The sequence below is a fragment of the Oncorhynchus gorbuscha genome, linkage group LG23 (assembly GCF_021184085.1).
Source record: "Oncorhynchus gorbuscha isolate QuinsamMale2020 ecotype Even-year linkage group LG23, OgorEven_v1.0, whole genome shotgun sequence".
Lineage (NCBI taxonomy): Eukaryota > Metazoa > Chordata > Actinopteri > Salmoniformes > Salmonidae > Oncorhynchus > Oncorhynchus gorbuscha.
This window is the reverse complement of record NC_060195.1, coordinates 50866061-50938149: the sequence shown is the minus strand read 5'-3', so window position 1 is coordinate 50938149 and position 72089 is coordinate 50866061.

The following is a 72089-nucleotide window of genomic DNA, read 5'->3' as shown; positions in this document are numbered from 1 at the left end:
TGAAGATATCCCTCTAGTGGTGTGGGGGCTGTGCTTTGGCAAAGTGGGTGGGGTTATATCCTTCCTGTTTGGCCCTGTCCGGGGGTGTCCTCGGATGGGGCCACAGTGTCTCCTGTCCCCTCCTGTCTCAGCCTCCAGTATTTATGCTGCAGTAGTTTGTGTCGGGGGGCTAGGGTCAGTTTGTTATATCTGGCGTACTTCTCCTGTCCTATTCGGTGTCCTGTGTGAATCTAAGTGTGCGTTCTCTAATTCTCTCCTTCTTTCTTTCTCTCTCTCGGAGGACCTGAGCCCTAGGACCATGCCCCAGGACTACCTGACATGATGACTCCTTGCTGTCCCCAGTCCACCTGGCCATGCTGCTGCTCCAGTTTCAACTGACCTGAGCCATAGGACCATGCACCAGGACTACCTGACATGATGACTCCTTGCTGTCCCCAGTCCACCTGGCCATGCTGCTGCTCCAGTTTCAACTGTTCAGCCTTACTATTATTCGACCATGCTGGTCATTTATGAACATTTGAACATCTTGGCCATGTTCTGTTATAATCTCCACCCGGCACAGCCAGAAGAGGACGGGCCACCCCACATATGCTCTCTCTAATTCTCTCTTTCTTTCTCTATCTCGGAGGACCTGAGCCCTAGGACCGTGCCCCAGGACTACCTGACATGATGACTCCTTGCTGTCCCCGGTCCACCTGACTGTGCTGCTGCTCCAGTTTCAACTGTTCAGCCTTGTTATTATTCGACCATGCTGGTCATTTATGAACATTTGAACATCTTGGCCATGTTCTGTTATAATCTCCACCCGGCACAGCCAGAAGAGGACTGGCCACCCCACATAGCCTGGTTCCTCTCTAGGTTTCTTCCTAGGTTTTGGCCTTTCTAGGGAGTTTTTCCTAGCCACCGTGCTTCTACACCTGCATTGCTTGCTGTTTGGGGTTTTAGGCTGGGTTTCTGTACAGCACTTTGAGATATCAACTGATGTACGAAGGGCTACATAAATACATTTGATTTGATTTAATTTGATTTGATTTGATAAAAGCATCAAACTTTCCACTCCGACACCATTACTTTTTCACTACCTTCACCCTCTTCACGTTCTCAAAACTAGAAGTGCCACTGCACTGTGCAAAGTTGTCAGCAAGGCGGAGGGTGGCTTCTTTGAAGAATCTCAAACATAAAATATCTTTTGATTTGTTTAACACTGTTTTGGTTACTACATGATTCCATGTGTGTTATTTCATTGTTTTGATGTCTTCAATATTATTCTACAATGTAGAAAATAGTAAAAATAAAGAAAAACCCTGGAATGAGTAGGTGTCCAAACTTTAACTGGTACTGTATTTGTTGTCTTACGGAGGAAGGTGTTACAGGCTTTGGATTTTCCATTTGTGCTTTGAGGTTTGACTTCAGCACGGAGGGAGCACTAATTGGTGCCACCTCGTTAGTAGGAAGGTGTTACACCTGTGCTGGCCCATGTGCTATTTAAGAGGTCTAGTTGTTGTTCTATAGATGTGGATGGTTAACACCTTTAGTTGTTGTGACAGGCAGTCCTTGCTATGATTTCTGTAATTTCATTTTGCGCGATATATTTGGTTTGCTTCCTGTCTTTAAGTTTGGTGCAGGTTTTTCTTTTGCCTCTTCGTGGGCAAATTTAGTAGGCTTTCATGGTGGTTGTCCAGCTTCAAGTTGTTGCTGGTCAACTTTTAGTGGACACCCCCAAGAACTCCTAAAATCCCCACCTGCTTTGATTGTTGTTCAGTGACTCTTTGTTAGCTCCCCCTGCTGTTGGAGCAACATTTTTGGTTTTCTTGCTGGGGAATGTAACAGTGTCAAGGGACATAACCTGTGCCGGGGAAACACTCTACATACCATTACACCACCACCACCAGCCTGTACCATTGACACCAGGCAGGACGGAGCCTGACTCGGCCATCAGCGTGCCACATCAGGAACCAGGATTCGTTGGACCAGGCTATATTTTTCCTTACCTCAAAGGCTAATATATTTTGGGTTTTATTTTAAAACATACAATCTAACTGCAGTGAAACTGCTCAATATGTTACATAACATTGAGTTATCTGACAGTCACTTACATCCAGAGCAACCCACAGGAGTAACCAGTGTCAAGTGCCCCGCCCACATGCACATTGACACCAAGCCACTGTCCCCTTCAACTCAACCAAAACAACTACCCACCCAACGTGCAAAACAACCAACAAAAATAAGAAGAGACAGACAACAATGCAAAAAATGTAACATCAAGGACAACAAAAAACAAAACTGCAATGCCAACTACAGTTAAAGTCAACAGTTTACATACACTTAGGTTGGAGTCATTCAAACTCATTTTTCAACCAATCCACAAAATTCTTGTTAACAAACTATAGTTTTGGTAAATCTGTCAGGACATCTACTTTGTACATGACACAAGTAATTTTTCTAACAATTGTTTACAGACATTATTTCACTTATAATTCACTGCATCACAGTTCCAGTGGGTCAGAAGTTTATATACACTAAGTTGACTGTGCCTTTTAAACAGCTATAAAAATTCCAGAAAATTATTTCATGGCTTTAGAAACTTCTGATAGGCTAATTGACATCATTTCAGTCAATTTGAGGTTTACCTGTGGATATATTTCAAGGCCTACCTTCAAACTCAGTCCCTCTTTGTTTGATATCATGGGAAAATCAAAAGAAATCAGCCAAGACCTCAGAAATATTTTTGTAGACTACGACAAGTCTGGTTCATCCTTGGGAGCAATTTCCAAATGCCTGAAGGTACCACATTCATGTGTACAAACAATAGCACGCACGTATAAACAGCCATCATACCGCTCAGGAAAGAGACTCGTTCGGTCTCCTAGAGATGAATGTACTTTGGTGCGAAAAGTGCAAATCAATCCCAGAACAACAGCAAAGGACCTTGTGAAGATGCTGGAGGAAACATCTATATAAGTATCTATATCCACTGTAAAACGAGTCCCATATCGACATAACATGAACGGCCGCTCAGCAAGGAAGAAGCCACTGCTCCAAAACCGCCATAAAAAAGCCAGACTACGGTTTGCAACTGCACATGGGGACAAATATTTTCCATAAATACAGGTATTTTATCAACCAGCACATGAGTTCAACCACAATTTTGGTTGTAATATTTGTTTTGTCTTTTCTGGGGGATGAAATTGAAAGTTCTGCATTGCTTGTTTGAAAAAGAGAGACTTTGAATAAAGTTTAATTTTCAATTAATCAAAAATGAGACATGGCAATCAGCACAAAGGCAAAAAGGCCATTTTTAAACAAGGGAGGAGCTTTTCTTTGTAATTTATTTGAGAATCATTTTGGGTTCAAGTAACACTTTTGTATAAGTAAAGCTTTGAGATTTAGTGCTTTTATATTTAATAATCTCAGCCCACCCAATTCATATTCATTCTATAGATAAGCACACTTTAACTTGTCCGGTTTAGCATCCTAGATAAAGTTAAATATTTTTTTCTCATATGATTTGAAAAACAAATCAGGAGTATGAAAATCAAATCAAATTTCATTTGTCACATGTGCTGAATACAACCGGTGTAATGCTTACTGACAAGCCCTTAACCGACAATGCAGTTCAAAAAGTAAAGTTATAAATATTTTTTTCTCATATGATTTGAAAAACGAATCAGGAGTATCAAAATCAAATCAAATTTCATTTGTCACATGTGCTGAATACAACCGGTGTAATGCTTACTGACAAGCCCTTAACCGACAATGCAGTTCAAAAAGTAAAGTTATAAAAAAAAAATTCTCATATGATTTGAAAAACAAATCAGGAGTATCAAAATCAAATCAAATTTCATTTGTCACATGTGCTGAATACAACAGGTGTAATGCTTACTGACAAGCCCTTAACCGACAATGCAGTTCAAAAAGTAGAGTTAAGAAAATATATACTAATACAATAAAATAACATTTACGAATCTATATACATTAATTACCGGTAGAGAGTCAATGTGCTGGGTTACAGGTTAGTCAAGGTAATGTGTACATGTAGGTAGTGTTGCAGCTTCTTAAGTAAGTACGTTAACTAAATATATGACTAATTAGTGTAATTTTTCCATAAAGAGACCGGTATTTACCTTTCCTTGTTTGCAGGATCTTGTCTAGTTTTCTATTTAAATTCATTGTGCAGAGCTCCTATCTTTTGTAATATGAATACCAAGTATGTCTACTTCACTGTCAGCCCAATTTATTGGTAAACTGCAGGGTAATGTGTGTATGTAATATGGTACACTTATCATAATTAGGTTTTAGTCCAGAGAGGCCAGAAAATATATTATAATCTTCAATGAGACATTGCAGGGATCGAGCTTGCAAACTTAATATAACACTTTCTAATCCTCTGTTATCTGATCTGATTTTAATAGCTAGGATTTCAATGGCCATAACGAATAGATATAGTGACAGTGGACACTCTTGTTGACAATTCAAATCTCTGGTGTTTTTCATGTTCTTTAAAAAAAATGTATTCCCTTGCCTGTGAGTCAATGCCACAGATGTTAGAACATGTATTGTCTGTAGTAGATATGATTAGGTTGGTGTGTGTGAAATTGGATGTAATTTAGTGAAAATATGTATGATGTCTGGATAAGACTAAGACTATAATATGTGATATCTAAATAAATGATAACCCAGCCAATGTGCATGGTTGGGTCTCTGTGTAACATGAAGTGAGTGTAGCCTTAATATTCAGATAGATAATTGTAATCCATATTGTATCTGAGTGTACTGTATGTTGGAGAATCTTGGTTCCCTGTGGATTGTATTTGTCCTGCATGTCCAGAATTGCATTCATGTATGTCCCAATAACCATTTTGAATTAAGTAAATCTGACAACATACTGTTCAGAGAATCAAAAAACATAAGATCACATGAATTAGAAGCATACACACTCATTTCCAAAATAATTCCTTACAAATCCTGGAACTCCCAGACTCTAGTGAATTACGTGTGTTGGCCTAATGGAAAGTGTGAAATTACAGCAAATGTTATTTCCATGGCAATTTCCTAACCTCCTGTATTTATTTATTTGATTTTACCTTTAGTTTACTAGGCAAATCAGTTAAGAACAAATTCTTATTTTCAATGGCGGCCTAGGAACAGTGGGTTAACTGCCTGTTCAGGGGCAGAACGACAGATTTGTACCTTGTCAGCTCAGGGATTTGAACTTGCAACCTTTCGGTTACATTTGTGCCTAATAACATCTAATAGGCTCACAGCTTGCTAGGGCGTTGAGGGGAAGGATGGCGGATGGGCGTAAACTCCCTATCCCAACCTTTACCCTTACCTAAACCACTTGGAATTGATGCTTGAACTTATATTTCGATTTCAATTGTGTGCAGTTAGACTGACAGCTAAGATACAGAAAATGTGATGTATTTAAAACAGCAACACACCGGAAAAAAAATGAAAGCCATATTGTAATTCTGTTGCTGCAGTTACGAGATTGAGTTGTGATTACTTGGCAAACGTTATGAGGTGTGACAATCGTGACTCACCACCTAGATTCGGTCTTATGTAGCAACATTTTAATTTCTGTTTTTTAAATTGGATACAAGTAGAGACTACGAGCTACAAAATTGTATATCATACACTGCATTTGAGGAAACAATGGGAAAGTAATTCCCCTCTGAAAGTTGATTAACTTGCACACTCACTTTTGAGAAAACCGTCTTTCAAAGTGTTTGCACTACTATTGGAGAGCCCTTCTTTGTCAACACCCATTCAGCATTGTTCACACCCACTTAAGCATTAGCCCCACCCATCTCTTTAAGGGTTGATTCGTGCGCTCTGTACTAACTTACCCGCTACTTCCAGACATCTGAGAGAGAACAGCTCACTGAACATTACTCGCCCTAGCGGAGCTGGTTAGGTGGTTACAGTATGTGATCCAGAGCATTGTTGACTGCAACTGTGCTGTCAGATTGTCCATTCGTAAATTCAGAACGGTTCTCGTTCAGACCTCTGGCCAATAAGTAGGGTTGTTCTGAAAGCTCTGACCTCACAACGACAGTCAAGCACCCAAGCTAACATTGGCTAGGTACTTTCAGACACATAATGAGAGTACACCCCACTCTGACCATTTTACTCCCAAAGGCAGAGCTGGTTATGCTGTTGTCGTGTTATCCAGAGTACTGGTGACTGTAACAGTGCTGCTGGCAACAATTGAATTACGCTTTGTTTCTGACGTTAACTGACACCGGACATATTCAATGGGTGTTGAGCGTCCAAAAATGAATCAGTTGTTTTGCGCTCTTGCACACTAAGACGCGACTGGCTTTTGTTAACTTCTTCGATATAGGGGGCGCTCTTTTAATTTTTGGATAAAAAAACGCTCCCGTTTTAAACAAGATATTTTGTCATGAAAAGATGCTCGACTATGCATATAATTGACAGCTTTAGAAAGAAAACACTCTGACATTTCCAAAACTGCAAAGATATTATCTGTGGGTGCCACAGAACTGATGCTACAGGCGAAACCATGATGACATTTCAAACAGGAAATGCCCTAGATTTTGAAGGTGCTGTGTTCCAATGTCTCCTTATATGGCTGTGCATGCGAAAGGAATGAGCCTAACCTTTCTGTCGTTTCCCCAAGGTGTCTGCAGCATTGTGACATATTTGTAGGCATATCATTGGAGGATTGACCATAAGAGACTACATTTGCCAGGTGCTCGCTTGGTGTCCTCAGTTGCAATTATTGCGTAATCTCCAGCTGCGTGCATTTTTCCATTTCCTTCAGAGGAGAAACCAAACTGCCACGAATGACTTATCATCGAATAGATATGTGAAAAACACCTTGAGGATTGATTCTAAACAACGCTCGCCATGTTTCTGTCGATATTATGGAGTTCGGCGTTGTAATGACTGAATTTACGTTTATTTTTCTTAGCCAAACGTGATGAACAAAACGGAGCGATTTCTCCTACACAAATAATATTTTTGGAAAAACTGAACATTTGCTATCTAACTGAGAGTCTCCTCATTGAAAACATCTGAAGTTCTTCAAAGGTAAATTATTTTATTTGAATGCTTTTCTTGTTTTTGTGAAAATGTTGCCTGCTGAATGCTAGGCTTAATGCTATGCTAGCTATCAATACTCTTACACAAATGCTTGTGTAGCTATGGTTGAAAAGCATATTGTGAAAATCTGAGATGACAGTGTTGTTAACAAAAGGCTAAGCTTGTAAGCCAATATATTTATTTCATTTGCGATTTTCATGAATAGTTAACGTTGCGTTATGCTAATGAGTTTGAGGCTATGATTACGCTCCCGGATACGGGATTGCTCGACGCAAGAAGTTAAGAAATGTAGCTAGATAGCTAGCTAGGTAAACAATGAATCCCAATGCATGACGTAACGTTAGTTAGCGAGCCAGCCAGCTATCATTAGCTAGCTAACAGTACACTAACTTGAAATGAAAATACATTGTCAAAATTAGAGTGGAGTCTTTTATTAAGACATGTAGCCAGCTAAACAATGGACCATAATCGCAACTCATGACGTTGCTACCCTGCATGAATCGATGATCGATCAACGCTTGAATAGAAACCTAGTTCACACCGCCGATTTTGAAGTCAACACAGTTGCTACAATCCCATTACTTTTCTTTGTAGCGTTGTTTGAATGTTGCGGTTGCGCACATTTGTACGGAATGGGGTTTACGTTATAGCTAGCTAACCAACGAGGTTATATGGCTATAACATAAACTCACCCCAACATTCAAACGGGGGTGTGAACAAGGTTTCTATATAAGCGCTGATCAGCATGGTAGTGGCTCTATAGTATTGGAGAAAAGTTGAAAAAACGGACCCTCCTTTACATCTTGGCGTGTCATGCCATAACGTACAGCACGCATAAAGCAACTATTTATGTCTTACAATCTCTCTCCACCAGATGTAGCACTTCTATCATCCTTTAAAAACAAGAAATGGACAGTGACGGGGGTAAAGGGGGGATAGCTAGTAATTTTTTGCATCATCTTTGCATGCGATCATCATTCTCAAAGCCGCTGTTTACTTCTAAGATCACTTTAGCACCGCCCTAAAAACCCGATTCAAATTCGACACAGACCTTCAAATAGGTATGTAATGACACATTATGTAAACTCTTTATAGTGTTTTATTTACATTTTAGAGACGATAAGGTGACAAGTTGGACAGGTCGAGTGAAAAAAAGCAATTGTCCCACAAGACATCTCTCCTTCTCACTATCACGCATTAGTTTCGCTTCCCCACCCGCCATTTTTAAAAAGACCCGACGGGGCTCATTACCTGCTTGAATTATGCAGAAACAGGCAGTGTTTAGGTCATGTAATTGATTCTGTTGGAAAGGGGAGAAATTGTGCTTTACAATGGTATTGACATTACAGTTGATCTGGAAGTATTACGTGTTTGGGGCGCTAAAATAAGGGCAATTGTACGGACCAAGGTGATGTACGAGTTTACGTGAGTTTACCTAAACTAGTCAAGCAAATGTGTCCGAGATACGAAGAATAAGATCAGCTAACGTTTGCTAGCTAACAGTACACTTGAAATGAAACCACTTTCTGTCAAAATTAGAAACGTGTAATATCTGAAAATGTAGCTAGGTAGACTAACTTATCAGTATACATTATGGTTGGACGCATCTCCTATCTGAAGCCATGCATGGTTGACCTTAGTTTGATGATGTAATCCAGACTGGTGTTTTTCTCCATCACCTTAGCTATCATACTCCAATTCCACAGATTTCAAAACTCAGTTCTCCAGAAAGTGGATATCATACACATAACGTTAGCTAGCGAGCCAGCCAGCTAACGTTAGCTAGCTAACAGTACACTTTAACTTGACATTATGTTTATGCAGTTTTACTACAAGATACATAAAAAAATGCATGCACGATTACCTAGACATACTGACCAGCTCCAATAGACTTTATGGCAGACCAATCCAAACTCATCTCTCGTCCAGCCCATTAATTATCTCAGCCAATCATGGCCAGTGGTAAAGTTGCTCACTTTTTCTGTGGCTCAAACAACTAGGCTCGTAATTTAACAATTGTATTCGTATTTACAGATGGCATACAAGTTTGATATTAAGGCACATGAAAGTTCATATGTTCGAGAAGGCATTTCTGCCCCAAAAAACGCATTTTGATTAAAACATTTTTTTTTGCATACAAACAGCTCTCCTGTGAAGTCATGACTTGCGACATACGCCTAGTTTCCTGATTTGGGTCACAATTTTTGATCGCTATGCACATGAGAAACTACAGTACATGAAGCAGAGATCAAACACTCCATTTTTGAATGCCACTCTTCCAAGATAAAACCATAAAATAATGTAAGACCGTGATCTTAACACCTCTGAACACCTTCTAAGATGGTCTTAATTCAATTGTAGTATGTGTCATCAGCAGGAGACATCTGCTAAGAAAACAGAACAGCTTTTGGGAGGGGGAACTGTGTTCACCGTAACACCCTGGGAACATTGCCCTGGACTAGCTAGTATTCTCTTGGTTTGTGTCCCAAATGGCACCTTGTTCCTTATAGTGCACTACTTTCTTTAACCAGAACTGGTCAACCATGAGCCCATGAGCCCTGGTCAAAGGTAGTGCACCACTTAGGGAATAGGGTGTCATTTGGGGTGCACACTTGGCCTTTCACTAGACCAGCTAATGCAGTGCTTTCTGCAAGATTCTTGTTTTCACGATTATGATCTTAAACTGCGTTCATAAACATAGCTCCCACATGTTTTTCTTTACCCCCCCCTCTCTGTTTTCAGCGTTGTGTTCTCTCTCCCTCCCTCTTTGGACTTTTCCTCCCCGTCTCGCCATATCACTCTCTTTTTGCCTCGTCTCTGTTGATGTCTCCCTACTCTGTATATCCCTCACTCCTCTTGCCTTTGCTCTTGCTCACGTTTCTACCCTCACACCTTCTCTCTCTCTCCCAGTAGGGATGTGTGTACGTGAGTGTGTGCGTATGTACAGATCAAGCCATCCAGAATCCCTGAGACTACCAGCGGCTGACCCATCCATTCCCAACCTCCTTTCCGCCCTTCCCTATGCCCAGCTGGGCTCCCTGCTCTGGGGCTGGGTGGGTTTTTGACCTGGTCCTCCTGGGTGGTATTCTGGTGAAATCATAAGGAGGGTGAGAAAATCAGAAAGCAATGGAGGATCACTTCATTTAGCCACCAGGGCCAGCAGACATCTCAGATTCACTCTACAGGTTAATGTGCCTGGCTATTTTTATCCTATTGACTCCCATTATGTCTATTCCACCCCAAAACTTGTTTGGTGTTTGTTTCATTAGTTCCATTGATATAGTCCCAAAAAGTTTGGAATGCCAGTTTTCAAGATTCTGTACGTAACTTTCAAAATACAGAAATCTGTCTTGTATACGGCATTTTACATCATATGATGCAAATTGCATCATAAGGGCCATACATGCAAAACCTTTTGGGACTATATCAATAATGGACTAATGAAACAGATTCCAAAATATTGTTTTTGGGTGAGGTTTCCTTTAAGCCCAGTCTGCTGCTTCATTAAATGACTCTTGGTTAGGGTTGCAAATTGATGGTAATTTTCCAAAAATTCTCAGGTTTCCAGAAATGTCCTGCTTATTCCTTTCTTGGAATTCTTGAAAATTTTGGGAAAGTTACCACAATTTTGCAATCATTCTCTTGTTTTTTCACATTCTCATTTCTAATTAGCGAATTTCAACAAAATGTATATTTCAAAATTGCACTTTATTGTCCCTAATGTACAAGTTGCATAGTTGTTCATCACAATAAATGACAAAGAAGTCCTTAATCCTTCTATGTTCATAGTTTGTTTGTGCGACTCTTCCAATAAAGGCCTAAGAGAATACTAGGAATATCCTACCCTCTGCTAACAGCGTAGTGATTCAGGAGGAACAGCCAGACCAGGCAGGAACCAGTAACCTGTGAAAGCGGAGAAAGAGTGCTACCACCTGTGCATTAATAGCCCAGGCTTTATGGAGCATGTTGTACAGAGTGGCTACGGAGATAGATTGGAGGTAAGGCTCTGCGACAGACTAGTTTGCTGTACATGGGGTATACTTGTACATCAAGGCTGCCACACACTACAGAAAAAGGAGATCTTACCTTATGGGCAATTCTGGCTCTGACAAGTTTAACTTACATACAGGTTGGCTACAGTATGTTTGTACTCTGAGTTATTCCAAGTTGATATGAATGAACATGGCAGTAGAAACACAGACACAAAATGCAGAGCAGAGAGCTCTTATGGTGCTCCGCTGGTGTCCCTGGGAATGAGAGAAACCACAGTAACTGCTGGTGGGGGCCAAGGCCAACCAGCCAGCCAGCTGTGGGAGGTGTTTTACTGTGTGTCCCTGGCTCACCATGCATGTGGCTTCCTGCTCTAGGTGACCTGGGTGTATGAATGTAACCTACACTATATGCTGTGAGTGGGTTGTCAGTTATGATGCGTGTGGATGAGTGTACGTCTACATAGGAGAGTGCATGGTTATACATGTGAGGGTTTTGTGTTGGTAATATGTGGTTGTATACATATGTATGCATAGTTTGTGGTTTGAGTGTATGCATATTACCATATGTGTGTCTGACTTTATAAGTGTACGGTATATGAGTATTCATGTGTGTGAGCTCTGGTAAGTCTATAGAGAGTAGGCAAGACAAACTCATCTTCAAGATTTCACTAATGTCATCTAAATCAATCAATCATAGCATATTTTTGTGCTCATTATGAATAAGTAGAACCCTGTTGAAAAATTATGTTAAAAGAAATACAATTTATATTATTATAACATAAGTTGAAAATTATACTGTTCCTGCTTCCTGTTGTCATGTGTTAATTTTTTTTTACAGCCGAATTGTAAAAATCACCGGTTTTAAAGGTCCAAATACATAATCAATATGCTGAAATAAGTTGAAGACAAAGACATACAAATTACTCCCTACACATGTGTCACACTTGTGTTCAGTTAGTACCTTAATTGCTCATGCAACAATATTTACTAAGCTGTCACTACAGAAAGTAATTAGCTTGTTCTACTGTAATCAAAAGTGCGCACAAATGAATCACTCACATCGATATTGTATTGAATTCAATGGAACTGGGACAATCACTTTGTGACATGTACCATTTGCCCTCTTCTAAAAGACAAACCACAACGAACAACGCTGAGTGTAAGCTACATTAACAACACCTTCATAATATTGAGTTGCACCTTCTTTAACCTCTCTACTCCCCTTCATCTACACAGAATGAGTTGGATTTAACAGGTCACATCAATAAGGGATCACAGCTTTCACCTGAAGTCATCTGGACAGTCTGTCATGGAAAGTCTGTCATGTATTTCTTCCTACTTTAACCATGGACAGAGTAAAAAAAATACAAATGTATTTAAACAGGCGCTGTGCAGCAGGCAGTACTATATTTGTGAATGAGCGTGTTTATGTGGATTTACTCTATGTGTGACAGTGAGTTGGTAAATGTATGAATGTAGAATATTAGTGAGCGTATGCTGGTATACGTGTCATGGTGAGATGGTAAATGTATACTCAGTGGCCAGTTTATTAGGTACACCACCGTGTTCACAAAAGTGGTTCACTCCTACAGACAGTGAGTCACTTGGCCGTGGCTTGCTATATGAATCAGGCAGACAGGCATCAAGGTATTCAGTTACTGTTCATTTGAATGTTTGAATGGGCAAAACGAGTGACCTAAGAGACTTTGAGTGTAGTATGAACATCAGGTGCCAGGTGCACCGGATCTAGTATCACTGAAACGGCCGCCCTCCTGTGCTTTTCACACACAACAGTGTCTAGGGTTTAACGAGAACGGTGCGATAAACAAGAAACATCCAGTCAGAGGCAGTCACAGAGGACAAAAACAACTCATCGATGAGAGGTCAAAGGAGAATGGAAAAAAATCATAAAAAAATCTAACAGCCACAAACAGGCAAATAGCGGCGCAGTACAACAGTGGTGTGCAGAACGGCATCTTGGAACGCACAACTCGTTGGTCCTTGTCACAGATGGGCTATTGCAGAAGTCAACCACACCGGGTTCCACTCCTAAACAGCTAAAAACAAGAAGAAGTGACTTCAGTGGTCATGTAATCACAAACACTGGACAATTGAGGAGTAGAAAAAACATTTCCTGGTCTGACAAATCCCGGTCACTGTTGCGTCATGCTGGTGGCAGAGTCAGGATTTGGAGTGAACAGCAGAGTCCAAGGCCGCATCCTGCCTGGTGGTGGTGGTGTAATGGTGTGAGGAATGTTTTCCTGGCACACATTAGGTCCCTTGATACCATGTGACAATGAATTCAGGCTGTTCTGGATGCAAAGGGCGTCCAACCTGGTACTAGATGTGTGTACTTAGTTGGTAGAGCATGGCGCTTGTAACGCCAGGGTAGTGGGTTCGATCCCCGGGACCACCCATACGTAGAATGTATGCACACATGACTGTAAGTCGCTTTGGATAAAAGCGTCCGCTAAATGGCATATATTATAAATTGGCCGCTGAGAAAAGTTGTACTATATGAAGTTTCATTCCTAAACACTTTATATCCATTTTCAGAAATGTTGGTAAATTTTATTTTCTTTAAAGAAATTCTGAACAAGATTGGTGTCTTTTTTTCTCTCACTATTTAATCATGCTGTGGGGTTGTACAATGACAGATGTATTTGTTTAAAATCACTTGATGGTTTCATTTCAGAGAGACAAGTTATTATGTTTTTTTGCTAAATGCTATATATCCGCCTCACTCTGAGAAATGAGTAATACTGCACAAATTATGTATTTGTGACATCAATATTTTTTAAATAAAAATTCAATAAAGTAACATGAGATCTGTATGTAAAACATTTACATTTGACATTATAGTAATTTAGCAGATGCTCTTACAGTAAGCGACTTACAGTAAGTGCATTCATCGTAAGATAGCACCACATACCACAGTCAAATATACAGTATACGAACATTCCATTCCAGCTAAACAATGGATACATAGCGTTTTGCAAAACAAATAATTGTTCATACACATCTGAAATCTATTTATAGAAAAATTTGAGAACGGTAATATTTTACACACACATGAAGGTACCCATAAGCCATTATTTCTGATGAAAAAACACGTGCAAAAATTGGTTGATAAAGCATTTTGGAAATAAACTGTTTACATGTTTGTGAGTTAAGTTAATCACTGCTAAGTATTTCCCGCTATATGTGAGATTGAACCATTGAACGTATGGCTGACTGTATATGTGTGTCTGTGTGTACACAGTGCTGTAAATCTAACACCACCCCTGCTTCTACCCATCTGTGTTATTGCAGCTGCAGTCCTCCTCCCCTCGTCCCTGACTCAGCCCTCATGCACAATACTTCCCCCCCCCCCCCCACAGTATTTTTTGTTCTCTAGCATGCCCCCCCCCCCCAGCACCTCTCTCATTCTAAGCCCTTTAGCCAACCTGTCTCTTTGCTCCGCACATGCATTCTCTGAATATGTACCAGCCATACTCTGATTGACAGCTCAACGTGGCTAGACTGATGTGGTGTGTTTTTATCATAGTTTTGGGAAATCTTAACCGCATTCTAAAAGCTCATTGTCTAGAGCCGCGCTCAAGTGCTAGTTGGAACTCGGAAACTCAGACATTTTCGACTTGTTAACCTAGGTGGAAGAGTTGGACCCCGAGGTTGCCATATGGGAGGTACCAGAATCAACCGATAGGAAGCTCTATGCAAATAACGTAATACATTTTAACTCAGAGGTTCCTATTTCCGACTAGGACATGAATACGTCTCATGTATCTTTCATTAATCCGGACCCCTTTTCCCATGGGCTTTGCCACGGCAACGGTGTAGATTCGAGTGGGCCTACCATTCTCCTTCCGAGACAATGTACATGTATAGTGTGTTGTTGCGTGTTATCCTGTAGGCTAAGTCCTGTGAAGACATTAGTCATCTTTAACCTATTACACACTCCTCAAGGCAAATAATATTTTTTCACCACCACAATGTTTAATCTGACCAATGGTTTGGAAAAGGTTTCCTCACTTAACCAAAACAGGACATTCCAGTCTCCAAAGATGAAGATATTCATGTTTCTTTCTGGGATATATATATATATATATATAAGAGAGAGAGACTCACTCACTGTACTCTCATTAAATTCCCTACTCTTCCTGCCAATGGGAGAGCTCGGCAACCCACCCTAATAAGGCACATTCACGCATGGAGAAGCACGAGGAAGGAGGGGAAATAATGTAAAATCAAGACGTAAAACATTTGGGAAAGAGTTGCAGTGAGGATGAAGTGGAAACAGCTGTTTGGGGGAGGGTGGGCAGGTGATAAGGTGCTTTGTATCAGATCTCTCCGCTCTCTCCGCTCCTGAGAGCCTCAGCGCAAGACAAATGGGTTGCATGCACTCCCAGGGCACTGGGTCATGGCACAATCCCCTCTCAAGCCCACCCAGCCCTGCCTGCCTTCCCTGTGAAGGCCGTTTTTTGAGGCTTGGATGGAGCCCTTGACCTGGTTTCAGTGGTGGTGCTGATCTGGTGTGACCAGCTCCAGCCGTACTCCAGGTCCAAGGTGGCCAGGTCCGTGTCTACCCAGCCTGGGAGGAGCAGAGCTGGGCCTCGCTGGGTTTTCAGGTACCTGCTGCTACTGGGGTAGGGGGGATGGTGTGTGTGTGTGTCCACAAAGTAGTATCCAAACTCACTGAAAAATACACAAACATTGAGACACTTTGTCAAACTCAAAACTGTATTCGCTGATAAGTACTGTAAATAGTCGAGTTTGTCAGATCTCTGGCCCTTTTGAATATGAGCTAAGGAATAGAGGGAGGGAGAAGAGAATGTGAATATAGTGGCAGGTTGCTTAGCAGTTAAGCGAGTTAGAACAGTAACTGAAAGGTTGCTGGTTCTAAATCCTCTAGCCGACCTACGTGAAAAATCTACCATTGTGCTCTTGAGTACGACACTTAAGCCTAATTACTTCTGTAAATTGCTCTGGATAAGAGTGTCTGCTAAATTACTAAAATGTAAATGTATTGTGACCTGTCAGTCATCGTAGAGTAGCAGAGAAGGAGGGAGAGAGTGTGACCTGTCAGTCACAAAAAACACACTTGTGGGTCCAGCTGTGGACGGCATGTGTTGGGAGAATAATTCTCTCCCACACATCTGGAATGATGGTACAGTGCCACACACAAACACCAGCCTCCAATCAGCTGATTCACAGTAAGAAAAACACCAGACTGATATGTAAGACAGAGATGTGTTTTAATCACGTCCAAGGATCACTCTATCATGGGTGTAAAACTGTCACCCAGGCACATGTTTTGTGTCTCCATCTACTGAATATGTTTTTGGGGACTTGTACCCTATATGGCTCTGATCAAAAGTAGTGCACTATATAAGGAATATGATGACATTTTGGACCCAGCCTTGGTGTGATTTAGTGCCTCACTATCAGTCACACAATAACAAATAAATCAAAAGAATATGAATTACATCTCCAGTCATAACATGTCATAACTTCTTCATGATGTTGCGTATGTCCTGAATCCTTAGTGTTCAGAATGTACTTTAGTGTGTGTGTCTGTGTGTTCATAATGTACTGTGCAGCTGGCTTCATAAAAGGAATTTAAATGAAAATAGACTATAAATCATTGTGTCGTAACAGCAACTAACCCTAAACGTTTGGCAAGACATTATCATACTGCTTGATGTGTCGTAACAGGCTCGTGCCATCTGTCATTAATTCACTTTCTCGAGCTTGTCTTTGGCATTAGCTAAAGTGGACACTATTTTGAGAGAGAGAGAGAGCAGGAGGAAGAGGGCATTGATACAGATTAGCCCGTTAGTGGTCAAACCCTCGTCACACCTACAACTTATTTATTAATCAAAACCCAGCCCTTTCGTGTTTCCGTCAGCTATTGCGCCCATAAATGTAAAACTAACAAAAATATTTCTTACACAACCCAGGAGCTAGAGTGCCACGCGACAGTCCTTAAAATTTTCCATTGCATTATGTTTGGTAAAGTAGAGCAAATGTTCAGAGCGACACGCAGGTACATAGAGGTACATTGGCACATTATGTTCTGGTAGCTATTTTTACTTGGTTTGCAGCAGACTAAACAGTTCTTCCAGAATCTTTATTCTGGGAGATCCTGTTTGCATCTGGATAGCACCCCCTATTCACGCATGCATTTACACACACCACCTCAGTGGTACCTTCTTTTCACCCCATCCTCTCTCTCTCTCACACACAGATAGACAGATAGACAGACAGACTCATACACGAACACACATACTATCTCAGATCCAAAATGTCTGCAAACATCCTAAATTTTCAGTTTTCTATTAGAAATACTGGTATGTCATCATTCTGAATAAAACTGGGACTTGACCTCTGCCCTCCAACAGCCAACATTAAATCCAGTCCTTATATTTGCAGTAGAGTGTATTCATGGAGAAATCATACGACCCAGGGAAACAGCGCCTCTCTGTCTCAGTAAGTGTAGCCCATGTATCTAATGATGTTTGGACCAAGAGAATGATATGCTGCCGCACTACCGTTTGATTGATTGATTCGAGCAAGCATTTGAAAGCAAGTATAAAATAATTTGCCAACCAGAGTTGAGCTGAGCCCCCCCAGGGAGGCCAGTTTGGATTTGGCTTTACACATATCAATTCACCTTCTAAGCAAAACTGAATTTTCAAAAAAACTTGTCTGTTTCTGGTCTGCTTGTGTTGATGTCCTGCAGCAGCTAGTTTGCTAAATCGTCCCTTTCCTAAGATGAGGATTTGGACTTGTGTTTTGATTTAATTCTCTGTACAGGCCAATGATTATGCTGGCGATTCTTATCTAACGATAAATGAATATGCTGTGCCACTGGCCTGAGACGACTGAAGTTCAATATATAACCTAGATGTAGGCTCACATTAACTAGCTAGCTAACTTAGCTGGTTCATTGTCACCCATGTGAGGAAGTTAGGCTAGCAAGCCTGTGCTGGGCTTGGTGTAGGCTATCCTCTATTGGGCTTGGTGTAGGCTGGCCTGTGTTGGGCTTGGTTTAGGCTGGCCAGTGTTGGACTGGTTTGGGCTAGCCTGTGTTGGGCTTTTGTAGGCTAGCCCGTGTTGGAAAAGGAATGGGGGATACCTAGTCAGTAGAGACAACAGTGGGGTCAAACTGTAGAACTTGGTCCCTACATTTGAATATAAAAATAGATTTTTCAAACAAAACTACACTACATTTTATCTCTGGGACCCTCAGGATCACAAATCAAAGCAAGATTACTGAATGTAAATACATTATTTACCTTCGGAGGTGAATGTATCAAACCAGTTGCCGTTTGTTGTTGTAAACTACCCTCAAACAATGGCATGGCATTTTTTGTTGTTGTAATGGATATTGTAAATTGGACACTGCAGTTAGATTAACAAGACTTTAAGCGTTCTGCCCTATGTCCCGGAATTGGCTGTTGTTTACAACGTCATTCTAGTCACATTATTGCATATTGAGCAATAACTCTCCCGGTTTAGGGACACCAATCCCGTAGAGGTTAATTTCCATGCCAGCACATTCCATCGTTTCAACTTTTACAGACATACAGTGGCTTCAGAAAGTATTTATACCCCTTGACTTTTTCCACATTTTGTTACATTACAGCCATATTCTGAAATTGATTAAATCATTTTTCCCTCATCAATCTACACACAATATGCAATAATAATTATTTAGACCCTGTACTCAGAACTTTGTTGAAGCACCTTTGGCAGCGATTACAGCCTCAAGTTTTCTTGGGTGTGACAATACAAGCTTGACACACCTGTATTTGGGGAGTTTCCCCATTCTTCTCTGTAGATCCTCTCAAGCTGTATTAGATTGGATTGGGAGGCTCACTGCACAGCTACTTCCAGGTCTCTACAGAGATGCTAGATTGGGTTCAAGTCCGGGCTCTGGCTGAGCCACTCAAGGACATTCAGAGACTTGTCCTGAAGCCACTCCTGCATTGTCTTGGCTGTATGCTGAAGGTTGTTGTCCTGTTGGAAAGTGAACCTTCGCCCCCCCAGTGTGAGTTCCTGAGTGCTCTGGAGCAGGTTTTCATTCTCTTTGTACTTTGCTCTGTTCTTTTTTCCCTTGATCCCGACTAGTTTTCCAGTCGCTGAAAAACATCCCCACAGCATGATGCTGCCACCCCCATGCTTCACTGAAGGTATGGTATTGATCAGGTGATGAGAGGTGCCTGGTTTCCTCCAGATGTCATGCTTGGCATTCAGACCAAAAAACAATCTTTGTTTCATCAGACTAGAGAATCTTGTTTCTCATGGTCTGAGAGTCCTTTAGGTGCCTTTGGCAATCTCCAAGCAGGCTGTCATGTGCTTTTTACTGAGGAGTGGCTTCCGTCTGGCCACTCTACCATAAAGGCCTGCTTGGTAGATTGCTGCAGATATGGTTGTCTTGCTGGAAGCTCTCCCATCTCCACAGAGGAACTTTGGAGCTCTGTCAGAGTGACCATCGGGGTCTTGGTCACCACCCTGACCAAGGCCCTTCTCCCTCTATTGTTCAGTTGGATGGGGGTCAGCTCTAGGAAGAGTCTTGGTGGCTCAAAACTTCTTCCATTTAAGAATATGGAGGCCACTGTGTTCTTGGGGACCTTCAATGCTGCAGAAATGTGCCTAGACACAAACCTGTCTCCTTTGACCACATGGCTTGGTTTTTGCTCTTACATGCACTGTCAACTGTGGGACCTTATATAGACAGGTGTGTGCCTTTTCCAATTCCAATCAATTTAATTTAACACAGGTGGACTCCAATCAAGTTGTAGAAACATCTCAAGGATGATCAATAGAAACAGTTTCAAGTCTCATAGCAAAGGATCTGAATAGTTTGCTTTGTCATTATGGGGAATTGTGTGTAGATTGAGGAAAAACAACTCAACATTTTAGAATAAGGCTGTAACATAACAACGTGGAAAACGTCAAGGAGTCTGAATACTTCCCGAATGCACTGTATGTCCTGTATGTTCTCACAGTGTGGAGTCTTAACTGAGGATGTGATAGATCACGGTAGTATGCAGAGGTAATTGGAAACTGCTATGAAATATAAATCTTCCATCTGGAATCTAGAATGTACACATTGTGATACTGTACGTTTGCATTTTGGCTAGTTCTGGTTACATTTTGAGGCAGGGCCTCAAACTACATTTCAATGAATAACACAGTATCTGTTAATTTGTGTGTGTGTGTATATGTGTTTCAAATCATATGTACACTCTGTTTGTGCACTCTCACAAGCAGCAAACATGAGGGAAAACGGTACACATCCACTCTGTACCTTTTACAGTTCCTGCTGCTGCACCTTGAATATTTATGCCAGGTCTTATAACAGCCCATCTATCTACCTACCTCATCCCCATACTGTATTTATTTATTTATTTATCTTGCTCCTTTGCACCCCAGTATCTCTACTTGCACATTCATCTTCTGAACATCTAAAATTTTGGGTGTTTTAATTGCTATATTGTAATTACTTCGCCACCATGGCCTTAACTCCCTTATCTTACCTCATTTGCACTCACTGTATATATATACTTTTTATTTTATTTAGTTCTACTGTGTTATTGACTATGTATGTTTATTACATGTGTAACTCTGTGTTGTTGTACGTGTCGAATTGCTTTGCTTTATCTTGGCCAGGTCGCAGTTGCAAATGAGAACTTGTTCTCAACTAGCCTACCTCGTTAAATAAAGATTAAATAAAACCTGTTCGATCGTTACCCGGGTCCTGCTGGGTATCAGCTTCCAAGATGTATAGATGGATCAAATTAAAACAGCCTGGAGGAGAGACGGAGCCGAGATCCAAATGGCACCCCATTCCTTTATAGTGCACTAATTTTGACACGTGCCATTTGTGATAGTGCCAGACAGGCCATGAGCGCTGCCCTACTGACGTAGTCTGCAGAGGGAATGTGAAAGCACAGGAGATCCAAGGCACGTTGCCACATTCTAGCAGACACACCGGTTGCGTTACGGATCACAGTGGAGGGAAGAGGAATTTGGGTATCTGTTATGTGGTTCGCATCAGGATAGATGCATCGGCACAGGAAAACATTCCTGTTTTCCCTCCACCTAAAAACACATATTTTGGTCCCCATTCTCTGGGTTTGTGAAACCACCGAAAACATGGAAATGTGTGAACAGTAAATGTCTATGGATTTTCTCTCTCGTCTTTATACAAGGCTGTACTTGAATATAAAGTGTCCTGTTTTCTTACTTACATTCATGTAAACAGAGGCACAAAGGCTGTCAATCATAAAGGTTACTTGTACAGATGTACACTTCCACACATGATTATGTGGTTTGCTTCTGTTCCAGTATGTGTAGACTTAAAAGGCCTGGGTTCGCTGCTGAGACAGGCAAGCAAGTAACACTAGCAAGCTAGCTCCAGTTTGCATTAATGGGCCTGAAGCAGCTTTAAACATTGGACCCATGTAGGCTGCCCGGATTGGGAAAGGTCATCGGCTCCACATTGGCCCTAACGGCAGCCAGCCCTCACTTCACCCGAAATACAAAGTTGCTACTATCATATATACATTTGTACCATAGAAACTTAAGTTTATCATGTGTCACATGCTTATCTTTTTACAGACTTCATCATTGGCCGTGTGCAATGTCATTACTTTGTTGACGTCGGACAACGGGACACTTAAACTGGAACAACTGTTATGCAGGTGAATGAGGACCCAAAAGCGACTTGGCGAAAACAGAGTCTTTATTCCAGTAAAGGAAATAGGCAATACTCCTAGACAAATCGGAGCAGAAAACAAAACATAAAAAACTAATTCCACTCGTAGTGACGAGGACAGACTGGAGACTCGACCATAAACTGTAGGTTGCCTCGGGAAGGCACCGACCGTAGCAGACTCAGACACCTGCTCACACGCAGCATCTGAGGGAAACAAGACACAGCACGGCGAACAATATACAAGGATCCGACAGGACAGAAACGGAAAACAAGGGGAGAAATAGGGACTCTAATCAGAGGAAAAGATAGGGAACAGGTGTGGAAAGACTAAATGATTGATTAGGGGAATAGGAACAGCTGGGAGCAGGAACGGAACGATAGAGAGAAGAGAGAGAGGGAGGGAGAGAGAAAAAAGGGAACGAACCTAAAAAGACCAGCAGGGGGGAAAACGAACAGAAGGGAAAGCAAAATGACAAGACAATATAAGACAAAACATGACAGTACCCCCCCACTCACCGAGCGCCTCCTGGCGCTCTCGAGGAGGAACACTGGCGGCAACGGAGGAAATCATAGATCACAAACGGTCCAGCACGTCCCGAGAAAGAACCCAACTCCTCTCCTCAGGACCGTAACGAAAAACGATAAAAAGGGAAACTAGGGTACTACTCTAAAAAAAAAAAATGAGACACGGGTAGAGAACTGAAAGCTTTAGAGCAAACAGGACCAAACAGGCCAGGAGAGTAACAACTAGGGACAGACTGAGACACAGCAAGGGCAGGAACAAGAACAGGAGAGATGCGATGGCAGGGAACAGACTGAGACCCAGCAAGACCAGGAGCAGAAGCAGAAAAAAAATTACCAGACTTATTCTGCGCGCAGTCCGAACACGCAGCCACGAAACGGCGCGTGTCACGCTCCTGAGTAGGCCACCAAAACCGCTGGCGAATAGAAGCAAGCGTACCCCGAACGTCGGGATGGCCAGCTAACTTGGCAGAGTGAGCCCACTGAAGAACAGCCAGACGAGTAGAAACAGGAACGAAAAGAAGGTTACTAGGACAAGCGCGCGGCGACGCAGTGTGCGTGAGTGCTTGCTTAACCTGTCTCAATTCCCCAGACAGTCAACCCGACAACACGCCCAACAGGAAGGATCCCCTCGGGATCGGTAGAAGCCACAGAAGAACTAAAGAGACGGGATAAAGCAGTCTCTTTAGTACCCGGGCAATAAGAAATAACGAACTTGAAACGAGCGAAAAACAATGCCCAACGAGCATGACGCGCATTCAGTCGTTTGGCAGAACGGATGTACTCAAGGTTCCTTTGGTCAGTCCAAACGACAAAAGGAACGGTCGCCCCCTCCAACCACTGTCGCCATTTGCCTAGGGCTAAACGGATGGCGAGCAGTTCGCGGTTAGCCACATCATAGTTACGTTCCGACGGTGACAGGCGATGAGAAAAATACGCACAAGGGTGGACCCCATCGTCAGTATCGGAGCGCTGGGACAGAATGGCTCCCACGCCCACCCCCGACGCGTCAACCTCAACAATAAACTGTTTAGTGACGTCAGGTGCAACAAGGATAGGAGCGGATGCAAAACGCTTCTTGAGGAGATCAGAACAACAATCATACGACCGGTGAGGATGAAGGGAGTTGGCTCTGGACCGACTGAAGACCGAGCGCAGATCATGATATTCCTCCGGCACTCCTGTCAAATCACCAGGTTCCTCCTGAGAAGAGGGGACAGAACAAACAGGAGGAATAGCAGACATTAAACACTTCACATGACAAGAAACGTTCCAGGAAAGGATAGAATTACTAGACCAATCAAAAGAAGGATTATGACACACAAGCCAGGGATGACCCAAAACAACAGGTGTAAAAGGTGAACAAAAAATCAAAAAAGAAATGGTCTCACTATGGTTACCAGATACAGTGAGGGTTAAAGGTAGTGTTTCACATAATATACTGGGGAGAGGACTACCATCCAAGGCAAACATGACCGTGGGCTCCCCTAACTGTCTGAGAGGAATGTCATGTTCCCGAGCCCAGGCTTCGTCCATAAAACAGCCCTCCGCCCCAGAGTCTATTAATGCACTGCAGGAAGCTGCCGATCCGGTCCAGCGTAGATGGACCGGTAAGATAGTACAGGTACTTGACGGAGAGGACCGTCTAGTAGCGCTTATCAGTCGCCCTCCGCTTACTGATGAGCTCTGGCCTTTAACTGGACATGAAATGACAAAATGACCAGCGGAACCGCAATAGAGACAGAGGCGGTTGGTGATTCTCCGTTCCCTCTCCTTAGTCGAAATGCGAATACCCCCAGCTGCATGGGCTCAACACCTGAGTCAGTGGGGAAAGATGGTAGTGTCGGAGAGAGGGGAGACACAGTTAACGCGAGCTCTCTTCTATGAGCTCGGTGACGAAGATCTACCCGTCGTTCAATGCGAATAGCGAGTTCAATCAAAGAATCCACGCTGGATGGAACCTCCCGAGAGAGAATCTCATCCTTAACCTTAGCGTGGAGTCCCTCCAGAAAACGAGCGAGCAACGCCTGCTCGTTCCAGTTACTGGAGGCAGCAAGAGTGCGAAACTCTATAGAGTAATCCGTTATGGATCGATTACCTTGACATAGGGAAGACAGGGACCAGGAAGCTTCTTTCCCAAAAACTGAACGATCAAAAACCCTTATCATCTCCTCTTTAAAGTTCAGATAATTGTTAGTACACTCAGCGCTTGCCTCCCAGATAGCTGTGCCCCACTGCCGAGCCCGACCAGTAAGGAGTGATATGACGTAGGCAATCCGAGCTCTCTCTCTTGAGTATGTGTTGGGTTGGAGAGAGAACACTATATCACACTGGGTGAGAAAGGAGCGGCACTCAGTGGGCTGCCCAGAATAACATGGTGGGTTATTAACCCTAGGTTCCGGAGGCTCGGAAGACCCGGAAGTAGCTGGTGGCACGAGACGAAGACTCTGATACTGTCCTGAGAGGTCGGAGACCTGAGCGGCCAGGGTCTCAACGGCATGCCGAGCAGCAGACAATTCCTGCTCGTGTCTGCCGAGCATCGCTCCCTGGAACTCGAGAGTAGAGTAGAGAGAATCCATAGTCGCTGGGTCCATTCTTGGTCGGATCCTTCTGTTATGCAGGTGAATGAGGACCCAAAAGCGACTTGGCGAAAACAGAGTCTTTATTCCAGTAAAGGAAATAGGCAATACTCCTAGACAAATCGGAGCAGAAAACAAAACATAAAAAACTAATTCCACTCGTAGTGACGAGGACAGACTGGAGACTCGACCATAAACTGTAGGTTGCCTCGGGAAGGCACCGACCGTAGCAGACTCAGACACCTGCTCACACGCAGCATCTGAGGGAAACAAGACACAGCACGGCGAACAATATACAAGGATCCGACAGGACAGAAACGGAAAACAAGGGGAGAAATAGGGACTCTAATCAGAGGAAAAGATAGGGAACAGGTGTGGAAAGACTAAATGATTGATTAGGGGAATAGGAACAGCTGGGAGCAGGAACGGAACGATAGAGAGAAGAGAGAGAGGGAGGGAGAGAGAAAAAAGGGAACGAACCTAAAAAGACCAGCAGGGGGAAAACGAACAGAAGGGAAAGCAAAATGACAAGACAATATAAGACAAAACATGACAACAACACTCTTAGTAATGTTGGACTTTTACAATGTTAACACTTGAGGTTGACACTTAAAGCATGTTTAGACATGGACCTCATCAAGCTAGTTTTATCAGTGACAGCACCCGTAGAGACAGAGTATGTCATGGAGTTTGCTGAAGTTTTTACCAGAATAGGACTATTTCCAGGAGAATTTAAATTAACCTTGATCCAGACGCAACCCCTGTGGGTTACCCTCTCGAGACAGACTCCCCTTGCTCTTCACGCCCATCTGAATCAAGAGCTGGAGAGCATGGAGAAATCTGACAGCGTCACCAAGGTTACAGAACCAACGGATTGGGTCAATGCGTTAGTGGTGGTGGAGAAACCACGCACAGGCAAGCTCAGAGTATGTCTCAACCCAAGAGACTTGAACAAGGGTATCAAATGTCCCCCATTATCCTGAAGTAGCAGGAAAATGCTACGTTAGTGTCATGGACGCCAGATCAGGCTACTGGGATATCAAGCTCACAGAAGAGTAATCTAATCTCACAACGTTCAACACACACCGTTTTTACACTACAGGTTTCATTGTCTGTCTTTTATCTCAGCCCAAGACAAGTTTCAGCGAAAGATCGACAAGATGTACAAAGATGTACAATTGCCACAACTCGAAGGAGTTGTGGCAATTGTGGTCGACATCCTTGTCTATGGTAGACCAAAGAGGAACACGACAGACACCTCTGTGCAATGCTGCAAAGGTCCCGCGAGAGAAGAGTCAGGGCTCAACCCCCAAGAAGAGCACAGTCGGCGCTACAGAGGCCAGGTACTTCGGACATCTTCTCACAGCGAATGGAATGGAGCCACGCAATTAACCTCGCAGAGCTGGAAACAGTGCTTGGTATGATCAACTACTTTGCACCCAGCCTCTCCAATACTAATGCACCACTGCGTCAGCTACTAATGCAGTCCACTGAGATGCTCTGGGACAAGCAAAGCCCATCGGCTACGCTTCCAAATCTCTCTGACTGTGAAATCATCTACGATCAAATCGAAAAGGCGCTGGAAACCATTCTGTTCGGATGTTAGCGTTTCCATTGATACGTCTATGGACAACAAGTCATTGTGGAATCCGACCACAAGCCCCTCGAATCAATCATGAGGAAACCGCTAGCCACAGCCCCACAAATAATACAGAGAGTGATCCTTCAACTACGAAAATACAACAACACAATCACTCACTGTCCAGGCAAAGATATCCCTGTCGCAGACACACTCTCCAGGAAGTTTCTTACCTAGAAGGACAGCAGCATCAGTGTAGGCATGGACATGCAGGTGCACACAGTATACAGAAACTTACCAGTTAGTAACACAAAACTGAAGGAGATCTGAGCAGAAACAAAAAAGGGCACACACCTCACACAGCTGAGGAAAGTGATACAGGATGGATGGCCTAAGGAGAAAATGCCCTCAGAGTGTCTCAGATTTCTGGAACCATTGTGATGAACTATCACAGATCAACGAAACAATTTTCAAAAGTAGAGAAAATCATCATTCCTACCAGTCTCAGAGAAGAGATGCTGGACACATGGGCATGGAAAAGTTTAAACAAAGAACACGGGACATTTGGTTTGAGCCGCAGACTTCAATCAAATCCTTCCCAGCACCAACCACCAGCTGCAACCTGAAGTCGTCAGCTACAAGGAAATGCATGCAAAATGTGCACAGATACAACAACACCAAAAGTGATACTACGACAGGTCAGATAGTAATGTCATACTTTCCAGGTCCATACCCAAACAGTTTGAACTACTAATTTTGAAAATTACTCTCTCCAGAAACAAGTCTCTCACTGTTGCCGCCTGCTACCGACCCCCCTCAGCTCCCAGCTGTGCCCTGGACACCATTTGTGAATTGATCGCCCCCCATCTAGCTTCAGAGTTCGTTCTGTTAGGTGACCTAAACTGGGATATGCTTAACACCCCGGCAGTCCTACAATCTAAGCTAGATGCCCTCAATCTCACTCAAATCATCAAGGAACCCACCAGGTACAACCCTAACTCTGTAAACAAGGGCACCCTCATAGACGTCATCCTGACCAACTGGCCCTCCAAATATACCTCTGCTGTCTTCAACCAGGATCTCAGCGATCACTGCCTCATCGCCTGTATCCGCCACGGAGCCGCAGTCAAACGACCACCCCTCATCACTGTCAAACGCTCCCTAAAACACTTCTGTGAGCAGGCCTTTCTAATCGACATGGCCCGGGTATCCTGGAAGGACATTGACCTCATCCCGTCAGTTGAGGATGCATGGTCATTCTTTAAAAGTAACTTCCTCACCATTTTAGATAAGCATGCTCCGTTCAAAAATGCAGAACCAAGAACAGATACAGCCCTTGGTTCACTCCAGACCTGACTGCCCTCGACCAGCACAAAAACATCCTGTGGCGGACTGCAATAGCATTGAATAGCCCCCGTGATATGCAACTGTTCAGGGAAGTCAGGAACCAATACACGCAGTCAGTCAGGAAAGCTAAGGCCAGCTTCTTCAGGCAGAAGTTTGCATCCTGTAGCTCCAACTCCAAAAAGTTCTGGGACACTGTGAAGTCCATGGAGAACAAGAGCACCTCCTCCCAGCTGCCCACTGCTCTGAGGCTAGGAAACACTGTCTCCACCGATAAATCCATGATTATCGAAAACTTCAATAAACACTTCTCAACGGCTGGCCATGCCTTCCGCCTGGCTACTCCAACCTCGGCCAACAGCTCCACCCCCCCCCGTTGCTCCTCACCCAAGCCTCTCCAGGTTCTCCTTTACCCAAATCCAGATAGCAGATGTTCTGAAAGAGCTGCAAAACCTGGACCCGTACAAATCAGCTGGGCTTGACAATCTGGACCCGCTATTTCTGAAACTATCTGCCGCCATTGTCGCAACCCCTATTACCAGCCTGTTCAACCTCTCTTTCATATCGTCTGAGATCCCCAAGGATTGAAAGCTGCCGCTGTCATCCCCTCTTCAAAGGGGGAGACACCCTGGACCCAAACTGTTACAGACCTATATCCATCCTGCCCTGCCTATCTAAGGTCTTCGAAAGCCAAGTCAACAAACAGGTCACTGACCATCTCGAATCCCACCGTACCTTCTCCGCTGTGCAATCTGGTTTCCGAGCCGGTCACGGGTGCACCTCAGCCACACTCAAGGTACTAAACGATATCATAACCGCCATCGATAAAAGACAGTACTGTGCATCCGTCTTCATCGACCTCGCCAAGGCTTTCGACTCTGTCAATCACCATATTCTTATCGGCAGACTCTACAGCCTCGGTTTTTCGGATGACTGCCTTGCCTGGTTCACCAATTACTTTGCAGACAGAGTTCAGTGTGTCAAATCGGAGGGCATGCTGTCCGGTCCTCTGGCAGTCTCTATGGGGGTGCCACAGGGTTCAATTCTCGGGCCGACTCTTTTCTCTGTGTATATCAATGATGTTGCTCTTGCTGCGGGCAATTCCCTGATCCACCTCTACGCAGACGACACCATTCCATATACTTTCGGCCCGTCATTGGACACTGTGCTATCTAACCTCCAAGCTTCAATGCCATACAGCACTCCTTCCGTGGCCTCCAACTGCTCTTAAATGCGAGTAAAACCAAATGCATGCTTTTCAACCGATCGCTGCCTGCACCCGCATGCCCGACTAGCATCACCACCCTGGATGGTTCCGACCTTGAATATGTGGACATCTATAAGTACCTAGGTGTCTGGCTAGACTGCAAACTCTCCTTCCAGACCCACATCAAACATCTCCAATCGAAAATCAAATCAAGAGTCGGCTTTCTATTCCGCAACAAAGCCTCCTTCACTCACGCTGCCAAGCTTACCCTAGTTAAACTGACTATCCTACCGATCCTCGACTTCGGCGATGTCATCTACAAAATGGCTTCCAACACTCTACTCAGCAAACTGGATGCAGTCTATCACAGTGCCATCCGTTTTGTCACTAAAGCACCTTATACCACCCACCACTGCGACTTGTATGCTCTAGTCGGATGGCCCTCACTACATATTCGTCGCCAGACCCACTGGCTCCAGGTCATCTACAAGTCCATGCTAGGTAAAGCTCCGCCTTATCTCAGTTCACTGGTCACGATGGCAACACCCATCCGTAGCACGCGCTCCAGCAGGTGTATCTCACTGATCATCCCTAAAGCCAACACATCATTTGGCCGCCTTTCGTTCCAGTACTCTGCTGCCTGTGACTGGAACGAATTGCAAAAATCGCTGAAGTTGGAGACTTTTATCTCCCTCACCAACTTCAAACATCAGCTATCCGAGCAGCTAACCGATCGCTGCAGCTGTACATAGTCTATAGGAAAATAGCCCACCCATTTTCACCTACCTCATTCCCATACTGTTTTTTTTACTGTTTTTATTTATTTATTTTTCTGCTCTTTTGCACACCAATATCTCTACCTGTACATGACCTGATCATTTATCACTCCAGTGTTAATCTGCAAAACTGTATTATTCTCCTACCTCCTCATGCCTTTTGCACACATTGTATATAGACTGCCCATTTTTTTTTCTACTGTGTTATTGACTTGTTAATTGTTTATTCCATGTGTAACTCTGTGTTGTCTGTTCACACTGCTATGCTTTTATCTTGGCCAGGTCGCAGTTGCAAATGAGAACTTGTTCTCAACTAGCCTACCTGGTTAAATAAAGGTGAAATAAAAAAATAAATAAAAATAGACCACTGAATGATGGAGAGTCAGTTAGAATCCAGGAGCATGGCCTCTGGAAGCCAGTAGTCGTTATCCAGCCAGCTGACACTGAACGTTCATATCACATCCGCACTGCAGAAGGAGCGGTGTACTACCACAATCGTTGTAACTTACTTAATACAAAAGAACAACACACAGACGAGATGAACCCTGAAAGAGAATGTGATGGACTAAACACATACGCAACACAACACACACCACATTACCTGAAACACCACAAGAACTATTGACTGGCACAGAAGCATGCTCAGCTTCATACCACATAAGGTCAGGAAGAGAGGTCAAGCCAAGAGCTGTCCTAAACCTGTGAAATGTCAAAGAGTGGAGGCAGATCACTGTCCTAAAATAGTTCCAGACTTAACTTGTTATTGAACACTTGAAATGCTTTCGTATTGTATTTGTTTGAAATGTTGAGATGCAATTGCTACAGTGAAAAGCTGAGTTGCTTAGAAATCATGGCTCCAAAAGTAACAGTATGTTGAATTATTGTTTCAGTGTCTGTTATGCTGATGCAGTTGGTGCAGTATGCAGTGTACATGGTTACTTACCTTGAGTTCAAAAGAAAAGCTTGAAAATATGTAGAAAATGGTACCTTTTTTAAGAAGGGGGGCGGAATAGTCATTTGTCAACATATTGAATTGTAATTGGTTGTATTCTACCTTCATATCATACTGCGCTTTAAGACCACCCAGGTAATTAGGTCCATTTCAGTTGATCATGGCCAGAGACACACAAACATGCCTGTTATAGCTAGCTGATAAAGAGCTACATTTTATAAAGATCCTGTCGTACTATATTTTATCATTTGTACGCTTACAACTAAATAGCGGCCTGTACATGACTTTGAAGCTTTAGCTCTGCCCCCTAGGTTTGTGTTTACAAGGTTACTGGATAATGTGAGAGGAATCTCTGGAAACAGATACGATCTCACAGATCACTGGGACTCTACCTAGGACCAGTAGGGCCCCAGTGTAGCTGCCAATCCAAAAATCTCAGTTCAATAGATCAATTCACCAGTTGAGTTATTCTAATTTCACAATTCGTACGTGTGTAGGTGTGCACTTTGCCTGTGCCTGAATCTTCTTTGTGTCGAATGATGTTCCTTCCTCAACACACTTTCAGGCTAGCACGAGAACAAGGTCAGTATGTGTCTTGTGCAAATTGAAATATGTCTGCTGTACAGCATGTTTTTTCAGGGGTTCGATAGCCTTAATGACCTCATTGACTTGACAGATGAGAGGAGGATTTTGGGAGCGTTCCAAAACTAATATTTTTTCAGGCTCCTCAGAAGTGTCCTTGAAAGTAAGTCTTTCCACAAACGAGGAAGAAATGCAGGGAGTGTTGGATTGTGACATGAAGAAACCTGCCCAAGGGGGTCGGAACACGCATCTCGTCTTTTCGGTTCCCACCAAATGGCTGTGTGTATACTTATTCTTCCATGGTGATGACAAACAGCATGTCTTCTCGCTGTCCCGACTGAGATATGTTTTACCTGCTGACTTAGAGTTGGCACCAGAAAGGCATGTGCACACATCCACGCACACACACTTGCATGCACACACGCACACTCACAAATCAAGCACATTTAGACTTGTTTTCTTCTTATTTTCCCCTGCTTATAATGACCTAAAACTAGTCTTTGCCAGGTTTGTGTCACTTACTGTACTCATAACATTCCATTACACTCCTTACATGTGTCACGTCAGCCAGGAGCTGCCAGAGCCGCCCGTCACTCCGGCTCTGCCGTAGTCGCCTTTCATGCCAGCGCTGCTGGAGTCTCCCGCCTGTCCGGTACTGCCAGAATCTCCCATCTATTGGGTGGCGAGGGTCGCCACTCCAAAGGCGTCACTTAAGCGGGCAAAGACTATGATGGAGTGGGGTCCACGTCCCGCGCCAGAGCCGCCACCACGGACAGACGCCCACCCAAACCCTCCCCTATAGGTTCAGGTTTTGCGGCCAGGGTGGGGGGGGGGGGTACTGTCACATTCTGACCTTAGTTTATTTTTTATGTCTTTGTGTTAGGTTGGTCAGGGCGTGAGTTAGGGTGGGTTGTCTATGTTTTTTTTTTTTTTCTATGTTATATTTTCTACGTGTTTCGGCCTAGTATGGTTCTCAATCAGAGGCAGGTGATGTTCGTTGTCTCTGATTGAGAATCATACTTAGGTAGCCTTTTCACACCTGTGTTTTGTGGGTGATCATTTTCTGTTGTGTGTCTGCACCATACAGAATTGTTTCGTTTTGTTTCTGTCTTTCAGTTTGTTGTTTTGTTATTCAGTGTTCAGTTGATTTATTAAATATTAACATGGACACATACGACGCTGCGCATTGGTCCGATCTTGACTACTCTTCCTCAGATGACGAGGAGAACCGTTACAACATGATTGCAAACTCCCCGGCAGTGTGTCAGTCTCTTTGATGGCTCTGGGAAGCCATTGGGAGGGAATCAACAATATTTTAATCTCAACAAATCTCTGAAAAATGTGTTGCTTTGCTCCATTGTGGCTGGACTATATTCCCTACATAGTGCACTACTTTGGTCAAAAGTAGTGCACTATTTAAGGAATAGGGTTCCATTTGGGACGCGCACTCCACTCCGCCAGACATGAGAGTGGACTTGGAAAACTCAACAACCCAACTTAATGAGAAAAAAGAGAAAACATGACATCCCAGAAAGCTGCATCAAAACACGATTTAAGGATGTTGTGACAAACAGTGGGTTATAACATCGCGACAGGCGTTTGAGGGGGGATTTTTAAAAGCATGTTAAAAGCTTGTTCTTCTTGCTTCATAGTCATGGTTGTGTCCCAGTTCAGAATAACATGGGCCCAATGTAAACACAGATAATTTCCACAACTTCCGTTAGCCTACGCTGGTTAATCAAGCACAATTCAGAAAGTAATTTATTTGTCAGGTACCTTCTCTTTCAACTCAGACGCCCAACTGTTTGCAGTGCCAATGTTTTGCAATTAAATTCCATTCCAAATTACAAATTGTGCTTCCTGTGTCCCTCTGATTGAGTTCCCTCTACAACCTCCCTAGGAACCTTTGTGATTGACCACATTTACCACATGCCAGTCTTTTTTCCTTTGACTGCAATATTTTATAATGTAATGTTTCGCATGAAAGCTTGGCCCAGTCATGGTTTCAGTAAAGCAAATCTCAAGCGTGCAGCATTGCTGTGTTGCTGCTCTGATCTGCAGGAATCAGGGGTTCCTGAAAAGGGAGCGGGAGAGCACCCCACCTCCCCATCCACCACCAAACCTCTCCTGCCCAATCATGCTGGTCCCACTCCTCCTTTCAGTAAATTCTCTGTGATTCAGAACTATGTTTGGGAAAGAGAGAGAGAGAGAGAGAGGTGGTGATCTGGGTTGAGGGAGAGGAAAAGGTCTGCTGAGATAGTGACACACTTGGATTTGCATTCCCCCCAAACACACCCTGCCTGGCCTAAGGGGATTGAATACTTTTTAAAACTTTTCCCAATAACAGGCAGGCAGGAAGGCAAGCAGCCCGGGGCTAAGAAAGCCCTTGTCTAACCATCTAATCACAGCCAAGACCTGCAGTCAGCATCTCTGGTTGATGAGGAATCAGGAATCTCCCCTCTCTGACGAGAATCTGCTGTGCGTGAACCTCTGACCAATTGACTACGGTAAAAGCATAAAGTGCCGTAATTACGTCACTTGAACCTTCAACCTCACATTACCAAACTGTTTCTCTAACCTGTGCTGCATCAGCAGTGACAAGTCCGCAGCTATTAGTCGTCTCAAGGTTTGAGGAGCGCCTTTCAGTATTTTAGCTATCAATCGTCTATTTGTGTAGCTCCACATGTACACAAGGTCTCTGAAATTGTTATGCAGGTGAATGAGGACCCAAAAGCGACTTAGCGAAAACAGAGTCTTTATTCCAGTAAAACTCAAGACGAAAACAAAACAGGAAAAAACGTAAATCCACTCGTAGTAACGAGGACAGACTGGAGACTCGAGCATTGACTGCAGGTTGCTTCGGGAAGGCACCGACCGTAGCAGACTTAGACACCTGCTCACACGCAGCATCTGAAGGAGACAAGACACGACAGGGCGAGACAAGGACACAGCACAGCGAACATAATACAAGGATCCGACAAGGACAGAAGCGGAAAACAAGGGGAGAAATAGGGACTCTAATCAGAGGACAAAATAGGGGACAGGTGTGAAAAGACTAAATGAGTGAGTTAGGAGAATGAGGAACAGCTGGGAGCAGGAACGGAACGATAGAGAGAGGAGAGAGAGGGAGGGGGAGAGAGAGGGATAGAAAAAGGGAACGAACCTAATAAGACCAGCAGGGGGAAACGAACAGAAGGGAAAGCATAATGACAAGACAATATAAGACAAAACATGACAGAAATGACACTCAGGCCTCATTCATAAAGGAGCCTAGATAAAGCTCTGCATGTTTCCATGTTATGATTTTACGACCCTTTTCTTCCGAAATAGCTGCATCCGCAGGGGCATCGTGTGTATATTCGCCTGTCACTCCTGATCCCAATGGAACATATGCAAGTCAATGAAGTCATTATGATGGAGGAAAGTTTGACATTGCTCACCACCACCATCGCTGGTCTGGAATTGAGTGAGGGTGGGCGTGCCATGGTGAAACCCCTATTACTGACTGTTTATCTCACCCCTTCTCTGATATGCAGGCTGAAAGATTGGCAGATCAGAGTGACCGCGAGCACACAGCTGTAATCACACAGACAGTAATGAGCTCTTAGTGTGCAGTGGCGAGGCAAACTGGGTGACACTATCTGAAAGAGTGAGAAGATCCCAGAGAGAATGTTTTTGTCTGTCCATCAACAGAACAGCAGGAGACTAACCTTACTCCAACGTGATCAATGCAGCTGAACACTGTGGCTTCATTCCATTTACTTCCATCCACTAACTTTACCCATCCTACTGGCATTGCAACTAAAACTACAAGTGACACAATGGTGACATGATGAACCAATAATGGAGTCATATCATGTTTAGTCATAAGAGCTGTGTGGATCAGGTGTGGAGTGATGCTGTTGAGATCTCGGCCGTTAAGAACCTTGCAGCCTTCGCCTCTCATCCCATCTGTCATGATAAGAACTACTTACTATTCCCTATTTGCAGTGCTGTATATCACTACCCTGCTCCCAATATGTTGTAGTCAACTCTATTGTTCTCATGCCATAACATCGCTAGCAATGAGGAATCAGCCCAGAAGTGGCCCTCATCCAGGGGCCCGGAACTGATTGAATCGGCCCGGAATCGGGTGTCGGTCTTGGCCTGGAATCAAAATGAATGACTGCCCAGAATTGGCCCAAATACATTGTGCTATTACCGTCTATTGGAATTCAGCTGACTTTGCCGTCATCTTACCAGAATCCCTCCAGTAGCAGCCCGATGCAAATTTAAATAAATTTATACAAAATGACCAAGTTAGTAATTTTAAATATTACTATCATGCATTTTATACTTTCAAATTATACCCATCCACAAAAAAATATGTTTGTGTCGGAGGAAACATTGTACACCTGGTGACCATGTCAGCGCCCGGCCCACCACAGGAGTTGCTACAGCGCGATGGGATAAAGACATGTCGGCCGGCCAAACCCCCCCCTAACTCCGACAACGCTGGGCCAATTGTGCGTCGCCTCATGGGTCTTCCGGTCGTGGTCGGCATGGGTCTCAAACCAGCATCTGTAGCAATGCAGTTTGCACTGTGATGCAGTGTCTTAGACAGCTGCGCCACTTGGGAGGACCAATCCATAAACTTTTTCATACTTATCAATTGCCTTGCACAAAGTATAAAAATGCTAAAATGCTAAAATACTACACAGGACAGGAAATAATTTCAATGTTAATTGTATTTTTTGATCACAGAAACAATGAGAAAATATGGAAAAATAAATAATAACAATAATTATTTATAACGCAGTCCGTGTAATCATCTGCCAGAGAGTAGCTCCAAACGGCCTGAGCCCCAAGTAATACATTTGGGACAGATAACTATCACTGGAATTGGCCCTAGCCCCATGTAATACATTTGGGCCAGATAACTCACACCGGAATCGGCCCGAACTCAATCCTCATATCTCAGCCATAAGTAATACTGCCGAAGGCGGCCCAGACTCTGGCCACATGATGTCAGCCGAGTCAGACTCTCCTCCTAGTGCCCCCGACTCTCAGCCGGAATCGGCCCAGATCCACTGTGCTAGCTGGGACATGATCATGAACAGAGAAAAGGCTAGTGGGCCTCAGAGGCTAGTATATCACCCAGTGCTAAATTTGAGCCTGATCCTGCCGGTGTTGCCTGAAAATCTCCCCTCTGACAGATTTCTCTCCCCCCCTTCGCGTGAACGTGAATTCTTCATTTCTGCGAATTGCTTGCTAGTTGAGATTTCTGCTCTTCACTCTGTTGTCAGTTTATCCTACATTTCACTGATATTAGTAGCAGAAAGCATTTTTTATTTGTGTCTTTTGATCACGGGGGAGGCACTGGTAATGTATGCAGTTTTCGGTTTGGCTTTTGTTTCAAGTGTATTAGTCTATAAATAAATTTCTTTGCCAAAATTCGTCATCTCTCCCATGTCTTATTCAACTATTAGTTGTTCTATGTCATAAGGTTCCCTCGGAGAGTTCATCAATGAGCTTGATGCCTTGATAAGCTCCTTTCCTGAGGACGGCTCATCCTGAGGACGGCTCATCTCTCACAGTTCTGGGCGACTTTAACCTCCCCACGTCTACCTTTGACTCATTCCTCTCTGCCTCCTTCTTTCCACTCCTCTCCTCTTTTGACCTCACCCTCTCACCTTCCCCCCCTACTCACAAGGCAGGCAATACGCTCGACCTCATCTTTACTAGATGCTGTTCTTCCACTAACCTCATTGCAACTGAGAATCTGTCTCCTCACCACGCGCTCTCACCACTGGTGTCCCCCAGGGCTCTGTTCTAGGCCCTCTCCTATTCTCGCTATACACCAAGTCACTTGGCTCTGTCATAACCTCACTTGGTCTCTCCTATCATTGCTATGCAGACTACACACAACTAATCTTCTCCTTTCCCCCTTCTGATGACCAGGTGGTGAATCGCATCTCTGCATGTCTGGCAGACATATCAGTGTGGATGACGGATCACCACCTCAAGCTGAACCTCGGCAAGACGGAGCCGCTCTTCATCCCGGGGAAGGACTGCCCGTTCCATGATCTCGCCATCACGGTTGACAACTCCATTGTGTCCTCCTCCCAAAGCGTTAAGAACCTTGGCGTGATCCTGGACAACACCCTGTCGTTCTCAACCAACATCAAGGCGGTGGCCCGTTCCTGTAGGTTCATGCTCTACAACATCCGCAGAGTACGACCCTGCCTCACACAGGAAGCGGCGCAGGTCCTAATCCAGGCACTTGTCATCTCCCGTCTGGATTACTGCAACTCGCTGTTGGCTGGGCTCCCTGCCTGTGCCATTAAACCCCTTCAACTCATCCAGAACGCCGCAGCCCGTGTGGTGTTCAACCTTCCCAAGTTCTCTCACGTCACCCCGCTCCTCCGTTCTCTCCACTGGCTTCCAGTTGAAGCTCGCATCCGCTACAAGACCATGGTGCTTGCCTACGGAGCTGTGAGGGGAACGGCACCTCAGTACCTCCAGGCTCTGATCAGGCCCTACACCCAAACAAGGGCACTGCGTTCATCCACCTCTGGCCTGCTCGCCTCCCTACCACTGAGGAAGTACAGCTCCCGCTCAGCCCAGTCAAAACTGTTCGCTGCTCTGGAACCCCCAAAGGTGGAACAAACTCCCTCACGACGCCAGGACAGCGGAGTCAATCACCACCTTCCGGAGACACCTGAAACCCCACCTCTTTAAGGAATATCTAGGATAGGATAAGTAATCCTATTGTAAAGTGACTGTTCCACTGGATGTCATAAGGTGAATGCACCAATTTGTAAGTCGCTCTGGATAAGAGCGTCTGCTAAATGACTTAAATGTAATGTAAATGTAATAAGGTGAATGCACCAATTTGTAAGTCGCTCTGGATAAGAGCGTCTGCTAAATGACTTAAATGTAATGTAATGTAAATGTTCTGAAATGTTTATTGCTTGCCTACATTTTACTCCCTCCTCTGTTTTAATATAACACACAGACATTAATTATTCATTTTGGTTGCCTATCCTGATATGAAGTTTGTTCTGTAGAAAGCATTTGACTCTGATGTGTGCCGCAGAAAGTATTTGACTAAAGAAATTAGAAGGTGGGGGGTGGGAGGATTTTGGCAAGGCCGCTCCCCCCATTCTAATTTCCTTAATTTTGTAGCTAGAGTCCAATTCTTTCTGTGGCACACACTACTGGTCAACATGAGCTACCAAAATGATTATGAAGTCTGCCAGGCCTTGCAGTCCCAAGATGGAAGGGGGTTTAAAAAAACAACGCTTTCAGCTACTAAAATCTGTGAAATGTAGGCTGAACTGACAATGGAGTGAAGAGCAGAAATCTCAACTAGCAAGCAAGTCGCAGCAATGAAGAATTTAGTGCGGGCATGTTCACTTGAAGGGGGGTGGGAGAATTCTGGCAGGGGGGAGATTTTTGGCACAACACTTGTTCTTCCAAACTCACGAGGTCACCACCCTCTAGCACTCATTTTTTGTTCCGGCACCTCCCGATTTACAAATGAAGCAGTTATATCACCCTAATATAAGCAACCATAGACTGTATGTATTCCCAATAATCAACTGTGCCGTTGCAGTACACTTTGAAAATTCAATTGAGTAGGCCTACTCACACATTTTACACCCATTCTTGAAGCATCTACCAACTCTAGTCCTGCTATCATGAAATTCAAATACAGTATATGCCTATTATTACACTATAGCGGCATAGGTTAATTTATTGATACTGTTTTTCAAATGCCCCAGATATGCTCAATGATTTTCATATTCCACATGCTATAAACTGTGGGCATCTCATATTCACATAATCTCAAACAGGACAAGCATGGGGACAGGCTTGGCTTGGGCACAGCACGATTGGTACAGTGGTGTATGCCCTGAGTACCTTTATGTGATTTAACCATATCATCAAGTTGGAACAAGCTCCCAAAGACTTAGAGAGAGAGAGAGAACTCAAGCTCATGGAATGCAGTGACCTACATTTTTTGGGAACATTTTCTTGTAAGTGATTGTCGCAATTGGAGAGTCAAGGAATTGGCGTTCTACCCTTACCCTACTTTCTTCGATAGGTGATTGGGTCAAAGTACTTTCCCCTCACAAATTATTTCTGTTGGTAGTATTTCAAACTTGGTCTCTCTCTGAATCTTCATGCTTCCAGGCAGCTGCTCATTACAGTGAGAGGAGACGCCACAGAGCTACATAGACCAGAAAAAGTGAGTTGGACTGGGATTTTTCATTTCCCTCAGGCTAAGTTGACGGTCCATTAAACGTGAGAGAGAGATGGAGAAAGTCCAAGAACGGCAAGCTGGCATTGGTGCCCCCTTTTAGAGAAGAAAGTATTGTGGAATAGCAATTTCACACTGATTTATCGACCAATGGAGGCCAGTGCCCAGCTACTGCATGAACTTAGCAAAGGCAGCACATCTGTTGACTTCTCCATTTTGAAATCATCTGATAATCATTACTATTACAGAAAGAAAAGAAAATACATATGGTTTGATCAAAGTATGAAAGCAAGAATTTTCTTTTATATTACAGAAATGGAGAGGTGGACAGGAAAGAGATGAAGAGAGTGGAAAGAGAGAGAGAGGAAAGGCCCCAAGCCTAGCTAGACCACTATGGGCACTCCTGTTTTGTCTCACCCTTCCGCCTTTCCTCTAATAACACAACCCTCTTTTTTTCCCTCCCTCTCCCCCCTCCCCTCGCTCTGCTACACTGCCCCTTATCCTGACTCCCTAGGTCTTTGATCCTGTGCTGGTCGGCTGGTATGTCTTGGCACATCTGGCATAGTGCCCCACGGGTCTCTCCTGTGTTTTCCCAGCACTCAGAGGCCTAGGGAGGGAAAGAGGGTAAAGAGGGTGAGTTTGTACCTGTAGCATTTAAGGGCCGTCTGGAAGTCACGCCGTGGGGGCACTTGTTTGGAGATGGCTTTCTTCACCTCCCTCCTTTCCCCCTCTCTTGAACTCTTTCTTTCATATCATTCATTCATATCACTCATTGTCATGTGGCAGCTGTGGCTGGTTAATTATGTTTAATGTTTTGTTCGTGTCTTGACTTTTATGTTGTAGCCAAGTCATCACATGCACTTTTGAGCGCTCTGCCGCCAATGTACAGTACATCAGTTCAGACCAGACTGATTAAGACAAGGGTGGTGGAGTAACTGCGTTGGTTAGAGTGCTGTAAATGACATACTCTTCCTGTCCTTACAGTAGGTGAACACAATGTTCTGCATTCACTTATTGTGTTATAGTGTTTTGATGTACCACTGTATGTAATAGGCATTTGGTCAAATTTGTAATAACTACCCAACCATCCCCATCTACACACACACACACACACACACACACACACACACACACACACACACACACACACACACACACACACACACACACACACACACACACACACACACACACACACACACACACACACACACACACACACACACACACACACACACACACACACACCATCAAATCCGACCCCCTCTCTCTGGGCAGTCATAAAACCAACACATCAAAGTGGGCCTGCTATGGTGTTACCCACAATTCGCTATGGCTCTGACATCACTGCAGCCTGTTTGCACAGCTGCTGGTCACTAGAGCCAAGCCATGCACCCCCACTCTCCTTCTCACAGCTACTCACTTCCGCCTGTGTCTGTCTGTGTGTTTCTGTGTGTACTTTTACATGAGTCTGATTTTGTCTATTTGCACAAGGCTGTATTTGTCTGTTAAATGAGACTGTCTGAAAGGAGTGGGTGATTACCAGTTTATTGGCATCACAACACAATGGCATATACTGTAAACAACACTTGGATTCCCCATGCTTGGGGGTGAAGTTTTGCTTAGGTACAGATCTACTGTAGGATCAGCTTCCCCTTCCCCAATCCAAATCTTAACCATTGGTAGGGAAAATGCTAAACTGCCCAAAATCAGTGTTTAGGGACAACGTTACCCTTACTGCTAACAACACTTGCATTCCCATCCCAACTTGTAACGTCTGCTTGCAATTCACACTCTCAAACACGTAGATCCCCTGAATGCAGCTCACTTTCCAGCCCACTTTCCAGCTCACACTCTCAAACACAGAGATCCCCTGAACACAACTCACTCTCCAGATTCCAATCACCTGAATTCTGATCACCTGTTCACACACCTGTATGTCATTATCACTCCCTATTTAGTTCAGTTCTTTGCACCCCATCATTGTGAGGTATTGTTCGTTTTGTGACATACTTCTACTTCGAGCGCTGGTTTTCCTGTAATTTACTCCTCCCGTGTAGGAGTTTTTGCCTGCCTCACTAACAACGCCTTTTGCCTAGTCCCTGCCTGTAGCCTATTGGATTTCCTGTTGCCTGATCTCCCGGACGACGTTACTAGCCTTTTCCCTGCCTGTACTTTTGCCTTTTTGGACCCCCTGTGTATGACCTTCATCCTGCCCCTGAAACCAGCTCTCTGTCTCCCATCGTCTTCAGTACACAACTACAGAATATCTGATGGGAAAAATCCTGTGGTCATTAGATATTGGGACAATCTCCCTACTGTCTAAGATTGGGACTGACCCTCTACTATGTACAAAAACCCATTAGAACTGCATTAATCTATCATATTCTATTTGTATAGTCCTTGTTACAGAAACAATACGATGGTGTTCTCCATTTTGCTCTACGACCCCTAAAAGCGTATTGGGACTCGTCTGAAGTCGGGACAGCCGATCTGTCAACTTCTGTCTGTACCGTCCTAACAGTTTAGGCTACACACTAATATGACCCCCTCTGTGGAAAGGTGAGACTCTCACATGCACAGGCCTCACAACACTCATCTGAAGGTCCCCCAGTACCAGTTGAAAACATTGATGGAAGTATACAGTATGTGGAGACTGTTTTAGTGCCAAAAATAAGGGGTAAAAAAATAATATATATATATAGACTGTTATGGGTTAAGACAATTTATGTTGGTGTCTTCTTTATTTTGGCAGTTACCTGTAGGTCAAACCATTACGAAGAGGGGACACTTCTTTCCCCAAATGTCCACACCTCTATCCCTGTCTCTTCCCCTCTGACGTCATCGGATATGGGATGTACTAATTTGGGGATTCCCATTATGTCACTGGTTCCAATGGTCCCTCGAGGGGGTCACTGATTCTGCACTGTCATCACCATGTCCCCAGGCAGACAAGATACCCAGAGGCCTCTGCTCTGTCACATAATGGACACCAGCCAGTCTTCTTAGCAGGGTGACACTGAGAAATGACTTTCAGTTCATCCGGTCACCAGTTACCATTGTGATCTCTATGGGGCAACTGTTTGGGCAGCGTCTTTCAGGAGCGAGTGCTTCATTATGTTTAATGATATACTCTAAGATTGATGAAGTGTCAGTAGCTTCGTAGAGGCACTGTTTATGCGTGTTGAGTCTTATACAGTGCTACTAATGCTGTAAACTCATGGATGATATATATTTAATCCAGACATCAACAGTTTATTGAATTCACTCTCGCTTCCCTTTGTTCCCTGTCTTTTTTGCTTTCTCTTCTATTAATCTCTTCTCTTCCTCTTATCCCTCCCTCCCTCCCTCCCTCCCTCCCTCCCTCCCTCCCTCCCTCCCTCCCTCCCTCCCTCCCTCCCTCCCTCCCTCATCACCTCTACGTCCAGTAAGGACATGAGTGCCCCATACGGACACTCTAAAGGAAATGGTGCTTTTCTGACCTACCTTCCTCTCAAACTAACATGTTGCTGCCATCTGGGCCCTCCACTGCCCCAAAGTGTGAGCACTATTCAAAATAACACTGGGTGAAAAGAGTAGAGATCAGGGAAACATACATTTATTGGTTGCATGAAAAATATGTTAGATACTGTATACAGTGCCTTGCGAAAGTATTCGGCCCCCTTGAACATTGCGACCTTTTGCCACATTTCAGGCTTCAAACATAAAGATATAAAACTGTATTTTTTGTGAAGAATCAACAACAATTGGGACACAATCATGAAGTGGAACAACATTTATTGGATATTTCAAACTTTTTTTAACAAATCAAAAACTGAAAAATTGGGTGTGCAAAATTATTCAGCCCTCTTAAGTTAATACTTTGTAGCGTCACCTTTTGCTGCGATTACAGCTGTAAGTCGCTTGGGGTATGTCTCTATCAGTTTTGCACATCGAGAGACTGACATTTTTTCCCATTCCTCCTTGCAAAACAGCTCGAGCTCAGTGAGGTTGGATGGAGAGCATTTGTGAACAGCAGTTTTCAGTTCTTTCCTCAGATGCTCGATTGGATTCAGGTCTGGAATTTGACTTGGCCATTCTAACACCTGGATATGTTTATTTTTGAACCATTCCATTGTAGATTTTGCTTTATGTTTTGGATCATTGTCTTGTTGGAAGACAAATCTCCGTCCCAGTCTCAGGTCTTTTGCAGACTCCATCAGGTTTTCTTCCAGAATGGTCCTGTATTTGGCTCCATCCATCTTCCCATCAATTTTAACCATCTTCCCTGCCCCTGCTGAAGAAAAGCAGGCCCAAACCATAATGCTGCCACCACCATGTTTGACAGTGGGGATGTTGTGTTCAGGGTGATGAGCTGTGTTGCTTTTACGCCAAACATATCGTTTTGCATTGTTGCCAAAAAGTTGGTTTTGGTTTCATCTGACCAGAGCACCTTCTTCCACATGTTTGGTGTGTCTCCCAGGTGGCTTGTGGCAAACTTTAAACGACACTTTTTATGGATATCTTTAAGAAATGGCTTTCTTCTTGACACTTTTCCATAAAGGCCAGATTTGTGCAATATACGACTGATTGTTGTCCTATGGACAGAGTCTCCCACCTCAGCTATAGATCTCTGCAGTTCATCCAGAGTGATCATGGGCCTCTTGGCTGCATCTCTGATCAGAGGGACGGCCAGGTCTTGGTAGATTTGCAGTGGTCTGATACTCCTTCCATTTCAATATTATCGCTTGCACAGTGCTCCTTGGGATGTTTAAAGCTTGGGAAATCTTTTTGAATCCAAATCTGGCTTTAAACTTCTTCACAACAGTATCTCGGACCTGCCTGGTGTGTTCCTTGTTCTTCATGATGCTCTCTGCGCTTTTAACGTTCCACTTCATGATTGTGTCCCACTTGTTGTTGATTCTGATAAAATACAGTTTTATATCTTTATGTTTGAAGCCTGAAATGTGCCAAAGGGCGCAAAGTTCAAGGGGGCCGAATACTTTCGCAAGGCACTGTATATAGTCACAGGCCTGAGGTAAAAGGGTTCAGAATATTCCAAATATCGAAAGAGCGAAAGTGTAGTTATCTAATGGGAGAGGTGGAGAACAGGTGGAGAAATGAGTTCAAAAATGTGTTTGTGACAGTCAGTCAGGGGGATCTCTTCAGGATGAGTCCCAAATAGCACACTACTCTTGACCAGAGCCCCATGGTGCACTTTATAAGGAATAGAGTGTCATTTGGGAATCATACTGAGATCATTTTATATCCTGAGTAAAGGCTCTTTTTGAGCCAGGTACTTCACCCAGTAAATATAGCTGTGGAGTGATATTTGGCAGGACAACTTGAAGAGAGTGTCCTGTGAGTGAAAAACACATAGCACTAATACCTGACATCACCTTCAAAACTTCTATTTTCTTATATTTTCCGTCTGTAAACAATTGTTGGAAAAATTACTTGTGTCATGCACAAAGTAGATGTCCTAACCAACTTGCCAAAACTATAGTTTGTGGTTGAAAAACAAGTTTTATTGACTCCAACCTAAGTGTATGTAACCTTCCGACTTCAACTGTATATGTATGGCCCCCGTACACAGTCGGGTTGTACAATTGATTTACAACTCATTTGACACAACAGTGTTTGTTGGTTGTGTAATAATTTTTGTGCAGACAAACGTTCCTTTGTTTGACAAAATAGAGCGCTTTGCCACCAATGTATAGTCTTCAGTTCAGACAAGACTGATCAAGACAAGGGTGGTGGAGTAGCCGTGTCGGTTACTGTGCTGTAAAGGACATACTGCCCTAGTAGACTATGCTGTAGTAAAAACACAGCACAGTAGATTATTGGGAATGCATACAGTATATGGTTTCTTATACAGTGCATTCGGAAAGTATTCAGACCCTTTGACTTTTTGTACATTTTGTCTTATTAAAATGTAAAAATAAAAACATGCCTGTTATCAATCAACACACAATACCCCGTAATGACAAAGCAAAAACAGTTTTTTTGATTTTTTTTTCAAATGAAAAATAATAATAATATGAAATTACATTTATATAAGTGTTAAGGCCCTTTTACTCAGTACTTTGTTGAAGCATCTTTGGCAGTGATTACAGACTTGAGTCCCCTTGGGTATAACGCTACAAGCTTGGCACACCTGTATTTGGGGAGTTTCTCCCATTCTTCTCTGCAGATCCTCTCAATCTCTGTCAGGTTGGATTGGGAGCGTCGCTGCACAGCTAATTTCAGGTCTCTCCAGAGATTTTCGATCAGGTTCAAGTCCAGGCTCTGGCTGGGCTACTCAAGGACATTCAGAGACTTGTCCCGAAACCAGTCCTGCATTGTCTTGGCTGTGTGCTTAGGGTTGTTGTCCTGTTGGAAGGTGAACCTTCGCTCCAGTCTGAGGTCCTACCATAAAGGCCTGCAGAGATCGTTGTTCTTCTGGAAGGTTCTCCCATCTCCACAGAGGAACTATGGAGCTCTGTCAGAGTGACCATCGGGTTCTTGGTCACCTACCTGACCCTTCTCCCCCGATTTCTCAGTTTGGCCAGGGGGCAGCTCTAGGAAGAGTTTTGGTGGGTCCAAACTTCTTACATTTAAGAATGATGAAGGCCACTGTGTTCTTGGGGACCGTCAATGCTGCAGACATTTTTTGGTACCCTTCCCCAGATCTGTGCCTCGACACAATCCTGTCTCGGAGCTCTACGGACAATTCATTTGATCTCATGTTTTGGTGTTTGCTCTGACTTGCACTTGCATCTGTGGGACCTTATGTAGACAGGTGTTTGCCTTTCCAAATCATGGCAAATCAATAGAATTTACCACAGGTGGGACTCTAATCAAGTTGTAGAAACATCTCAAGGATGATCAATGGAAACAGGATGCACCTGAGCTCAATTTCTAGTCTCATAGCACAGGGTCTAAATATTTATGTAAATAAGGTATTTCTGTTTTATATTTATTGCATTTTCAAAAATGTTGGAAACAGTTTATTTTGGCTTTGTCATTATGGGCTATTGTGATATTGTAAATATGGAAGGGCAGGTGGTTCTTATCATGACAGAGGGGACGAGAGGCGAAGGCTGCAAGGTTCTTAACGGCCGAGATCTCAACAGCATTATTCGACACCTGATCCATACAGCTCTTATGACTAAACATGATATGACTCTATTATTGGTTCATCATGCCACCATTGTGTCACTTCTAGTTTTAGTTTGAACGAATGGAATGAAGCCCCAGTGTTCAGCTGCATGGATAACGTTGGTGTAAGGTTAGTCTCCCGCCATTGCGCTGATGGACAGACTAAAACATTCTCTCTGGGATCCTTTCGCTTTGTCAGATAGTGTCACCCAGTTTTCCTCTTGACTGCACATCAAGAGAGCTCATTGCTGCTTGTGTGTCCACAGCTGTGTGCTCGTAAAAAAATCAGATTTTCCAATCTGTCAGCGTGCCCACCAGAGAAGGGGTGAGATAAATGGCTCAGTAATAATGGGGGGGGGGGATATCACCATGACACGCCCACCCTCACTCAATTACACGGTGGTGGTGAGGAATGTCTAACTTCCATCCATCATATTGACATCATTGACTTGCATATCTTCCATTGGGATCAGTATTAACAGGCAGATATCCTATTGTGCATACACACACATGCATCACGCATATCCAAATAGCACTTGTATTCCTTACATAGTGCACTACTTCTGACCAGGGCCTTTATGGCTCTGGTCAAAAGTAGTGCGCTATGTAGGGAATAGGGTGCCATTTGAGACATATTCTAAAGTCATGAAAGAGTCCAAGGGCATCGCTTCTAGCTCCTGTAAAACCATCAGCAGAAACCACATATCCCTGTCAACTTCCCTGTGAACATCACTGTAAATGTATAGCTTGAAAAATGTAGTTAACAAAACTAGTTGAGCAAACATACTGACTTGTTCTGTTAAAGGGAACTGCTTTGTAGTGATCTCCATTGTTTTACAGTGCTCCTGCCCTTTAGTAAGTGACATCATATGAGGCATACTGTAGGTCATACCGGGACAGAGAGATGTGGAGCACATCAGAGAGTGGGGAGTAGGCCTACTCAATCACAAACATACACATAAAAGAAGTCATATACACATGCATATACAACATGATTTATACAGACACATGATACACACACACATGCACACAAACACACACACACACGATAGCATGCATAAAGGCACATGATGCATACACACACAAACACACACACACACACAAACACGGAAGCATCATACAGTACATTCTGTATATTCTATCCAGCCATTTGGGTTCCTTCTTGGTAGAAACAAGTCCCTCATTACTGAACCTGCAAGCCTAACCATTGAAGCCTATACTGTACAGAGCAGATCTCCTTGAGGGTCTTGACGAGAGAAGAAGAATGAGAGGACGGGGGGATGATAACGAACAACAGAGAGAAATAATCTACCAAGGAAGTCACTTTTTAAACACCGGCCTGGAAAAGAAAAGGGTAAACAAGCAGAAGTCAGAGAATAACCAGAAATGATGGAAGGAAAGAAAGAAAGAAAGAAAGTGAAGGAAGGAGAGAGAGACAAAGAAAGAGAGAGAAAGAAAGAGGGGAAGGTTTAAGGGGCAGTAATGAAAAGTGTAAGACTAACTAAGATCAGGTCTTCCCTGTCCACATTATCTCCCTATAAGACTAAACAGGCCTTGGATATAATCTTTGAGTAGGCAGCACTCTCTGGTGTCAAATCAGTGCAAGTCAAACAGTGGTCGCTGGAAATGACTTTGGTTATGTTGCCCACGGCAGGACAAACAGAGAAGTGTTTTGTCTCACAGGAGCCTTGTGACATCAGAACGTTGTGAGTGTTAACAACCACCAGGAGGAATAAGGGAGCACTGGAAATACTACCTGAAGTAGGGCAGACCGTCTCCACTGCTACGGAGTCTCACTGGGTTTCTCTCTCTCTCTCTCAACTTATAATGATCAATGTGTCTTACTATGGCATAAATCGTAATTAATCAAAAGTACATACGGTTCTGGGGGTGCTATAGGTGTATATCGTAACCACTGAGAGCAGCCACAATCACAAGTTTGTAGCCCCACCACTTGAATTACAGAAATAGTCTTACTCCTCAAGTCTCTCCCAAAACAATGTGAATACTGTATGTAGGTTGTCACTATGAGGCAAGACCTCCAGCCTACAGGTCCCAGGAATCCTCCCTGTATCTCTATTGCCACCATAAATAAGACCCCAGTTTAACGGGGGTCGTTGTTTAACTCATGGTTTCTGTTCAGCTTTCTCTCTCCTCAATCCCTCAATAATTTCCTTCATCGTCCTGTTCTGCCCCTTACTTTGTCCCTCACAGTCAGCTGTGCTAACTGCCCCATGGCCTCTTTACTTCCATATCCTCTGGAATGTCTGCTACCTTAGAGAACAGATACAGGGGCCATGTCCCAAATGGTACCCTGTTCCTTATTAGTGCACTTTTGACTCTGGTCAGAAATAGTTTACTATGTAGGGAATAGCCATTTGTGACACAGGCAGAATGATGAAAAGGAGATGTTAGTGCTCTCTACTCTCTAGGAATTGTATATTCCTGCTCTATTGTTATGTCTGCTGGATGTCAACCGTGCACGACTTGAAAACACGGAGAAGATAGACTTTACAAGCCTCTGCTCAAACAGTTTTGCACAGAGACGATGCTGACCTAAACTGACACACACATGAGCACTCACGCACATTACATAGACCTACATCATCATACATCATTATCCAACCACAGTTGTGCTTCCTGTTGATAACAGAATTGGTGGAAGTGACGATAGGAGGGTGACAGGAGAGGAGATAAGGATAGCCTGGCGTGGCATGGGACAGGTAGCAGAAGTTGGCGAAGAAATAAAAACATATCTCTATTCCCCGGATTATGAAACGGGATGTGTGTTTTCACTTTTTGAGTTTTCATTCTAATGATTTGATTGGATCTCACATTTGAATCAATAACTATAAGCCAATTACCATAGACACAGGAAGTGAACAGGCCCTGCTGATCCTCTGTGCTAGAACTAAGAGACAATGGTGCTGGAGGGATTACCAACTGTTTTACAGGCTCCTGAACAATTGTGCTGTTTTGTGTTTTTTTTTTAAAGTTGATCTTAGCTTTTTGTTGTATATAATATTTTTTGTATCTATTATTTTTGGCCATTTCCTATGACCAAAAAAATCTTCTGTAAATCACAACAGCGATCACTACCCTCGATTTGGATGAGGATTTCTACTTCAATGATTCGGAGGCGAATGACATACTGCTCATCCACATCAGTCAGGAGTTTACCACATCAGTCAGGAGTTTACCACATCGCTTCATTAATGAGTGCATCGACAACGTTGTCCCCACAGTGACCGTACGCACATAACTCAACCAGAAGCCATGGATTACAGGCAAAATCCACACTGAGCTAAAGGCTAGAGCTGCCGCTTTCAAGGAGTGACACTAATCAGGACACTTAAAAAATCCCACTACGCCCTCCAGCGAAGCATCAAACAGGCAAAGTCTCAATACAGGAATAAGATTGAATCCTACTACTGATGAGCTCTGATGCTCATCAGATGCGGCAGGGCTTGCAAACACACACACACACACACACACACACACACACACACACACACACACACACACACACACACACACACACACACACACACACACACACACACACACACACACACACACACACACACACACACACACACACACACACACACACCTTCGCAATCTTCACATATACTGCTGCTACTCTGTTTATTATCTATCCTGATTGCCTAGTGAAGTTTACCCCCACAGAACCTACCTACACGTAGATATTACCTAAATTACCTCAACTACCTCGTACCCCGGAACATTGACCAGTACTCCTTGTATATAGTCTCGCTACTTCCTTTATAGTTGTTTTTACACATTATCATTACTTTTTAACTGCATTGTTGGGAAAGAGCTCGTAAGTAAGCTTTTCACGGTAAAGTCTACACCTGCTGTATTCAGAGCATGTGACAAATACAATTTTATTGTATTTCATTTGCTGGACAAGCACACACACTCTCTCTCAATCTCTCTAGGATTTGTAACCCCTCAGTCTAACATTCTCTCATTTACCTTATCCATCCTGATATATCTAAGCTTTAACCCTTCACACTACTAACATCCACTCCTCTCTGCCCAATATTCTCCTCCTTAATGACTAATCCCCCCCCCCCACAACACAATAGACAATAGGTCCTTGTGCTGCCAAGTTACGCCTCCATTACTACACCCTTCCCGTCTCAAGTGCCCGTGAAAACGGAGACGGACAGGTATCTATTCTAATGTCCCATTGTTTTCCCCAGCCTTCAGATATCCTGGAGGATATGTAAGTCTGCCAGGTATTTCCTCAATGTAAGCTGTGAGGTGACGGCCTGTCAAACACAGCCACACAAACGGCATGCTACGCACACACGGACACAAACACAAACACAGACAACCACTGCCTCTCATACACAGGATACAATGATATTGGAAGGGATGAGTGTCTTTTATGCTTAGTCATGACGCCACAGGTCTGATCTTTTTCAGCACTCAGCCTGGTGTGAGTCTGTGTGGTCCCCTGCCGCACCTACTACTATACCCTCAATGAGGGCATTGTTTCAGAACAGAGAGTGGGGGAGCGAGAAAAGGGCTGTCTTGTTCAAGCATTAAAAGTAAAAGCAGGTAGGATTTAGTAGTTTAATGCTTGCTATCTGTATCAGATGTTAACGGCTGTTATGCTATTGACATATTAACATAGGAATCTATATGTTAGTGTACTTACTGTAAAAGTGTACCAAAGTGTGTCTGTGTTACAATTTAGGACACTCTAACTCGGGTAGGCAGCTATATTGACTAAGCAGATTGACTAAGCCCAAATGGAGATTGACTAAGCCCAAATTGAAACGCAATCATGTCTCTTTTTTATCCGTGCGAATATCTGGGAGTAGATCTCCTACATGAAACTTTTTTTTGTTGCCGAGTTCCTAGTGTTTTTAGTCTTCTTTTACCCCCCCAAAAAATCACTTGGGCGATGATTTTGGCTAGACCCCTGCTTTTACTCTATATACTTTGACAATTGTTTGATGAGCAGCAGGACCACATTCTTTTCAGCCACTGTAGCTCATTCCAAAATCGTTAGGGCTTTGTCTGTAAGGAAAATAAAATACATTATACTTTTTAGAAACTGAAATCCTAAGATTAAGATCACTTTATTCATTCGCTTTTATCCCAACCCCTCCAAAAGACACACGTGCATTCGGAAAGTATTCAGACCTCTTCCCTTTTTACACAATTTGCTACGTTACAGCCTTATTGTAAAATGTATTAAATAAAATAAAAATCCTCATCAACCTACCCCATAATGACAGGTTTTTAGAAATGTTTGCAAATGTATTAAAAATAAAAAGCAGATACCTTATTTACATAAGTATTCAGACCCTTTGCTATGAGACTACACATTTAGCTCAGGTACATCCTGTTTCAATTGATCATCCTTGAGACGTTTCTACAACTTGATTGGAGTCCACCTGTGGTAAATTCAATTGATTGGGCATGATATGGAAAGGCACACACCTGTCTATATAAGGTCCCACAGTTAACAGTGCATGTCAAAGCAAAAACCAAGCAATTTGGTCTAAGGAGTTGCTCAAAGACCGCATTATGTCGAGGCACATATCTGGGGAAGGGTACCAAAACATTTCTGCAGCATTGAAGTCCCCCAAGAACACAGTGGCCTCCATCATTCTTAAATGGAAGTTGTTTAAAACCACCATGACTCTTCCTAGAGCTGGCCACCTGGCCAAACTGAGCAATCGGGGGAGAAGGGCCTTGATCAGGGAGGTGACCAAGAACACGATGGACACTGACCGAGCTCCAGAGTTCCTCTTTGGAGATGGGAGAACCTTCCAGAAGGACAGCCATCTCTGCAGCACTCCACCAATCAGGCCTTTATGGAGGAGTGGCCAGACGGAAGCCACTCCTCAGTAAAAGGCAATTGACACCCATCTTGGAGATTGTCAAAAGGCACCTAAAGGACTCTCAGAACATGAGAAACAAGATTTACATTTACATTACATTTAAGTCATTTAGCAGACGCTCTTATCCAGAGCGACTTACAAATTGGTGCATTCACCTTATGACATCCAGTGGAACAGCCACTTTACAATAGTGCATCTAAATATTTTAAGGGGGGGGGTGAGAAGGATTACTTTATCCTATCCTAGGTATTCCTTAAAGAGGTGGGGTTTCAGGTGTCTCCGGAAGGTGGTGATTGACTCCGCTGTCCTGGCGTCGTGAGGGAGTTTGTTCCACCATTGGGGAGCCAGAGCAGCGAACAGTTTTGACTGGGCTGAGCGGGAACTGTACTTCCTCAGTGGTAGGGAGGCGAGCAGGCCAGAGGTGGATGAACGCAGTGCCCTTATTTGGGTGTAGGGCCTGATCAGAGCCTGGAGGTACTGAGGTGCCGTTCCCCTCACAGCTCCGTAGGCAAGCACCATGGTCTTGTAGCGGATGCGAGATTCAACTGGACGCCAGTGGAGAGAGCGGAGGAGCGGGGTGACGTGAGAGAACTTGGGAAGGTTGAACACTAGACGGGCTGCGGCGTTCTGGATGAGTTGTAGGGGTTTAATGGCACAGGCAGGGAGCCCAGCCAACAGCGAGTTGCAGTAATCCAGACGGGAGATGACAAGTGCCTGGATTAGGACCTGCGCCGCTTCCTGTGTGAGGCAGGGTCGTACTCTGCGGATGTTGTAGAGCATGAACCTACAGGAACGGGCCACCGCCTTGATGTTAGTTGAGAACGACAGGGTGTTGTCCAGGATCACGCCAAGGTTCTTAGCGCTCTGGGAGGAGGACACAATGGAGTTGTCAACCGTGATGGCGAGATCATGGAACGGGCAGTCCTTCCCCGGGAGGAAGAGCAGCTCCGTCTTGCCGAAGTTCAGCTTGAGGTGGTGATCCGTCATCCACACTGATATGTCTGCCAGACATGCAGAGATGCGATTCGCCACCTGGTCATCAGAAGGGGGAAAGGAGAAGATTAATTGTGTGTCGTCTGCATAGCAATCATAGGAGAGACCATGTGAGGTTATGACAGAGCCAAGTGACTTGGTGTATAGCGAGAATAGGAGAGGGCCTAGAACAGAGCCCTGGGGGACAGCAGTGGTGAGAGCGCGTGGTGAGGAGACAGATTCTCGCCACGCCACCTGGTAGGAGCGACCTGTCAGGTAGGACGCAATCCAAGCGTGGGCCGCGCCGGAGATGCCCAACTCGGAGAGGGTGGAGAGGATTCTCTGATTCTCTGGTCTGATGAAATCAAGATTGAAATCTTTGGCCTGATTGCCAAGTGTCAAGTCTGGAAGAAACCAGGCACCGTCCCTACGGTGAGGCCTGGTGGTTGCATTATGCAGTGGGGATGTTGCCTAGTTAAATCAAAATAAATAAAAATACTACTATATTTTTCCCATCAGACCCGGGAATCAAGCTCTCTAACCACTAGTGTCATGGATTCCCCCGGAACTGCTGCTCATTCTGTTCACCAGTTCTGGAGGTCTACGTCACCGGCTTTCTAGGCTTCACTGAACGGACTTCATTATCATCAACCCCGGTCTATCTTGTCTGATTACACACACCTGGTTCCCATTTCCCCTGATTAGCATGTTATATATGTGCCCTCTGTTCCCTCTGTCGTTGTCGGTTATTGTTCCCATATCCGTTGGTCATGTGAGTACCTATGCTTTGGTGCAGCTGTTATGCTGTGTGCTTTATATATTGTGTATTACGGGTATCGTCCCGTGTCGTTCAACAAGGTTTACCCTCGCTCTTTTGTTCGGGTACAGCCCAGTGTTTCGTATGCGTGTTTGTTTTGGGTGTATTAAAAACCCTTATTGTGTATTCCTGCACCTGTCTCCAAGTCCTTTATACCAGCGTGACAACTAGACTACCTGCCGCCCACTGAAGCCTTACTGCGAGTAAAAGAAAGCACACAAAAACATAGGGAAGTTGAGCATTACAGCTTGATTGAAAGTTAAAGCTAATGTTCCTGCTTTAGCGGAGACTGCATTCACCCTAAACACTGCATAATTGGAAATTACCTTTACATTTCTATTATGGAATCTGTAAAGTTTCAGCGTTAAAGATTTAATAGAGCCCATAATGTCATTGAATACGTAGCAGAGTTGACATTGTTTATCAACCGATGATGGAGATATCGTTTGCAGACAAAATTATTTTCCATTGTTATATTGTTTAACATAATTTCAGTGCTAATACTTAATAATCGGGTTAGTATGCTCAAGGCCCGAGGCTCCCTACTGTAGCCTTGAACACAAAGGAACCATGTATTGATGGGAACAAATTTGTATTAACTGCCAACTTTGAGTACAATGGATAATGGCCCTCACATGATATAAACTGATCCCATGGTATTGCAATATTGGCTTAGTATTGACAGTGATCCATCCATCTGTTCCTCACACACATTTTTTTATTACAATGCCCAATGGTACTAGCTATATCTTCATATCATCATACCAACCATCTCTGATTTCATAAGTCTTTGTGAGTTTACGTAACGCCTGTAATAGATACTTGTAGCATTTAGCAACACTGTTTCTATTGGTAATTATCGGAGTTTATATAATAACATACAGTATTGATACTAAATACCAAATCATGGTGGTTCACGTTTCAATAAATCCTAAAGAAACAAACACCGAATGAATTTGTTATTACTGTTTATATGACAGCATTGTTGAATTCTCTATTCTGATTGGCTAGAGTGTGCATTCGTTTCACTTGTGGGTTTGTGTCTGCCCATGTGTGTGTGTAATCATGCACGGTTCGTGCTTCCATGTGCAAATGTACATGCCTGTGTGTGTGTGTGGGCTATGAAACACACACTCACACAGTGTGTGTAGGATCAGGATCAGCCATGAATTATGAAGTAGGGCAGTAAACAAGGATTCTTCAAAGAGGGCTGGTTTACAGCCCATGTAGTTTTCATGAACCATATCATAGGATATGCTTATATACCAACTACAGTGGGGCAAAAAAAGTATTTATTCAGCCACCAATTGTGCAAGTTCTCCCACTTAAAAACATGCGAGGCCTGTAATTTTCATCATAGGTGCACTTCAACTATGACAGACAAAATGAGAAGACAAAAATCCAGAAAATAATATTGTAGGATTTTTTTATGAATTTATTTGCAAATTATGGTGGAAAATAAGTAAAGCACAGTGAGAACATAGGGAACATTCAGGTAACTGCCAAAATGAAGGAAGCACCAACATAAAGTGTCTTATTAATACGGTGTTGGGCCACTATGAGCCAGAAGAGCTTTAATGCACCTTCACATAGATTCTACAAGTATCTGGAACTCTATAGGGATGCGACACCATTCTTCCACAATATCATTTCGCGTTTTGTTGATGGTGGTGGATAACGATGTCTCAGGCGTTGATCCAGAATATTTCATAAGTGTTCAATTGGCTTCAGATCTAGAGACTGAGTAGGCCATGGCATATGTTCACATAATTTTCATGCTCATTCACTTGTGCCTTGTGGATGGGGGCATTGTCATTCTATGGGGGCTTAGCCATGGTAGCCAAAGTAATGTCCTGCACAGCATTTCTCTACATGACTGTGAGCATGATGGAATGTCAATTGCTTAATTGACTCAGGAACCACACCTGTGTGGAAGCACCTTATTTTATTATAATGTGTATCCCTCAATTACTCAAGTGTTTCTGTTATTAGGCCCTGGTCCAGCTATAGCAACCCCGCTGCCCCCATCTGTCTACCCTATTAGGAACACAACCATCAGGCCAAGTCACACACACACACACACACACACACACACACACACACACACACACACACACACACACACACACACACACACACACACACACACACACACACACACACACACACACACACACACACACACACACACACACACACACACACACACTGCTGTCACACGGACCCTCTCACCCGAGAGCCTTCTCTTCAGGCCTCTTAGGCGGATAGTGTTATCCGCCCTACATTGAAGTATTATATCCGCCTCCTCTTTATTGAGCTCCCCCCATTTTGTCCTCCTCTGCCTCCTCTTCCTGGATGTATGTATTCTAATGGTGTGCGTGTGTGCGTGCTCATGTCTGTGTAATTGGTAAATCTGTGATGGGGCCCCACTGGCTGGTTGGTCCACCTGCTCTGTTAGTATAAAATGTCTTACCTGCATCATGACGTACACACACACACGCGCTCTCTCTCACACACACACACACACACACACACACACACACACACACACACACACACACACACACACACACACACACACACACACACACACACACACACACACACACACACACACACACACACACACACACACACACACCCAGACAGGCTTACACACTCATACTGTACTTTGAGCTGGGTAACATGAGTGCATGGGACGATTTGCTGAACTCCCTACTTTTACCCCCTACTATACCCTACCCTTCTATGGCGTCATAATTAAACCTCCATTGTATATCTGTCCACCATACATTTCTTGATTTACTTTCACTGATTAACTTGAGCTCTTAGTGGAGCAAAGTACCTCACCAGTGTATCTCAAGCTAACACTGTTCTGGGCCCATATTCATAAAGCATATTGAGTGCTCACTTAACAGAGCTTGATAAAATCTATAAGGAATAATGTGAGAAAATCCAGATGATACAGACATACCCAAGATGCCACAAGTTGTAGTCGCTGCCAAAGGTGTTTCTACCAAGTATTGAGTAAGTCATGCGGTATGAATAGCTTCTGAAGGTACTGTTGTTTTAGGATGACCGATTTTGGACACAGTCACCCTCTCTCTCTACTTTTTCAATGAATGTTCTTGTAATTAGATCACCCACACCTACCCTCTCTCTTAGCTCCTTTTGATATATAACCTAAGTTAATTGGTGGTAATTATCATACAGAATCATGTCGGTATTATTTTCCCTGCCTATGCATTAGTGTACCATAGTTAGTGTTTTGAACAGACATATTCCCACGCCTCAGATCCTAGTCATCCCAGAAACGAAGTATTGTATCACCTCATTTTGGCCCATACATATTACAGTGCATTCAGTATTTAGACCCCTTCACTTTTCCACATTTTGTAATATTAGTCTTATTCTAAAAAGCGAAAACAGGTTTTTATAAATGTTTGCTTATTTATATATATTTAAAAAAAGAAATACCTTGTTTATATAAGTATTCAGGCCTTTTGCTATGAGACTCGAAATTGAGCTCAGGTGCATCCTGTTTCCATTGATCAGCTTTGAGATATTTCAATTACCTCACTTGAGTCCATCTCTGGTAAATTCAATTGATTTGGAAAGGCACACACCTGTCTTACAAGGCCAGACGGAAGCCACTCCTCAATAAAAAGTAGATGACACCCCGCTTGGAGTTTGCCAAATGGCACCTAAAAAGACTCTCAGACCATGAGAAACAAGATTCTCTGGTCTGATGAAACTGATGAAAGATTAAACTCTTTGGTTTGAATGCCAAGTGTCACGTCTGGAGGAAACCTGGCACCAGCCCTACGGTGAAGCCTGTTGGTGGCATCATGCTGTAGGGATGTTTTTCCGTGGCAGGGACTGGGAGACTAGTCAGGATTGAGGGAATGGTGAATGGAGCAAAGTACAGAGAGATCCGTGATGAAAACCATCTCCAGAGCGCTCAGGACCTCAGACTGTGTAACGTCGTTCGTCTGTTGAAAGAAGAGAGTCGGACCGAAATGCAGCGTGTTGGTTACTCATGACTTTAATGAAAGAATCGCGGTACATGAAATAACTGAAAGACGAAAACAACAAACGGAATGTGAAACTAATTACAGCCTATCTGGTGAATACTACACAAAGACAGGAACAATCACCCACGAATTACAAAGCGAAACAATGGCTCCCTAAATACGGTTCCCAATCAGAGACAACGATAAGCACCTGACTCTGATTGAGAATCGCCTCAGGCAGCCAAGCCTAACAACACCCCTAATCAGCCACGATCCCAAATAATACAAACCCCAATACGAAAACAACATATAAACCCATGTCACACCCTGGCCTACCCAAACATATAACAAAAACACAAAATACAATGACCAAGGCGTGACAGACTGCTTTGTCATTATGGGGTATTGTGTGTGGCTTGATGAGGGAAAAAAACATGTCATCAATTTTAGAGTAAGGCTGTAACGTAACAAAATGTTGGAAAAGTCGGGGGGGTCTGAATTCTTTCCAAATTGTTATTGTGGGTACAGATTTCAAAGGTATGTCAAACGTTCTTCCCCTAAAAAATATTTCTATGGATATAGTTTCAGGAAGATCCAAAACATCCTAATTAAGTTTGTGGCCAATTAGAGGTGGAATTCCCCCATATCAAAAGGATCTGCATCGGTGCGTCGATCAAAATAACAATTAAATAGTTTGATTGTTATTTGATGTGTGGGGGAAAAAATTGTGATATGGGAATAGTAAATGTGTAAATGAAACTACTTACTGTAACACATGGCATTTTCAGATCTGAGATTTCAGTTTCCATGTACGTGTGAGCGTACGTGCCAGTGTGCATGCAGGTTAGTGCATGCTTGTATGTGTGTAAGTGTGTCTGTGTCTGTGTATTTGTACTGTGTATGTGTGCACGTCAGTGTTTAAGGTCACAGAGCTGTCTGCCTCTTCCCTTGGGGGACACTGTAAAGAATCAGACAGGTTGTCGGCTACCCTCTCCTCCCCCTCTTCCCCTCTCATCCCCCTTCCTCTTGTTCCCTCCTATCAGACTAATTTGAGTGACGTAGTAGCAGCCTAAATGTGGTTCACAATCCCAAGCCTGCTGGAGGCCTGGAGGCTCAGTCAATCATCCTCCTGTCTGGACCACACAGCTTGCTCATAGGTGCAGAGAGCTAGTTAAGGTATTTTATGCAACAAGCTCTGTCTCATTGCAGAGAGATGTTTATCCACGTTTCTTCAAACCTCATATTTCAAAGTGTTATTGACACCCTTGGTTGTTCACTCGATGCCGAATGGTTAAGGTAAGGGTTAAGGTTTGGGATAGGGTTAAAAAAAGTGTCCACCACTGGGATTGAACACACAAACCTTCTTATCCAGAGTCATGGGATTAAGCTCATCCACCCCCACCTAGTAAAACCCTACACTTCTTGTTTTTAACATCACTCACTGCTGCCCCTAGTGGCCATCTGAAGGCATTTTCAGATGTCCTAAAGACATCCAATTTCAAAGTCACTCTTGAGCAATCTGCCTAAATATATGGAGGTAGTAGAGGTGGACAACCATCTGATAGTTTATCCTGGTTCTCTCTCAGTTTATCCTGGTTCTCTCTCGCTCTCGCTCTCTCTCAACCCAGAAACCTCTTCTTTTTAACGTTGCAATAATCTTGCCGTCAGGTGTCTTTCCTCCTCTTTTCCTAACTTCCAACATGTGCTGACTCGATTTGAACCTCGCTCTCTCTCTCACACACACACACACACACACAGGCGCAGGTAGTTCTGACATGCCAGGTGCCACAGCACAATGCTCCTTTGTTATGCTCGGGAGTTAAATTAAGATAACAGCTCAAAGCGCTTTCAGGCCAACTGGAGCATCATTTCTTCTATATCTGGATTTTACAGTTGTCGTGCAGTTGCTATCGTTGGGATTCTGGTAGAGGAAGAGAGTCTACACGTAAACGCACACACACATCTAACAAATATGCGTATGAATGGAGACGTATACAGACATTTCTAAACACACATTCAATGTGTTAATACACAAACACACACACCAACATTCTTATGCATATGGACAAAATCTGACTAAAGGCCTTCACACCCTGTATGTTGGATTCAGTCTTTTAAAATGATTTTATGTCAAAGTGTGCGATGTCAACATGACCAGATTGTATGATTTGCTTCAGTTTTGTAGTCACATTCTGTGATTAGCTTGTGAGGTTAAGTCATCTGAGGTATGCAACGTCAACTGCAGTAATGTATTTGATCTGCTCAAGTACCAGCACAAGCAGTGCAAACGTCCCTCTTCTGCACGAGTGAAGGGATTTGGGAAAAACTGAAAAAGGCTCAATTTCAGACAACAGAATGTTGTTGGGGCCTACGACCGCACATAGTGGTACTTCATCGGCAGACCTAGATCCTGTGACACTTGAGCGAGCCAAGAGGTTTGACAATCATTTAGGACCTACAACTTTGCCCACAATGTGGAAATTTGGTCTTGGGACATCAAAATTGTAGCATAAGACGGCGAAACTTGTACAGTATTTTTATTTCTTTATTTTAAATGTAGGGGGTAGATCAGCTTTACTATTGCAGATTGTGTAATTGTCTGCATCATTACCAATCCCCCATTAAAAAATTGTATATATAATAATTTATATATATACATTTTAAATATATTTTCCTTCATTATATTCCCCTAACCCTATCACCCCATCCCTTAATTTTAGTAAACTAATAGACAACAACACTTACATGCTGACCACAACTGCAAAATCTCACACATACATATTATTCAATCATTGCACCCATACTGCTCGCGTGCGTCAACGAGAGTCTGCGTAGCCAGGCACTAAAATAGAACTTGTTTCTTTTTGTGATGCTTGACACGCTGCAAGTCCCGCCTCTCCCAACTATTCACTGGTTTTTACTAACATATACCCACGTGGGTGATTGAAAGATGAACTGAGGTTCACACTTCAGTTCAGTTGGTGGTGGTAAGCCAGCTAGCAATGAGGACTCGTCCCAGAAGCAGCCCTCTTTAGGGGGTCGGCCGGAACTGATTGAAATGGCCCGGAATCAGGTGTCGGACTCGGCCCGGAATCAAAAGGAATGACTGTCCAGAATCGGCCCAAGTTCATCGGGCCGTTTCCATCTACTAGAATTCAGCCGACTTAGCCTGCATCTTACCAGAACCCCCTCAGTAGTGGCCCAATGATCATTGTATACATTTAAATAAATGTATACAAAATGCCTTTGCTTAGCTAACATATATGTAAGAGGATTTAGTAATTTAAAATATTATTATTACACATTTTATACCCATCCACAAAATTGTTTCAGAGGAAACACCGTACACCCGGTGACCTTGTATGTACCTGACCCACCACAGCGCGATGGAACAAGGACAAATCCTCCCCTAACTCGGATGATACTGGGCCAATTGTAATTTGCACAGGTATCAAACCAGCGTCTGTAGTTCTCAGTTTGCACTGCAATACAATGCAAGTCTTAGACCACTGTGCCACTCAGGAGGCTCCATTTATCAACGTTTTTCATGCTTATCAGTTGCCTTGCACAAAGTATCAAAATACTAAAATACTACTTAAACAGGACTCTTAAATAATTTAATTGAAATGTTAAATGGTATTTTATGATCACAGAAACATTGAGAAAATATGGGAAAATAAGTAAATAAATAATGAAATGTTAATTACATAAAGCAACCCGTGTAATCATCTGCCAGAGTAGCCCCAATCGGCCCGAGCCCTAAGTAATACATTTGGGCCAGATAACTCACATTGGAATTCTCACCTATTTACACACAATACCCCATAATAACAAAGTTAAAACATGTTTTTTTAAATGTTTGCAAATGTATTGAAAATGAAATACAGAAATATCTAATTTCAATTACTATTCGCACCTCTGTCAATACTTTGCAGAAGCACCTTCAGATGAAGAGGAGATCTGCCGTTACAATATATATATATTGATAAAATTATATATTTGATCAAATATAAAACAATTGATAAAATTATATATTTGATCAAATATAAAATTTGAAATGCATTGAATATAACATGGCAAAAAAGCTGTCAAATTAATCATAAGGAATAAGGTTTTGGAGTGTCAGTCCTATATCTAAGTGATAAGACACATATGGACACATATTTAACCACTTTTTTGGGGGGGCACAAAACTACCTCTATACCTTCAGACAAGTCCCGTGGCACTTGTGGGGGCCGTAGAGCAAAATGGAGAACACCATAGTGGTTGTGAGTCTCCCCTTTCAATGGAATGGATCTGGGGTCCGTGGCATTTCTCCCACTAATGGTTAAGGTTAGGATTGGGGGAGGGAAAGCTGATCCTAGATCTGTACCTAGAGGCAACTTCTTTCTACTTCCAGCTGCTTCCACTCTCAGCCCCTACGCCTCGACAACGGTTGCCAAGCACCACAACTGGAAACTATCACAGAGGCCGGCAGCTGGCCAGCCTGCCAGATGTGCAGCATTCTCCTCATCCTTGTAACCTAAGCTGTAATTCTCTCCCTCCCTCCCTCTCACACATACTGGCCTACACAAAATACCCAATAATGCAAAAGTGGAATGATGTTTTTTTTAAATGTTTACAAATGAATAAAAAATGAAAAGCTGAAGTGGAATGATTCAATAATTATTCAACCCTTTGTGTTATGGCCAGCCGAAATTAGTTCACGAGTAAAAATGTGTTTAACAAGTCACATAATACGTTGCATGAACTCACTTTGTGCGTTAACAGTGTTAAACATGATTTTTGAACGACTACATCATCTCTGTACCTCACACATTCAATTATCTGTAAGATCCCTCAGTCGAGCTGTGAATTTCAAACACAGATTCAGCCACAAAGCACGTTTTCCAGGGCACCGATTGGTAGAAAAAAAGTAGACATTGAATATCCCTTTGAGTATGGTGAAGATATTAATTTCACTTTGGATGGTGTATCAATACACCCAGTCACTACAAAGATAGATGTCCTTCTTAGCTCAGTTGCTGGAGAGGAAGGAAACCGCTCAGGGATTTCACCATGGCCAATAGTGACTTTAAAACAGTTACAGAGTTTAATGGCTGTGATAGGACAAAACCGAGGATGGATCAACTAGTATAGTTTCTCCACAACACTAACCTAAATGACAGAGTGAAAAGAAGGAAGATTCTAGAGAAAATATAAAAAATATTCCAAAACATATATATGTGTCAAATAAAGGAACTTTATGTCCTGAGGCATATCCTGAGGTATATCTGTCACAAGTGTAGGGAGGAGTAGGCAGGAGGCAGTCGCAGGTTTAGAACTTCTGAATTTATTAAAGGACCATATATAAAAGCTGGACGAAACCCAAAATAAAAAAGTACTCAGGAAATAGTCGGAGAGATTCCTCTCATGAAAACAAGCAACATTTACAATAACCGACAAAGACAAATGGCAGAGGGAGTATATAAACAGTGATAGAGTGGGGATTGGAACCAGATGTATGTAATGATGACGAGACAAGTCTGGGGTTGATGAGTGAAGGGTGTTTACCAGCAGCAGGTTCGGCAGCAGCTAGGCCTTTCGACGCCGAATGCCTGAGCTGGACAGGAGGGGGAGCCAAAACAAAGGCTGGTGTGACAATAGCCACCACAAAACATCACTCAGTAACACTCATGTTTTCAAGCATTGTGGTGGCTGCATCATGTTATGGGTATGCTTGTCATTGGCAAGGACCAGGGAGTTTTTTAGGATAAAAAAGAAACAGAATACAGCTAAGCACAGGAAAAATCAGAGGAAAACCTGGTTTAGTCTGCTTTCCAACAGACACTGGGACACAAAATCAACTTTCAGCAAGACAATAACCGAAAACACAAGGCCCTGTCCGGGGGTGTCATCGGATGGGGCCACAGTGTCTCCTGAACCCTCCTGTCCCAGCCTCCAGTAATTATGCTGCAGTAGTTTGTGTCGGGGGGCTAGGGTCAGTTTGTTATATCTGGAGTACTTCTCCTGTCCTATCCGTTGTCCTGTGTGAATTTAAGTATGCTCTCTCTAATTTTCTTTCTTTCTTTCTCTCGCTCTGAGGACCTGAGCCCTAGGACCATGCCTCAGGACTACCTGACATGATGACTCCTTGCTGTCCCCAGTCCACATGGCCATGCTGCTGCTCCAGTTTCAACTGTTCTGCCTGTGATTATTATTATTTGACCATGCTGGTCATTTATGAACATTTGAACATCTTGGCCATGTTCTGTTATAATCTCCACCTGGCACAGCCAGAAGAGGACTGGCCACCCCACATAGCTGGGTTCCTCTCTAGGTTTCTTCCTAGGTTTTGGCCTTTCTAGGGAGTTTTTCCTAGCCACCGTGCTTCTACACCTGCATTGCTTGCTGTTTGGGGTTTTAGGCTGGGTTTCTGTACAGCACTTTGAGATATCAGCTGATGTACGAAGGACTATATAAATCAATTTGATTTGATATAAACTGGAGTTGCTTATCAAAATGTCAGTAAATGTTCCTGAGTGGCTTAGTTACAGTTCTGACTACTGTAAACTGTCTAACAAAGATCAATATCCAGCTTGACAGAGCTTGAATAATTTTTTAAAGAATACTGTGCAAATATTGCACAATCCAGGTGTGCTTAGAGACTTACCCAGAAATACATTACTCACAGCTGTAATCGCTGCCGAAGGTGATTCTAACATCTATAGTCAAGGGGTGTGAATAAGTTATGTAAACAAGAAATTCCTGTATTTCAATACATAGGCAAGAATGGCTAAAAACATGTTTTCACTTCATCGATATGAGGTATTGTCTTTAGATGGGTGTGAAAAAATATATACATTTAATCCATTTTCAAATCAGCCTGAATAAGTCAAAGGGTATGAATACTTCCTAAAGCAACTGTAGTCCCTGTTACCAGGGATAGCAGAACCCTGGGAGTAGAGTGAAGTTGCCCTAGATGCTGATAATGGGTCAGTTTTGCATTTTCCCCACTAATGGTTAAGGTTGAGATTGGGGGAAGAGATGCTGATCCTAGATCTGTACACACAAAAAGTGTTCCAAAAGGGTTCTTCGGCTGTCCCCATAGGAGAACCTTTTTTGGTTACAAGTAGAAGCCTTTTGGGTTGTATGTAGAACCCTCTGTTCAAAGGGTTCTACATGGAACCCAAAAGAGTTCTACCTGCAATTAAAAATGGTTCGTCAAAGGATTCTCGTATGGGGACAGGGGAATAAACGTTTAAGGTTCTAGATAGCGCCTTTTTTCTAATAGTGTACTTAAGGGAAATTTCACCCTGGAGTGCCAAACCCCAGCCGGACTTGGCTCTGCCCACAGATTCCCCCGTAGAAAGCAGCCGCTACTCTTACCCTGCAATTGAGGGTTGGTCCGGGAGAGGTGACAACCCGATAATGACACCCAGACACAGCAGTTGCTAGAAACGTTGTACCCTGCTCCACTAACATCTTTTTTGTTAGTGTTAAAAAAATAAGGCACGATACACTGCGGGGTAAAACCTGTTGAAAGTACGTTATTTCAACAGCAATACTTTTTTCCCCTTTGGGTAGAAATGTAAATATCAAGATCCTTCATTAATCAGGTCCTAGGCATAGAAATAGATCATAAATGCATGAAAAAGGGTTTTGGACGTCAAGAGATTTTAATTATGTACTCAATGGTTATGCACACATGCAATAATTGTGAGCCTATTGCATGCACAGCCAGTGTGGCATCCCAACATGACTCCAAAGATGACGAGAGAGAAGGTCAACCAATGGTCCATTTATATCAGGACTATGGAGCACTCTATCCACACAACTAGCTCCCACCTACCGGAATCGCCTCTGCAGCACTCCAGTGTTTTACAGTCTTACGGTTCATAGAACAAATTCCACAGAATACTGTAGATAGTTGTTAGATTGACACAGTCATTAATTAAGCTTGACCTGGGGCATGACCAGTCACCTCTCTGGTTGGGTTAAGACAGATGGTAGCTCTGTTTGAAGTGAGAGCGAGAAATAGGAACGTTCAAGGAGCTTCACCATCTTTTGTAACCTTGTCATTGGAACTTGAACACACATCTTTTAGTTACAGAGAGCATGTCTATTTTTACTACCAACAATCCTTTAATCTGTTCCATCTGATTTATGTACTTGGGACAATACAAAAGCTAGCCTCGAGTTGATTCCCCCATGATAAGGAATCAAGGTCATCAGTGTGTTAACAAAGACTGATTCCCCATCTGTGCCCTATACCCCATGGCTTTCCCAGAAGCCTTTGTGTTCTGTCACAGGTCATGACTAGAAGAATGCAAATATGGAGGTTCTGATGAGTCACATGCCTTTTATTGGTATTAGACAACTATCATGGAGACTAGTCAAGGAAAAGTTACAAAACCCACGAATAAAGAATTATTACAGAGAGAATTGACAGTGAGCAGGTGTCCTTTCCCTGAAATGTTTAAAGATAACGCCCAGGTTTGAGACATCACAACAAATTCTTATTTATAATGACGGCCCACCCCGGCCAAACCCGGACGACGCTGGGCCAATTATGCGCCACCTTTTGGGACTCCCAATCCCTTTGGGACTCCCAATCACGCCCGGATGTGATACAGCCTGGATTTGAACCAGAGACCAGGATCCCAAATGAAATGTGAATTACGTTCGGAAAGCTTTTGCCAGTTTGAATAATATAGATCATAGATCACCTGGGTGGTTGGCCAAAACTGGGTGGCCAAACACAGAGGGCTATTAGCATAGCATAGCTGTTAGCCGTAGCATTAGCTTTGCCTACAAATGTATACTTAGCTAGGCTACGTTAACGACACAAGCCTCCATAAATCAGCTGGTGTCTGGTGTGCCTCTCATTCGATGGCACGTGTGACTGAACGCATAAAATCCTGGCCGTGGCTTCAGAGAGACAATGATGAAATCAAGAGAGAGAGACAGAGGACCCTGACGGAGCTTTCTGCTACAATTACTTAGAGGGCAGCTGGAGTTGGAGCTGAAGTGAACATCATTAATAACTGCTGTCTCTTCTCTCTCTCTCTCTCATCCTTTCACTCTTTTTTCTCTGCTTTCCTTCTCGCTCTGTCTTTTTCTGATATTCATTGCCTTGCTCTCTCTCTCTCTCTTTGTCTGCCCCTCTCTTTCTCTCTCTCGCTCTGTCCCTTTCTCTCTCTGTCTTCCTCTCACTTTTTCTCAGCTTTTCTCTTCCCTTCCTCTCTCTCTCTCTCTCTCTCTCTCTCTCTCTCTCTCTCTCTCTCTCTCTCTCTCTCTCTCTCTTCCTCTAGGCCAGAGGGAGCACATTTTAAATCCATTAGTGATGGTGTTGCCAGGTGTACATCAGCAGAAGCCATAAATTGTTTTATTGGATGAAGTTTCTGCAAAGTGATGAGCTCAGCGATACCAATTCCCGGCAAAGTGCTGTGTGTGTGTGTGTGTGTGTTTTGGATCATTCTAGGTCTTTGATGGACAAGCAGGCCTTTGCATATCTTTCCTCATGCACATTTCACTATTCTCTCATATCTGTGCCAGTAGGCTACGTAATCGTTCACATGAATCGCGTCACTATGCAAAAATATTTCTCACAGCTCACAGGTTTATCATGCTTTACACTTGCATCAGTAGTTTAAGTGATTTTGATAGCCTACTGACTGTTCCCCCTTGGACCACTTATATTATAGCTGACACTGTAGCTCCGCAGGGATGTTGCCCCTAGGTTCAGATCTAGGATCAGCTTCCCCTTCCCCAATCCTAACCTTAAACAATATAGTTGGGAAAATGCTAAACTGACCTAACATCAAAGTCTAAGGGCAATTATACCCTACTCCCTGGTGCTACAGTTGCTACATCCCTATGGTCATATTGTATCCCCACCTCGTCACAAATATTTATGCTGTAATGGCACACTGTGGTATTTCACCCAGTACATAAGGGAGTTTATGAAAATTGGGTTTGTTTTCAAATTCTTTGTGGATCTGTGTAATCTAAGTGTAATCTAAATATGTGTCTCTAATATGGTCATACATTTGGCAGGAGGTTAGGAAGTGCAACTCAGTTTCCACCTCATTTTGTGGCAGTGTGCACAGCCTGTCATCTCTTGAGAGGCAGGTCTTGTTATGCAGGTGAATGAGGACCCAAAAGCGACTTGGCGAAAACAGAGTCTTTAATCCAGTTTAAGGAAATAGCAATACTCCTAGACAAATCGGAGCGGTAAATAAAGCATAAGAAACAATTTCACTCGTAATCACGAGAACTGACTGGAGACTCGATAATGAACTGCAGGTTGCCTCGGGAAGGCACTTGACCGTAGCAGACTCAGACACCTGCTCACCACGCAGCATCTGAGGGAAACACGACACGACAGGGCGATACAAAGACACAGCACGGTGAACAGTATACAAGGATCCGACAGGACAGAACCGGAAAACAAGGGGAGAAATAGGGACTCTAATCAGGGGAAAAGATAGGGAACAGGTGTGGGAAGACTAAATGATTAATTAGGGGAATAGGAACAGCTGGGAGCAGGAACGGAACGATAGAGAGAAGTGAGAGAGAGAGGGAGAGAGAAAAAGGGGAACGAACCTAAAAAGACCAGCAGGGGGAAAACGAACAGAAGGAAAAGCAAAATGACAAGACAATATAAGACAAAACATGACAGTACCCCCCCACTCACCGAGCGCCTCCTGGCGCACTCGAGGAGGAATCCTGGCGGCAACGGAGGAAATCATCAATCAGTGAACGGTCCAGCACGTCCCGAGACGGGACCCAACTCCTCTCCTCAGGACCGTAACCCTCCCAATCCACTAAGTATTGGTGACCCCGTCCCCGAGAACGCATGTCCATGATCCTACGTACCTTGTAAATAGGTGCGCTCTCGACAAGGACGGGAGGGGGGGAGGGAAGACGAACGGGAGTGCGAAGAAAGGGCTTGACACAGGAGACATGGAAGACAGGATGGACGCGACGAAGATGTCGCGGAAGAAGCAGTCGCACAGCGACAGGATTGACGACCTGGGAGACACGGAACGGACCAATGAACCGCGGAGTCAACTTACGAGAGGCTGTCGTAAGAGGGAGGTTGCGAGTGGAAAGCCACACTCTTTGGCCGCAACAATACCTAGGACTCTTAATCCTACGTTTATTGGCGGCTCTCACAGTCTGTGCCCTGTAACGGCAAAGTGCAGACCTCACCCTCCTCCAGGTGCGCTCACAACGTTGGACAAACGCTTGAGTGGAGGGAACGCTGGACTCGGCAAGCTGGGATGAGAACAGAGGAGGCTGGTAACCCAGACTACTCTGAAACGGAGATAACCCGGTAGCAGACGAAGGAAGCGAGTTGTGAGCGTATTCTGCCCAGGGGAGCTGTTCTGCCCAAGACGCAGGGTTTCTGAAAGAAAGGCTGCGTAGTATGCGACCAATCGTCTGATTGGCCCTCTCTGCTTGACCGTTAGACTGGGGATGAAACCCGGAAGAGAGACTGACGGACGCACCAATCAAACGACAGAACTCCCTCCAAAACTGTGACGTGAATTGCGGGCCTCTGTCTGAAACGGCGTCTAACGGGAGGCCATGAATTCTGAACACATTCTCGATGATGATTTGTGCCGTCTCCTTAGCGGAAGGAAGTTTAGCGAGGGGAATGAAATGTGCCGCCTTAGAGAACCTATCGACAACCGTAAAGAATCACAGTCTTCCCCGCAGACAAAGGCAGACCGGTAATGAAGTCTAGGGCGATGTGAGACCATGGTCGAGAAGGAATGGGGAGCGGTCTGAGACGACCGGCAGGAGGAGAGTTACCTGACTTAGTCTGCGCGCAGTCCGAACAAGCAGCCACGAAACGGCGCGTGTCACGCTCCTGAGTCGGCCACCAAAAGCGCTGGCGAATAGAAGCAAGAGTGCCTCGAACACCGGGATGACCAGCTAACTTGGCAGAGTGAGCCCACTGAAGAACAGCCAGACGAGTGGAAACAGGAACGAAAAGAAGGTTACTAGGACAAGCGCGCGGCGACGCAGTGTGCGTGAGTGCTTGCTTAACCTGTCTTTCAATTCCCCAGACTGTCAACCCGACAACACGCCCATAAGGAAGAATCCCTCGGGATCAGTAGAAGCCACAGAAGAACTAAAAAGACGGGATAAGGCATCAGGCTTGGTGTTCTTGCTACCCGGACGGTAAGAAATCACAAACTCGAAACGAGCGAAAAATAACGCCCAACGAGCTTGACGAGCATTAAGTCGTTTGGCAGAACGGATGTACTCAAGGTTCTTATGGTCTGTCCAAACGACAAAAGGAACGGTCGCCCTCCAACCACTGTCGCCATTCGCCTAGGGCTAAGCGGATGGCGAGCAGTTCGCGGTTACCCACATCATAGTTGCGTTCAGATGGCGACAGGCGATGAGAAAAATAAGCGCAAGGATGAACCTTATCGTCAGACTGGAAGCGCTGGGATAGAATGGCTCCCACGCCTACCTCTGAAGGCCAACCTCGACAATGAATTGTCTAGTGACGTCAGGAGTAACGAGGATAGGAGCGGTCGTAAAACGTTCTTTTAGAAGATCAAAAGCTCCCTGGGCGGAACCGGACCACTTAAAACACGTCTTGACAGAAGTAAGAGCTGTGAGAGGGGCAGCAACTTGACCGAAATTACGAATGAAACGCCGATAGAAATTAGCGAAACCTAGAAAGCGCTGCAACTCGACACGTGACCTTGGAACGGGCCAATCACTGACAGCTTGGACCTTAGCGGAATCCATCTGAATGCCTTCAGCGGAAATAACGGAACCGAGAAAAGTAACGGAGGAGACATGAAAAGAGCACTTCTCAGCCTTCACGTAGAGACAATTCTCTAAAAGGCGCTGTAGAACACGTCGAACGTGCTGAACATGAATCTCGAGTGACGGTGAAAAAATCAGGATATCGTCAAGATAGACAAAAACAAAGATGTTCAGCATGTCTCTCAGAACATCATTAACTAATGCCTGAAAAACAGCTGGCGCATTGGCGAGACCAAACGGCAGAACCCGGTACTCAAAATGCCCTAACGGAGTATTAAACGCCGTTTTCCACTCGTCCCCTCTCTGATGCGCACGAGATGGTAAGCGTTACGAAGGTCCAACTTAGTAAAGCACCTGGCTCCCTGCAGAATCTCGAAGGCTGATGACATAAGGGGAAGCGGATAACGATTCTTAACCGTTATGTCATTCAGCCCTCGATAATCCACGCAGGGGCGCAGAGTACCGTCCTTTTTCTTAACAAAAAAAAAACCCCCGCCCCGGCCGGAGAGGAAGAAGGCACTATGGTACCGGCGTCAAGAGACACAGACAAATAATCCTCGAGAGCCTTACGTTCGGGAGCCGACAGAGAGTATAGTCTACCCCGAGGAGGAGTGGTCCCCGGAAGGAGATCAATACTACAATCATACGACCGGTGAGGAGGAAGGGAGTTGGCTCGGGACCGACTGAAGACCGTGCGCAGATCATGATATTCCTCCGGCACTCCTGTCAAATCGCCAGGTTCCTCCTGACAAGTGGGGACAGAAGAAACGGGAGGGATGGCAGACATTAAACACTTCACATGACAAGAAACGTTCCAGGATAGGATAGAATTACTAGACCAATTAATAGAAGGATTATGACATACTAGCCAGGGATGACCCAAAACAACAGGTGTAAAAGGTGAACGAAAAATCAAAAAAGAAATAGTCTCACT